General features: G+C 40.2%; 3 protein-coding genes across 5 annotated transcripts in view; all 3 read left to right on the top strand.

The window, feature by feature from the left end:
• The first annotated feature begins 310 nt into the window (after window positions 1-310).
• LOC133556488 (solute carrier family 2, facilitated glucose transporter member 11-like) lies at window positions 311-30,046 on the top strand. 3 transcript variants are annotated; one of them, XM_061906454.1, is made up of 13 exons: window positions 312-469; window positions 14,795-14,933; window positions 15,011-15,109; window positions 15,185-15,345; window positions 18,710-18,834; window positions 18,916-19,045; window positions 19,134-19,282; window positions 19,474-19,661; window positions 20,457-20,567; window positions 26,071-26,172; window positions 27,246-27,321; window positions 27,396-27,523; window positions 29,655-30,046. In XM_061906454.1, the coding sequence occupies exons 2-13, from the start codon at window positions 14,853-14,855 to the stop codon at window positions 29,847-29,849; spliced, it is 1,545 nt and encodes a 514-aa protein (XP_061762438.1). In that variant the 5' UTR covers window positions 312-469; window positions 14,795-14,852; the 3' UTR covers window positions 29,850-30,046. The 3 variants fall into 3 exon arrangements, with proteins under 3 accessions (XP_061762437.1, XP_061762438.1, XP_061762439.1); XM_061906453.1 differs by lacking the exon at window positions 14,795-14,933 and having other exon boundaries at window positions 311-469; XM_061906455.1 differs by lacking the exons at window positions 312-469; window positions 14,795-14,933 and adding an exon at window positions 8,150-8,307.
• Window positions 30,047-34,384: 4,338 nt separating this feature from the next.
• On the top strand, window positions 34,385-53,746 carry LOC133556486 (probable RNA-binding protein 19). The gene is made up of 24 exons (XM_061906451.1): window positions 34,385-34,530; window positions 34,597-34,779; window positions 36,070-36,183; window positions 36,263-36,304; window positions 38,303-38,519; window positions 41,305-41,552; window positions 41,641-41,700; window positions 41,780-41,858; window positions 41,936-42,007; window positions 42,094-42,300; window positions 42,372-42,502; window positions 46,207-46,331; window positions 46,413-46,509; window positions 46,619-46,729; window positions 49,371-49,571; window positions 49,654-49,723; window positions 49,794-49,942; window positions 50,028-50,088; window positions 50,507-50,586; window positions 50,683-50,738; window positions 50,814-50,930; window positions 51,010-51,115; window positions 53,077-53,197; window positions 53,294-53,746. The coding sequence occupies exons 1-24, from the start codon at window positions 34,495-34,497 to the stop codon at window positions 53,362-53,364; spliced, it is 2,754 nt and encodes a 917-aa protein (XP_061762435.1). The 5' UTR covers window positions 34,385-34,494; the 3' UTR covers window positions 53,365-53,746.
• A 1,863-nt stretch (window positions 53,747-55,609) lies between these two features.
• LOC133556487 (putative phospholipase B-like 2) overlaps window positions 55,610-60,948 on the top strand; it is an 8,359-nt gene continuing 3,020 nt past the window's right edge. Inside the window, exons 1-6 of the mRNA XM_061906452.1 lie at window positions 55,610-55,845; window positions 55,935-56,028; window positions 56,095-56,253; window positions 56,328-56,428; window positions 60,044-60,258; window positions 60,440-60,534. Coding sequence (XP_061762436.1) covers window positions 55,646-55,845; window positions 55,935-56,028; window positions 56,095-56,253; window positions 56,328-56,428; window positions 60,044-60,258; window positions 60,440-60,534 — 864 coding nt within the window. The 5' untranslated portion in view covers window positions 55,610-55,645. The remainder of the gene's footprint in view (window positions 55,846-55,934; window positions 56,029-56,094; window positions 56,254-56,327; window positions 56,429-60,043; window positions 60,259-60,439; window positions 60,535-60,948) is intronic.

The following is a 60,948-nucleotide window of genomic DNA, read 5'->3' as shown; positions in this document are numbered from 1 at the left end:
CCTAGGCTCCGAAAGAGACACGCGGTAGAAAATGGATGGATGGATGGATGACATTATGCAAAAGACTGATCAATGTATCCTTGCATAAAACAATAGATGCAGTTATAATTTTACGCATTTTATATTTTGCAGACAAAATGGTAAAAAGCCACACATAGTTGAAAAAACAGTACAACTGTGTAATTGTTTTCACTATATGGACCAGTAATCACAAGCCTTGGCCGCAAGAATGCAGTATGAAGGGTTACTGAATCCCCCAACCCCTAGACACCCGCCCACCCACACACACACACACACCACCACCGCTACACCCGAACCCCACTCATGGAGCACAGATCATATGCTGCACCTTGCAGCAACATTCCGCGAAACAAGTCCTTCACTTGTTTATCTAAGCTTGATTCTTGATTCTAGCAGCAGTTTTAGAATGGAGGCCAGTGAAGAACCACCCGTGCTACTACGTAAAGAGGTAGGCTTCTTATGTTTCTCCCATTTTAGTCATAGCATATAATATTTTCTCTTCACTAAATTAACTATGAGCAGTTACTAATGAACAGTTTTAGAAAGAAAAATGATGAGATGTTATTGCTTCTTATGATCAAACAACAAATACCAAAAGCTTTAACTTTCCACTGGTTAGGTCTGTGAGCAATGCATAAAGCGTGTTTGTCAGTGAACAAACTTTTATGCAATGTGCAGTAATCCCCTGTTATTGATTTGCACAGTAAGAGAACATCTACATGAGTGCATTGCAATAAATATTGGAAATTAACTCTAAGGTGTAGTCTTTACTATTTACTTTCAATGCTTACGAAAGTACAACTTGAGATGATGTTGTAACGAAAGAGTTAAGTTTTCTGCCATCAAGCCAGTTTTGCTTTCATTTGCAGAAGTGCTTTTAAGACCATGTAAGAGAAAACTAATATTTTGTTATTTAATGAAACTGCAGACTACACTGACAATCAGAGACAAAACATTTGAATGATCTTAGATCAGGTGTCACCAACCTTTTTGAAACCAAGAGCTACTTCTTGGGTACTGATTAATGCGAAGGGCTACCAGTTTGATACACACTTAAATAAATTGCCAGAAATAGCCAATTTGCTCAATTTACCTTTAATAAATAAATCTATATATATAAAAAAATGAGTATTTCTGTCTGTCATTCCGTCGTACATTTTTTTCCTTTTACGGAAGGTTTTTTTGTATAGAATAAATGATGAGAAAAACACTTAATTGAACGGTTTAAAAGAGGAGAATACACGAAAAAAAAATGAAAATTAAAATATCAAACATAGTTTATCTTCAATTTCGACTCTTTAAAATTCAAAATTCAACGGAAAAAAATGAAGAGAAAAACTAGCTAATTTTAATCTTTTTGAAAAAAATAAAAAAAGAATTTAAGGAACATCATTAGTAATTTTTCCTGATTAAGATTAATTTTAAAATTTTGATGACATGTTTTAAATAGATTAAAATCCACTTTGAAATAAGATTTAAATTTGATTCTACAGATTTTCTAGATTTGCCAGAAGAATTTTTTTGAATTTTAATCGTATTAAGTTTGAAGAAATATTTCACAAATATTCTTTGTTGAAAAAACAGAAGCTAAAATGAAGAACAAAATTAAAATGTATTTATTATTCTTTACAATAAAAAAAAAAAATATTTGAACATTGATTCAAATTGTCAGGAAAGAAGAGGAAGGAATTTAAAAGGTAAAAAGGTATATGTGTTTAAAAATCCTAAAATCATTTTTAAGGTTGTATTTTTTCTCTAAAATTGGCTTTCTGGAAGTTATAACAAGCAAAGTAAAAAAATAAATGAATTTATTCAAACAAGTGAAGACTAAGTCTTTAAAATATTTTTGTGGATTTTCAAATTCTATTTGAGTTTTGTCTCTCTTAGAATTAAAAATGTCGAGCAAAGCGACACCAGCTTGCTAGTAAATGATTAAGATTTAAAAAATAGAGGCAGCTCACTGGTAAGTGCTGCTATTTGAGCTATTTTTAGAACAGGCCAGCGGGCGACTCATCTGGTCCTTACGGGCTACCTGGTGCATTGGTGACCCCTGTCTTAGATCATAAACAAAAGAGGGTTTAGGGAGTCAGAACCTTTTCTCACGTAAGTTTTCTTCTTTTTTGTTGTCTGCACATTTCCAAGATGTTGAGGGCAAACCACATACTCTAAAATTTTAGTAAATCTGGTCCAATGTGATCTTTTGAAAAGGCATGCTCAAATCTCACATAACTTTATGGATTACACTCTGAGGGTGTCGGCTATCTGTTAAAAGTTGAACATTCCATGATGCTAGTTGACATCTAAGTTCCTTCCTAAATCATATCACTTTTTTTCTTGCACAGTGATTAGTTCCAGACTCAATCTTATGTTATCATAACACATTTATTAACGGTGTTGATAATAAAGCAACTTTTGTAGATACCTAACTATCATGCAAGTATATAAAAACGTCAACTCCTTTGTAATCTATATAATTTAATCCTTATAATAACACCATATAAACATAACATAATAAAAAGCTAACAAGAAGTGTTAGCAGATACATTTTTTACGTATAATCAAACTGATTACTGTACTGTACAGCAATGGTTCTCAAATTTTTGACTAAGTACCACCTCGGAAAACACTTGGCTCTCAACGTACCACTATAATTACAACATGAAATTCCGGAGCGTATTTTATTTAATTATTTTTGGCCGCTGTGACATTACACACAGTTTGAACAGTAACACTGTGTTTGAATATTTAATTAAGTGATTCTCTGTATTACCAATAAAAAGGTTTCTCGTGGTAAAAATACAAAAAGAAACATTTCAACTACAAAAATGTATATAGAAATAAATATGAAAACTACTAATAATAACTATGTACAATAACACAAATGATAATGGAACATTACTGTAATATTACTGCAACGCATGCTTAAACAAATGTCTTTTAACTGCCTTTTAAAAAATGTACTCAGAGTTATACAACAACTTTAAATAACAAGACATGGCTTTTGGAAATTGGGGACGACTACCCATTATTATTACTTCTTTGCTACTTCAGGTACCGACGCCACATGTTAATGTTCTAGTGGCCCGAGTACATGTGCCGCCGGAAGTCCAAGTACCACCTTGATCCAAGACATTTTCGGGGTTAGGGCTAACACAAGACTGTGAGGGTCCGCCCATGTTATGTCGAAAGCCATTTCGGCAATAGTATTATGACCTATGACTTTTAATTACATTGCTGCAAACATTCTAAAATTGCCTCTTAAATAATAGTGAATAAAATTACTTTAATAGAAGCGACACCAGACCACCATAGCGAACCACACAGTTAACCCCCACATAATCAATCACATTCCTATCCATCTAATGTCCCTTCCAAGGTTTCTCATTGTTCCAATTCGTTTGAGTTTTTTCTTGCCCTGATGTGGGATCGGAGCCGAGAATTTCATTGTGATTTGTACAGCTCTTTGAGGTATTTGTGACTAAGGCCTATATAAATAAACTTTGATCAATTGATTGGTTGATTGATTGATTGATAGACCCCTGTAACCCCCTCAGTGGCCTAGTGGTTAGAATGTCGGCCCTGATATCGGTAGGTTGGGAGTTCCAACCCCGGCCGAGTCATACCAAAGACTATAAAAAAATGGGACCCATTGCCTCCCTGCTTGGCACTCAGCATCAAGGGTTGGAATTGGGGGTTAAATCACCATAAATGATTCCCGGGCGCAAAACCACTGCTGCCCACTGCTCCCCTCACTTCTCAGGGGGTGATCAAGGGGATGGGTCAAATGCAGAGGACAAATTTCACCACACCTAGTATGTGTGTGACGATCATTGGTACTTTGACTTTAACATAAGCAATCTATTAATGCCTATAAAATAATAGTGAATATAATAGCTTCAACGAAAGGCTGTATCAGAATACAACAACAAATTAGAATGGGTTATTGTGGAGAGACGGGGCCGGCATTCCGACAGCGAGGCAGGGCACACCAGAGCCCGCTCCAAGATGGCGGCGAGGAGGCGTGGCCGGCGGGGCGCGCCGGGATCGACGCCATAAACAAGATCAGGTGTGTGGATCGCGCAGCTGGGCACGATCATCTAATCTACTCGCAAGCAGCACTTCATGCAACGAGGAAGAGAGCGAGAGGCAGACGCAAACGACGTGGACGGCTGAAAAGCTACACGGAGGAGCGAGCGGTGAGAGCGCGGACGGCTGAAAAGCAACCCGCAAAATACTTTTCTTATTTGGTGTTACGTCTGCGAGGGTGCATGGCTGCGATTGTCGTGTTCCTCAGCAACGCAGGAAGCAAGCAGGAGTAGCGTGGCGGTAAGATGAAGTTTATTTTATATATTTAAAGCAGAATCAAAAATACAAACTGAGGACGCTAACAAGTGTGGAGCTAAACAAAACCAAAATGTCACCAAGGGTGAAAAAACGAGAAATGCTAGTGTGTACTAACTTACTATAGCAAGGAGAAAAAAACAGGAGAACGTAACTGTTGCCTACAGCAAACATTGGCCCAGCAACTACTGCTGGGTGACAGGACAATATAAAGGGGAGTGAGTAACCTAAACACCTGGTGGGAACACTAATTGCTAAACTAAGACAGGTGAGGAAAATCAGTGTCCATGGAAACCAACAGAAAACAGGAAAAGAGGGTGCACCCAGGAAACACACTAAAACAGAAACATTACCAAACATAAATGATGCCATGACCCGGGTAAAGGAGCAGGTGGCTCGTCTGTCGGCGTGGGCGGAGCCAGAGGCGGAGCAGGCGGCTCGCCTGTCAGCGTGGGCGGAGCAGGTGGCTTGTCTGTCCGCGGGGGTGGAGCCAGAGGCGGAGCAGGCGGATCGTCTGCCGTTGTGGGCGGAGCCAGAGGCAAGGCAGGCGGCTCTTCTGCCGGCATAGGCAGGGCCAGAGCGGTAGGTGGGTGCATGACTGAACAGGACTGTTCCTCCCTCTCCAGCTCCTTCAGCACCCCATTGTACCACTCAGCGCTGTACTTTTCTGGAGGACTCTCTTTGCTTGGCAGTGCTTGAGCAGGAGATAGAGAGAATGACGTTTGCAGGCCCACCAGGGTTGATGGTGGCGCCAGAGCAGTAGGTAGCTGCAGGACTAGACGGGACTGTTACTCCCTTTCCAGCTCCTTCAGCACTCCCTGGTACCATTGGTCCATCCACTCTGCGCTGTACTTCTCTGGCCAGTCCAACTTGCTTTGCAGCACTGGAGCAGGAATTGGGGCCGAAACCGACAAGGCCCCCGCTGGAGGAGAGGCAGGCAGCAACCTCAGAGGAAGGAGGTCTGCTTGCCCCGCTGACATGCTACCAGCACTGTTCCCCCCCTTAGGAAGCAGATTCCAGATGCTACATGGAGCTGGTGCGGGGAGCACTTGTGCGAGTTTGGCGGGAGCACAGGGCAAGGGCGAGTGAGCTCTCGGAAGCCTGGGGCTGGCCTTGTGCGTGTGCGCCGCTCGCGCCCTTCTGGAAAATTACCTGCATGTGATGGGGAAGAGAAGCCGCACGGGAAGAGCCTGGTAGTCAACGTCAAGGGAAAAGCCTTGTTGTCCTTCTGCGCATGCTCATGCACTGTGCCGGGCGCTGCCAGAGCCTTCGCTTCCCAGGTGGTGTGACGTCACCGCGCGACAGGTACAAGTCTTGGCGGCACTTGACAAAATCCCAAGCATAGTATACAGTGGAAAGGTGAGCGTTGATTATACCAAGATTACGCTGACAGGTTGATGGAGATCCTGACTGTGTCGGGTGAAGAGAAGATGCCTGTGGGCAAAGTACTGAGGAGGACGTCCGGATGGCTTGCGAGTGGGGGAGGATGCGGCTTTTTGCGTCCGTCAACTTAGCCAGAAGTTGCCCCCATGCCACCATGGCGTTGGGAGGGAGATCTTCTTCTAACAGCTCCGCTTTGTCTTCGCACTCCCATGGCTGGGCGTCCGCTCTGAGCTCCAGGAGGATATCTTGCTTGTCCTTGTCGGATAGGAACACTTCATCTGGCTGGGTCAATATGTTACGTCTGCAAGGGCGCATGGCTGCGATCGTTGTGTTCCTCAGCAACGCAGGAAGCAAGCAGGAGTAGCATGGAGGTAAGATGAAGTTTCTTTTAATATATTTATAGCAGAATCCAAAATACAAACTGAGGACGCTAACAAGCGTGGAGATAAACAAAACCAAAATGTCCCCAATGGTGAAAAAGACGAGGAATGCTAGTGTGTGCAAACTTACTATAACAAGGAGAAAAAACAGGAGAACGTAAATGCTGCCTACAGCAAACATTGACCCAGCTACTGTACCTTAAACACGTCTCCAGCTTCTTAGTTGTCTTTTTGATCCTGATCTGTGTGTCTTTTTTTCCCTGCGTTAATTGTCGTGTCTTCCCTCACCCCGCAGTTCCTTGTGTACGTCCCCGAGTCACGCTGTGTGTCGTGTCCTCTTGGATTCCCGTTGTCTTCCTCCTGCTTCCTGGTTCTCGACTCCTTGCCCGCCCCCGGACAACGACGACTCGCTCCTGCCTCTCGACCAAGCTTTCGCCCTTGGACTTCCCTGCCTGCCTTTCCCTTGCCTGACAGCACCGCTCCTCTCAACACGCACCTCCAACACTTATGGTAAAACACCTTCCGTTAAATTCTACACATAGTCTTGCACCCATTTCCTTTTGGTTACATACACATCATATTTGACATACATATATATAAATTAATACAATATAATATAATATAAAATAATAATATGTAATATAATATTATACAATATATTATATAAAATATATAGATATATTATATATATATATATATATATATATATATATATATATATATATATATATATATATATATATATATATATATATATATATATATATATCGTACTTCCCTGAATTGAAGCAGGGCATATAGTATGCGCCAGCCTTGAATTACTGCCGGGTCAAACTTGCTTCGCAAAATAATTAGCGCATGCTTAGTATTACCGCCTGGTCAAACTCGTGACGTCATGTGTGACACTTCCCCTGTCATCATTTTCAAAATGGAGGAGGCTGATTTCAATACCGGTAATTTGAAATCGCATAAAGGGAAGATTAAGAGGTATTCAGTAGGATTTAAGGTCCAAGCTTACATCAAATTTTTACTGCATGCCTTTGGTAAGTGCCGGAGTGAATAGATGTTTTAAAATAATTAGCACATGCTTACTTTTACCGCATGCCTTTGGTAAGCGCAGGAGTGAGAAGAGGTTTTAAATTAATTAGCGCCCCGGCGGCAATTCAAGGACATACGGAATATATGTGTATATATAGATATATAGGATTAGATATCTCCTTGTTTAAATAAAGACGCCCCAGGCTATACGTTTTCCCAGTCTCTGTGCCGTCTCCTTCTCCCTGGAACCCTCACATTTGGAATATAAAGAAGTCTACACCTGCTCGTAAATGTCTGTGCTTGGTGGTCCTGGGAACCCGCACCACGGCATGAGACCGTCACATTTGGCGCCTAACCTGGCTGGACCACCGGAGGCGGGGGAGGACGATCCCCTGTGAGCTCTCGTAGGCGCACTGGCCGGCCGATAACAATGCCAACTCCTGCAGGTGCTGACGGACCATGTCGGACAACACCAGTTAAATAAAAAGAAGTTGAAGAAGTTCAAGAAAATGATACAGAAGAAGAAGTTGAAGAAGTTCAAGAAAAAGATACAAAATAAGAAAAAGATTAAAAAGAAGAAAAAGATACCGAAAAAAAAGATACGGAGGAAAAAGATATAGAAGAAAAAGATGACGAAGAAAAAGATAAAGACGAACAAAAGACAAATACGAAATGGAAGAAAAAGAAGGGGAAGTAAAAGAAGAACAAGGGAAAAATGAACAGAAAACCGGGGGCACAGATGGCCGTGACAGTCATTTCCCGCCCCTTAAAAAAAAGTAGGGAAGAGTACGCTCAGCCGGTCGGAGTCTCGGCTTGCGTCTGGCGATGGAGGACTTTGGAGAGGCGGGGCCGGCATTCCGACGGCGAGGCAGGGCACACCAGAGCCTGCTCCAGGATGGCGGTGAGGAGGCGTGGCCGGCGGGGCGCGCCGGGATCGACGCCATAAACAAGATCAGGTGTGTGGATCGCGCAGCTGGGCACGATCGTCTAATCTACTCGCAAGAGGTAAAAGGGAAGCAGCAGAGGACGACAGGGCAGAAGGACGAGAAAGACGAGAGACACAACAAGCAGCAGCGCACGCGATGAGGAAGAGAGCTAGAGCTAGAGCGAGAGGCAGACGCAAGCGACGTGGATGGCTAAAAAGGTACACGGAGGAGCGGACAGTGAGAGCGCGGACGGCTGAAAAACAACCCGCAAAAGCCTTTTCTTATTTGGAAAATAAAGAAGTCGACACCTGCTCGCAAATGTCTGTGCTTGGTGGTCCTGGGAACCCGCACGACGGCATGAGACCATCACAGTTAGCCTTTAAAATAACTTTCAGCAACCTATCTTTTGTTGTTAAGGATTTGTTCCTGTTGACAGGTAAGTCACCACGTGGTAACTTTTACCTCTGTGCAAAATGACTGCAGATGAGATAGGCTCCAGCCCCCTCGGCGACCCCGTAAGGGACAAGCGGCAGAAAATTATTTATATAGGCTAGTAAGGTAAAGTGTTGTACCTGACAAGTTTCGGCCACCTTGCTTCTGCAGCCTTCTAGCTGGGTCCAGCGACGCACCGTCTCACCCCGCTCGCACGTGTCAGCAAAGGCAGAAGCCGCGGCGAAACGCGTCCCCTAGCGACAGAGAAGCGCTAACTCCACTTTCACTTCCTCTGAGACAGAGCCAGTTTCAACCCGTCCAGGACTCTTCCCCCATGTCTGGTAATCCTTTTTTTTTTTGCCTCATTTCACTCCTCCGGATGGTCTTGTAGTCACGGGTACTGCACCCGTGACGTCAGCCCTCTGACGTCCCCAGAACAGAGTGGAGATGAATAATTTTTTTTAGAGCATGCACTCCCTCAGTCATCCACTGGGGACTTAAGTGAAGCTATTTAATTTTTAAAGGATATTTGTTTACAGTCTCAAAGTTGGTCTTATGATTTACAAAACCCGCCACCTGTGACTTTGGCCCCTCCCACCCAGTCTACCTCCTTCTGTTCCTCCCCCCACCCACCCCTAGGGGTAGTTTTAGACCGTGGAGAGCGCGTCTGGCATCCGCTTTTGGAAAGGGGGTCTAGTGCTGGTAGCTGTGCTACGGAGGTAGCACAGCAGCGCTCAGCCAAGCCTCTACCTCCACAGACCTCCTCCACCGGTCTTTTGTCCCGCCAGACCGCAACCTACTGTGCGTCATCCTACACCGGTATTCCGGCTAGTTAGACCACTACCACCTCCTAGGCCGCCTCCACCGGCACCACGGCTAGCTGTAGTTAGCCCAAGTCCTAGTCCAAGTTCTCGCCCAAGTCCTAACCCAAGTCCTAGCCCTAGCCATAGTCACAGTCGCAGTCATAGTCCTACTCCTAGCCATAGTCATAGTTCGAGTCCTGGTCCTTGTCCTAGTCTTAGTCTTAGTCATAGTCATAGTTCGAGTCCTTGTCCTAGCTTAGTCTTAGTCATAGTCTTAGCTTTAGTCCTAGTCCTAGTCACAGTCTGAGTCCTACACATAGTTTGATTCCAAGTCTTAGTCTGAGTCTGTGTCATAGTCCAGGTCTGGATCCCACTCCAGCACCGGACTCTGTGCTGGATCCCACTCCAGCACCGGACTCTGTGCTGGATCCCACTCCAGCACCTGACACTATGCTGGATCCCACTCCAGCACCGGACTCTGTGCTGGATCCCACTCCAGCACCGTACCCAGTGCTGGATTCCACTCCAGTACCTGTTCCTCGGCTGGCGTCAGCACTAGTGCCTGCACTGCGGCTGATACCAGTGCTTGCTCCTCGGCGGACACCTGTGCCTGCTACTCTGCTGACGCTCAAAGCTCCAGCACTGGCCTCGCCTGCTGTTTCAGCACCTGTCTCCATGGCGACGACAGCGCCACCTGCTTCGGCTGCAGCACCCGCACCCTCTTCGCCTGCTGCACTCGGCCCTGCTTTGGCTGCAGTACCCGCACCTTCCTCGTCTGCAGATTCCAAGCCCACCATGACGACGGCGCTGAAGCACCCACCTCCACATCGGCCACGGATGTGGCCTTGCCCAGGTTGTCCTCCTCGCCGGGCGCTTCTTCCTCCACATCGGCCACGGGTGTGGCCTCTACAAGGTCGCCCTCCTCGTTGGGCGCTTCCTCCTCCAAGTCGGCCACGGGTGTGGCCTCTACGAGGTCGCCCTCCAAGACTTTTACGGCAGCGGCGTTCCATCCGCTGCCGCCACCTGACTTGTCCTCGGTGGATTTCGGGACACGCGACCTGGCGACCCTCCACCGTGTCCTCCCTCCGCCCTCCCTTCATGTTTGGACTTTTTTATTATTTTCTAGCTCATATGCTAGTTCTGTTGGTTTTTGTTAGTGCCTTTTGTGCAAGTGCCTTTGTTTTTAGTTTGTTTTATAGTGTTAATAAATCATTATCCTTACCCTCACGTTGTGTTCCATCCTCCACTGCACCCACGAGAGAACAAACATCAACACGATGCCAGCAAAACGTCACTTTACGGCTGTAATTTCAGCCAAAGGTGCATCAAGAAAGTATCGAACAAAGGCTATGAAAATCAATCAATTTATTTATATAGCCCTAAATCACAAGTGTCTCGAAAGGGCTGCACAAGCCACGACATCCGTGGTACAGAGCCCACATAAGGGCAAGAAAAAACTATGTACATGTGCCTTTTTCTGCTTTTTATTCTTAAAAAAATTTGCTAAACTACAAAAAAAACATTTTCAGATTATCATAATGGGGTATTGTAGGTTCAACAAAAAATTATTTATTCCATTTTGGAACAAGGCTATAACATAGCAAAATGTGTAAAAATTGAGCGCTGTGAATACTTTCCAGACGCACTGTTCAAGCATGTACAGCACCGCCAAATATAGAAGTGTCTATGATAATACAATTTATTACTTTGAAGTTTTTAGCAACATATGGTCAAATATAAATATACTGTAGCTTTGAACGAGAGTTTTGGATGATTTTTTTTAAACAATTACTGTAATTTTTAAAAGATCTACGCTTTGTTTTTTAGAACTAAAATGTGAACTCTATGCTATTAATATATCTGATCATCTAAAGTGATATAATGAGTTTGAGTGGTGATGGCGAGGAGCAGTTTTGCGGCAGGGCTCCGCCCACCATGAATGAGTATGGATAAGTACGTATGTATATTTACATTTAATTAATGGATGGATGGTCAAAATCTCTAAGAGGAGTTTGTTGAATTACGACCCCTATTTTTAGCCTAAAACTGACTGACGGAAACCAAGATGGCCGACTACCTGTTTATTGTCAAATATGGCTTCTTGAAACTTGTATGTGTGTACTCTATCGATAGACGTCTCTATCGATTTTCATGATGTTATGTGAATCTGGTAACACGGGGTAGTTTTTCACATTTAGTCAAATTTAAAATTTTGTGCTTGGGCCCCCAAAACTGAAAAAACTGGTGAGTTTTCATGCATGTTAAGGGACTCATAAAGACCAAGTGGGAGGATAACAAAAATCCAATTTTTAAAGCTTTTTGCTGCTCGTACCCTAATCCGCAGCTTTGAAAGGGCCCTTGCCCCTACACCCCCACACCTCAAGAGTCACGCGAGACTGCAGGAACGCATTATGCATGCAGTCACGTCCATTCCCAATGCCCGACCCAGCATCAAAATTTCAGGAAGAACGGAGAATGTGTAAGTAAGTTATGACTGTTATCAATGTGTAGTCATGATTACACCCCAACATAAAAGCCTCAAGTCCGTTTGTAAGGAGATCTCATTTTTTAAAGCGCAGTAATGACAGTTTGATAGTAGATTGAGCAGTTTTCGCCTTTAGGCTCTGCCCATTATGAATGGGTTCGAATAGGTACTGACAGATCTAACAATTAAGATCAAGATTGGATTTTGTAGAGCAGTGTTATTAACATTTTGTGTATTGTGGCGAACATCCGGATCAAAATTTGGAGTCATGCCACGCCCACATCTTACGACGTAGGAAAAGTTCCTTAGCAATTATTTTATCGTCTACACGTCTAGTATCTGTCATTTTAACGGCAAGTCATTTCGTCAAAGTCCCTAGGACAGTGGTTTTTAACCTTGTTGGCGGTACAGAACCCCACCAGTTTCATATGCGCATTCATCGAACCCTTCTTTAGTGAAAAATAAAAAGTGTTTTTTTTTTTCAAATTCAAGACAAAGTTGTATGTTTTTCGTAAAACTTTAGTATGGGGAACATATTCTAAGTAACAAAGACTTAATTTAGAGTTATTTGGACACTAGGGGAACATATTCAAAGTGATAAAGACTTAATTTAGAGTTATTTGGTTAGGGTCAGGGTTAGAGGGTTAGGGTTATATATAATAAGGCCATGCCGAATAAGGCATTAATAAGGACTTAAAAATTACTAGTTAAGAGCCAATATGTTACTAATTTGCATGTTAATAAGCAACTAATTCAGTGGTTCTTAACCTTATTGGCGGTACCGAACCCCACCAGTTTCATATACGCATTCACCGAACCCTTCTTTAGTGAAAAATAAAAAGTTTTTTTATTTTCAAATTCAAGATAAAGTTGTATGTTTTTGGTAACACTTTAGTATGGGGAATATATTCTTAGTAACAAAGACTTAATTTAGAGTTATTTGGACACTAGGGGAACATTGTCTAAGTGATAAAGACTTAATTTAGAGCAGCGGTTCTTAACCTTGTTGGAGGTACTGAACCCCACCCGTTTCATATGCGCATTCCCCGAACCCTTCTTTAGTGAAAAATAAAATGTTGTTTTTTTTCAAATTCAATAAAAAGTCATATGTTTTTTTACTGGTGCACAAAATGAACCGTGCATGAACATCACCTTGTTTAAAAAACAAAACCAACAAATTACACACCTTATACACATTACTATGAATTGATTAAAATAACTTATTCGGGTGTTAGCATTTAGTGGTCAATTGTACGGAATATGTACTGTACTGTGCAAACTGTACTGTTTCATATAATGTGTTCTGTCCTTTGCAATCTGCTAGTAAAAGTTTCAATCAATCAATCAAAAAACCTGCAAATCAGATGGAAAATTAGAGGGAACGTTGTTTAGGTGTATCCATAATACGCTGACAGGGAGAAGTTTTTATTTACATGATAATTCAGATGTGTCTTTACTTCCGTGGCGGAGGCTCCGCCGAACCCCTGAGGCCGGCTCACCGAACCCCTAGGGTTCGATCGAACCCAGGTTAAGAACAGATGCCCTAGGAGGAGTTTTTTTAAAGTATGACCCCTGTTTTTGGCCTAAAAATGGCAGACGAAATCAAGATGGCCAAATTCCTGTTTGTTTTCATATATGGGTTTTTGAGATTTTTATGTGTCATGATCGATGTCTCCAGCAATTTTCGTGAAGATACGTGAATCTGATGGCAGGGGCAATTTTTTTTTAATTTTCAAGGGGTTACTAGAGAATCAATTTTGATGTGTCATCTTCGGTAACGACAAATCATCCAATTTTTCTTCTGACTAAATGTGCTTGCAAAAATTTGTGAGTTTTGTAAAAATTAAAGGCCTCAAAAATGTGATCGAAGTGGTTGAAAAATATTGTATGGGGCAATTACAACAGGGCCTATATAGCCATTGCTGCCGGGCCTAATTAAGATGAATTTTATAATCAATAATGTAAAAAGCACGCTACTTACAGTGTAAACACTTTGTAGGGCACAACAAAACACATTCAGCTTCACGGAAAAAGCTGCTTCCTAGTTAAACAACAAGATAGCCTGTACACTACTTTCATGTAATGTCCTGGAAGTGAAACTGCATTGCAAATGAGACTCAAACTTCATAAGAAAATTAGATATGATGATTGGTCAGCACAGGTAACGTAATTAGCTCAATTTTAAATGTTGCGTTAAAAAAAAATATCATCAAACAATTAACATTCATACAAAATACCAAAAAGTGGTACTGATGAGTTCCCAGGTACCGGGGAATGGATACCGGTATCAGTTCAAATGCGAACGGTACCCATTCCTACTCTTACTTGCACTTCACCTGCCGTCTCTGCATCCTGGGGTCCAGACAAACACCAGACCGTAACACATAATGAACACAGTACAAAACAGGCTGTCAGGAAAAAACTAATATTTGATTTCATTGGACAAATACTAGAATTTATAGGTAAAAAGCAGAGAAGGCTTTGCAGGCCCTGATAGCCTAACATTGTTTCAATTTATGTAAAAAAAAAAAAAAACACAACATTAAAGGGCTGGTCTTAGTAAGGAAATGTTAGTCATCCACACTAAAATGGGCTTTATTCACCGTAGTACTTTGTTAACATGATTAACTAAAAATTAAAGTCGCAATCTTTGTTTTTGACACATGAATCAAGGTAATGTATTCAATTCTTCATACGTCCTGCAGCTGTAACACAAATGCATAAAACGTACTGGCCTGCTTTAACACCAAAAATAAAATACATTTTTGTCACTATTGTTTAAGCTGTATAATTACATTTGAGAATGTTGTGAATTACTCCAGTTTGTCTTTTCTGGGAAAACTTCTTGCACCGCATCCACATTTTACGGCCCCATGTGTGAAATTGTTTCAAAGTGGAAATGTGTCGATTCTTCACAGGCCACGGTCCTATTGTTATGGCTGAAGAACAGTGTTTTGCTGCAGTATAAAACCGTTTTCTCATCAGATTTGGCTTTCTTTTCGAGAGCGTGCTTAAGAAGGACGCTCTGTGGGGAACAGACAAAATGCCGAAAGATAATAGGGACGATTATGAATATACGCCTTTGCTAATTAAACAGCCGGAAGAAACAAGACGGGCTATAAAGGTATGTTGTGTTAAGTTGTTTTGCAGTGGGGTGAAATTACATTTTGTCTTCTTTGTGCTTTCCTGTCTTTCCTGGAGTTTCCAAACAAATCCCTTCTTCTGGCAACCTTTGCTGCTTGTATAGGAGGAACCTTCCAGTATGGATATAACGTCTCCGTCATTAATGCACCCACCATGGTAATATTGCTCTATTTTTTGGGACATTTTCTCATTTCGATCAATGTGGTACATCTATATTTTCCATGTTTGTAGTATGTGCAAGATTTCATCAACCAAACCTGGACAGTGCGTTATCAGACCGGGATTGCAGAGGACGCTCTCACCTTATTGTGGTCCATCATTGTGTCAGTATTTACCCTTGGAGGACTAGTAGGCGTAACAGTTGGAGGAACATTGTCAATAAAGCTGGGGAGGTATGGATTTACATTTTTACAGTGAATTATGATCCAAGACAAGAACAATGTGAACAATCCGGCAGCTACTTTTTTATGCCGTATTTTGGTTACCTCATTTCATCAGAAATGTTTTTGCCCTTTCAGTAAATTCAGTTTTAGTTTTGCGTTTTTTCCAATAAGAGTCTTTTATTGGTACATTAAAAAATTTCAATGTTTATGATACACTTGCACTTATTATTTCACAATACCCCAAAGCCTGAAAGGACATATCAGTAGGCCTGCAGCTATCGATTTTGTCAATCGGATGAAACATACTTCATAGCTGCTAAGCTTGTTTTAGGGAAAAATGTTGAAATAAACATCCATTTTTCTGCATGCCAAGACCTTCATTCTTTTTTTCTAATAAGTGCAAATCATCATTATCGAAATTGCACTTTTAACATGTGCATTAAGGGAAAAAAATACATTTTAAAAATCTTCGTTGTTCACTGCCACACAGATCACAACACCCCCACAAAACCCGCTGTCATGTGCGGAAACTATGTTCATGCATTTTAATATTTCACGCATTCCCTGCACTCCATGCGGTACGAATTGTGTCAATATTAATTAGTTACACTCATTAAACAGTTAATCAATAATATAAATCAAAGCTTTCTTCTAGTCTAATTAATAGTAACCTAACAATTAGTAATTACTTGATTAATCGTTGCAGCCTCACATAAAAGTCCTTCATTTTTCAAAAGGCATTGTCAGGCTATCCCCTGACAGTTTGTCTATGTTTTATTTTTTCCCTCTGCATTTGTCTGTTTCCTCTGTGTTTAGTATCTCCTGTCTTTAGTTCCTGTCTAGTACTCTTATTTTGTCAGCTTCCTATCTTGTTTCCTGAGTTCTGTGTTCCCCCTCAGCAGCGGCTGATTGGCACCTGGCCACACCCATTACCAATCAGCCCGCTCCTATTTGTACCTGCTTTGTCTTATGTCAGTTGCTGGATCATTGTATTGTATTGTTGTTGCAACATGTCACTCTTGTCGTGCTACCTGTCGTGTCGTTTTGTTACAGCTACTACCTGTCGTGCTACATGTTGTCCTGGTCGTCGTAGCGGTAAGCTGTTTCTGTTAGCATTAGCTATTTCCAGTTTTTCTGTTTGTTGTCCACCAGTTTCCATGCTAAAGTTCCTTTTTGTTTTTCTAACTCCCAGTGCTAGCTCCCTTAGTTTGTTATTCCGCCCATGTGCATGCTTTTTGTTTGTTCTTGTTCTATCTATATTAAATCATGTCTTAATATCCAATGCCTGCCTCCATCTCTGCATTTTGGGGTTCGACAACAAATACCTCTGACAGGCGTGAAAAAGTTTTTTTCTTTCTTTTTTTGCTCAGATTTTTTAAAGAAATTTCAGCCCTAAACAAAAATACCAAACATGTAATTTTTATTTTTTTTATTGAACTAGTGCTGTCAAATGATTATTTAATTTTTATCACTTTTTTTAGTTGGATTAATCCTGATTAATCACAAGTTATTACTCGCTTGCATGGTTTAAATCAACTTTAAAAAGGCCCGGATGTGAGGACACAAGTACAATTCTATTGTCAGAATGTCATCCAGTGACATTTTAAATATGTTTTACACGTCATTCATTTGCTCAAAACTTGGTAACAGTTTAATATAAAGTATTATATAATATAAAGTCCCGTCCGTCTGGATGTATTTTTGAAGTGAAATTTGGAAGTCAGCACACCTGGTAACTATTCGCAACTAAGGTAAGGAGCATATCCTGTCAAAATAAACTTGCTTGATTAATCTGCGGTGATAAATGATTCATTCGATAATTTTTTGGTGATTAATCACATGAGTTAACGAGTTGTTTTTGGCAGCCCTGATTTTAACCCGTTAATGGCCTTTTCATCAAAAGATGCCACAATTGTCATTGGTATACATTTGCGTCATATTAGTTAATTTAGTCATTTTAGGGTGTGAAAAAAAAAGGAAGCTTGAAATGTATATATTTTTTCAGGACTAATGTCTAATAACAAATTTGAGGCAACAATTTTTTTTTTTAATACAAAATATTTTTAAGGACTTTTATGTCCTGTTTGGCTTTGGAATATAATGAAAATTGGGGGTTCCCATAACATCGATCGCAAGCTACCGGTCGACTGTGTCAGTCGATCGCCAGCCAGGCATTAAAAAGATATACACCTAAAAATTTGCGATCTTCACCAAGACGTCACTTTCGGCACAGATGACGCTGGTTGCTGTGAGCTCGTTAAGAATAAATGAGAAAGCGAGAAACACTTTTTATTTCAACAGACTCTCACGCCGTACTTGCTGTCAAAACTCTGAAGACCGACTGCACAGTTCCCGTCTTCACAATAAAAGCGCTGCTTCATCCTGCCTGCGCTAACAAAAGAAAAGTCTCAGAAAGCTGGGAGCACAAGCTAGCAAGATACAGTGTTTGCCGCCAATGTATTTATTTTAAAGTTTATAAAAATTAATATAGAAGCTGGACGAATAAGATGTCAAAAACCAACCACTTTTATATATAGGACTTTTTTTCTCTTCCATTTGAAAATGCGGACGTTATCAGCACTACTGTCTGATTCCAATCAATGGAAGTCAGCAGAATCAGGTAATACACCAACTTTTATTCTTGTCTTCATGAAAGAAAGGAATCTACATGTGTTAAACATGCTTGTATTATCAATAAACACCTTTAACTTGTTAACAAAAATAAATAAATGCATTAATATAAATTATATATATAAATGAGGTAGATTCCCTCGACTCGGTTAATTGATAGCGCGACTGCAGTAAAAGTGTGGCCACCCCTGTTCCAAGGGGTTCAGAGAAGACAGTCAGCCTCAGACAACCGCAAACTACACTTTTGTTCAATAGATAAACTGAGTTGAGAACTACAGTGGGGCAAAAAAGTATTTAGTCAGCCACCGATTGTGCAAGTTCTCCCACTTAAAATAATGACAGAGGTCTGTAATTTTCATCATAGGTACACTTCAACTGTAAGAGACAGAATGTGAAAAAAAAATCCAGGAATTCACATTGGAGGAATTTTAAATATTTTTTTTGTAAATTATGGCGGATAATAAGTATTGGGTCAACCATTCAAAGCTCTCACTGATGGAAGGAGGTTTTGGCTCAAAATCTCACGATACATGGCCCCATTCATTCTTTCCTTAACACGGATCAATCGTCCTGTCCCCTTAGCAGACAAACAGCCCCAAATCATGATGTTTGCACCCCCCTGCATCACAGTAGGTGTGGTGTTCTTGGGATGCAACTCAGTATTCTTCTTGTCATATAATGTCATGTCATATAAGGTATATAGTGTCATGTCATATAAGGTCATACGTCTATGTTGCTGCAGGAAAGGGACGTTGTTGACCAACAACATTCTGGCAATAACTGCTGCACTGATGATGGGTCTGAGCTATGGAACAGGATTGTTTGAACTCATCATCATCGGCCGTCTTCTCATTGGAGTAAATGCAGGTGACACAATGAAATATCCTCAGAATGTTCAACAAATATTTGCTTACCATATGTGACCATATGTTACTTACATATACATAGGCATTGGCCTCTGTGTTCAACCTTTGTACTTGACTGAAATCGCTCCAACTGCCATCCGTGGCCTCATGGGAATGGGGACCTCTGTTTTTCTCACTGGGGGGATTCTGACTGGACAAGTGATGGGGCTCAAGTAAACATATTTTATTGTTATGACTGGCGTAACATGTCAATATTTGGAAGTGTGTGTATAGTACTAGACGAGCTGTGTGGTTCAACAGAGAGCTGCTGGGTAAAAAAGAGTATTGGCCCATTCTGCTGTCCACCACGGGTATCCCAGCGATTATGCAGCTCCTGACCCTCCCCTGGTTCCCGGAGAGTCCTCGCTTTCTCCTCATTGACAGAGGAGATGATGAGGGATGCAAAAAAGGTAAAAGGACTGTCTGATTCTGTTCAGTGAACATGATTTTAGCAGAAATCGACATAGACAGAAACATATGCTTTCATCACCATAAGACCAAGCATGTGATCATACTTGGTTTTTCACAAAAAAAGGACCTCGTGCCTTTCCGGATATGTGAGGAGATGAGTCCACACATTGTTCTCTCTTCTCTCACGCAGCCGTAAAGCAACTCCACGGTGCTGTAAATTGTGAAAAAGAAATGGAGGACATTGAGAACGAGAGGAACAACCTGGTTGGATTCACGGCCAAAAAGCCGTGGGAATTGTTTGCGGACCGCGACATGCGCTGGCACCTTCTCACCATCATACTTCTCAATGCAGCTCAGCAGCTCAATGGAGTCAACGCCGTATGTGATGTACCGCCCCTTTTACAACACTGGATCTATTGTGGATTGCTCTAAAGCAGGGCTATTCAACTGGAATTTAGTTTTTAGACCTGGGAGACAAACATTTTTACAGCCCATTCCTCAAAAAAACTAGAGTGCTCCAGGAACTTGGACCACTGTAAACTCATTGGCAGACCTTGGTAGCAAACACAGAACACTGGGGTCCAAACTTGTATTTTACATAATTGAGGCATTCCTCAAGGCACCTCTCTAAGTACTCTCCTTTTTGGTAATTACAATGTGATTTTTGTAACTAAGGTGTTGATGTATCTTGTTTACTTCAGATGCAGTCAGCAGTTATTTGTTCAACGTCTTTAGTTATACTAGTGGTGTTCGTCAAGGTTCCATTTTAGCTCCTCTTTTTTTCACCATTTGGGCTATTCAACTGGTGGCCCACAAGTTTAGTTCAAAAAACTTGTAAGATACTCATATTTTTGCAGCCGATTCTTAAAAACACTTGAGTGCTGTCATAGAGATGATCTATGACTAGCCTTTTTAAAAGGGAATAAGCGGTAGAAAATGGATGGATGGATGGATCTCCTGTAACTCTGACAAGTAGACTAAAATCAAATGTCTACCATACGGGACGCTGTTTTTCAAAAATATACAAAAAAGGAAAGATCCTTTGCCTACTGGATAAATTGGCCCCCAAAACAATTTAGTTGAATACCCCTGCTATAAAAAGCCTCAATTTGGTTACTTTGTACATAAATGAACAATTAATTTTAAATCTATTCTCTTCTGCTTTTTCCGCAGATCTATTTTTATACAGAATATGTGTTCAGACAAGCAGGAATTCCGAGTGACAAAATATTGTATGCAACCATGGGCACTGGTGCCTGTGAATGCCTCACTGCTTTGACATGTGTGAGTATTTTACATTTCATTTGCTGCAAAGACTATTGGGCATTTGATGTTTTGTAGTGTAGTGGTGCAGAAAAGGGCTAAAGCAACAATAAGTAGTGCGTTTACCATAAAACATGAATAATTTTTGAAGGCACACTCGCTTGTTGTTATTGCCAGACCTCAGATTACTTTCGTTAGCGACCCTTTTTTATAAATCCAAGGCTGGCTTAATTGTATATTTTAGACACAACATATTAACTTAAAAGTATTTGAAACCATGACATTTGAACTCAATATACAGACAATAATGCAAATTGGAGTACAAAGTATAAAAAATAAGCTAACTATTCCTAAAAGCAAACTTCAGAACTACAATGTCAGTCTTTAATTCAGGGTTGCCCACACTTTTCACTTTACACTATTAAATTGGCCAAGTCAAGGGGATCTACCTCTTTAATACATTTATAATTTGTATTTATATATTTATGAAAGAGATGTTTTTGTTAACAGGTTAAAGGGGTTTAATGATACTACAAGCATGTTTAACAGATATAGATTCCTTTCTTTCATGAAGACAAGAATATAAGTTGGTGTATTACCTGATTCTGATGACTTGCATTGATTGGAATCAGACAGTAGATCTAATAACATCCTTTTTGTCCAATACCACATGAAAGTGGTTGGTTTTTGGCATCTTATTTGTCCAACTTCAATACTCCTTTTTATACACTTTACAAGAAATACATTGGCGGAAAACTCTGTAGCTTGCTAGTTCGTGCTCGCCAGCTTTCTGAGACTCTTATTTGGTTAGCGCAGGCAGGATGCAGCTGCGCTTTTATTGTGAAGACAAGAACTGTGCAGCCGGTCTTTAAAGGCCTACCGAAACCCACTACTACCCACCACGCAGTCTGATAGTTTATATATCAATGATGAAATATTAACATTGCAACACATGCCAATTGTTAAGATCCGCTGCTCGGATCTTACATTATTTGGTTTTGAGTCTTTTGTGTTTATCTTGTTGGTTCATGGACGCTTCCGATTCTTAGTTGGTGCACTTCCTTGTTTGTTTTTGTCACCATGGCAACTTGATTTGTCCACCTGCACTGGCCGTTTGACGCACACCTGTTTTTGATTATTGTTTCTGTATTTAAAGCTGCCTCCTCCCTTTGTTCTACCTTGGTTCGTCACTTGCTCTTTGCGAACACTCATGTTCGATGATCTGGTCCGTTTTTGGCTGCTAAGTTCCGTCTTAGCTTCTGGGCGCTCGACGCGTGCCTTTTTGGACTTTACCTCAGTGCTAGTGTTAGCCTAGCTCCCCGTGCATTGCACGCGTTTTCTTTTGTCTTTGCATCAGTGTTCTTTAATCATTTGTTATACATTAAATCAGCTCCTACCTGCTAACTTGCTTGTCTGGTTCCATGCATTTTGAGTTGACACCTCCGCGCATCTCAATGCGCTCCGAACGTGACACCAATACGGCCTTTTTAGTTTACTTAATTACAATTTTAAATTTCCCGGGAGTTTCGTCCTGGAAATGTCGTGTAATAATGACGTGTACGCAAGATGTCACGGGTTTTTAGGAAGTATGAGCGCTAAGCACACACACAGCTAAATGTTGTCTGCTTAAACGGCATAATTATACAGTTTTTTGGAGATCTGTGTTGCTAAATCTTTTGCAATTTGTTCAATTAATATTGGAGAAGTCACAGTAGAAAGATGGAGTTGGGAAGCTTTAGCCTTTAGCCACACAAACACACGGTGATTCCTTGTTTAAAATTCCTGGAGGTGAAACGTTATTATGGATCAGAGCGCGGTCAAGCGAGCATGAATCCAGACCAAATGTCAACCAGCAGGTTTCGGTGAGAAAATTGTGGTTAAAAAGTCACTTCTTACCGGAGAAAAGCTGAGCTTGTGACGTCCATAGCTGCCGTCGACTTCCATCAGACATTGGCCTCAAGACACCCGTGGACACACCCTTCCGACTATCAGGTACCATTTAACTCACTAAAACACTAGCAACACAATAAAAAGATAAGGGATTTCCCAGAATTATCCTAGTAAATGTGTCCAAAAACATCGGAATCCGTCCCAATAGCGTTTTTTTTTTCTAGTCTGTCACTATCAATATCCTCAAAGACGAATCTTTCATTCTCGCTCAAATTAATGGGGAAATTGTCGTTTTCTCGGTCCGAATAGCACTTCTTGTTGGAGGCTCCCATTATAAATAATGTGAATATGTGAGGAGCCCCCGCACTTGCGACGTCATCGTCTGCGACTTCAGGTAGAGGCAGGGCTTTTCTCTTAACACCGAGAGTTGCGAACTTTATCGTGGATGTTCTCTACTAAATCCTTTCAGCAAAAATATGGCAATATCACGAAATGATCAAATACGACACATAGAATGGACCTGCTATCCCCGTTTAAATAAGAAAATCTCATTTCAGTAGGCCTTTAAACTTTTGACGGCAGGTACGGCGCGAGAGTCTGTTGAAATAAAAAGTGTTTCTCGCCTTCCTGTCAGTCGTTTTTTCTTAACAATGATCTTGCAGCAGTCAGCGTCATCTCACAAGACCCTCGGGTGCCCCTAATGTCAATCAAGTGACGAGAGTGACGTCTCGGTGAAGATTGATGATTGCTAATTTTCAGGTCTATTTTTTTAATGCCTGGCTGGCGATCGACTGACATCCTCTGTAATCGACTGGTAGCGCGCGATCGAGGTAATGGGCAAACCTGGTCTTGACAAATAACACACTTATAATTGGTACTTAAGGAAGACCATGTAGCTGGTCACATTTCCTCTTACTTTCTGTAAGATTAAGTCAGAAATGTAGGACAGCATGGAAAATGTCAATGTCAATCACTGCATTAATGGCAGGGTGGTTCATATTCATTTTTACCGCAAACTCATACCCACTCGAATCCTGCTCTGCCAGATGAAACGGGGTTCAAAAACTGACGTAAATATCTTTAGAGGTGGGAATTTTTGGGCACCTCAAGATTCGATTCCAAATTTTAGGGTGACGGCTCGATTCAGAATCGATTTTCGATTCAACATGACTCCCGTAATATGTACAGTACAGGCCAAAAGTTTGGACACACCTCATTCAATGCGTTTTCTTTATTTTCATGACTATTCACATTGTAGATTGTCACTGAATGCATCAAAACGATGAATGAACACATGCAGAGTTATGTACTTCACAAAAAAAAGGTAAAAAAACTGAAAACATGTTTTATATTCTAGGCTCTTCAAAATAGCCACCCTTTGCTCTCTTTATTGATTGGCACGCTCTTGGCATTCTCTCGATTAGCTTCAAGAGTTACTCACCTAAAATGATTTTCACTTCACAGATGTCATAGTTTTGATGCCTTCAATGACAATCTACAAGGTAAATAGTCATGAAAATAAAGCAAAAGCATTGAAATGAGAAGGTGAGTCCAAAGTTTTGGCCTGTACTGTAAATTTGCTTGTACATAAATTATAGTAAAACCTTTTCAAAACAGGTTATACGTTACACGTTATACTCTGTGCTGCTGACTTATACGCACAGCGTTGGCTAAAAACATTTTTTTTTAAAACAGTTTTTTAAATTGCATTTACAAAAATCACAGAATGTTAATCAGTGTAATAAAGGAAAATATAGACCAACCAAAACTCCAACCCTTTCCCATCTTACTTACAGTCAGATAGAAATTTACCAGCAAATTGAGAAGAAATGTACTAAATAATACTATAAAAAAGGAAAACCCAAAATAAATGAAGGCAACAGTATAAATTATAATTAGTAATATCCACAGGAGTTGTTCAATGTTGTTTCATTCAAAAACTGACTCTCAAAAAACCCCAAAACATTTAAGTATTGAGAAAAAAAAAGGTTTTTGTAACACCCGTACTAGTGATCTTTATCAATTTATGTTTGAATGTTACATTTGTTACTGAATTACCCCCCCAAATAATATTCAGCATTTTTTTGCCACTATAAAAAATGGCAAACCAAAAATATATAAAGGCATCAGCATAAATTCCAATAATAATATCAATAACAGTTGTTCATTTTTTTTAATTCAAAATGGATTATCAAAAAAAAAATGTTTTTAAAAAAATTTTTTTAATTATTGATAAATCTAAAATCAGAATAAAAAAAAATTGTGATCTGGATGTACATCATTTTTTTGTAGCACCCGCACTAGTAATTTAGAAATGTATGTTTCACGGTGGAAGAGGGGTTAGTGTGTCTGCCTCGCAATACGAACGTCCTGAGTAGTTCTGAGTTCAATCCCGGGCTCGGGATCTTTCTGTGCGGAGTTCTTATGTCCTCCCCCATGACTGCGTGGCTTCCACCCACCTCAAAGACATGCACCTGGGGATAGGTTGATTGGCAACACTAAATGGGCCTTAGTGTGTGAATGTGAGTGTGAATGTTGTCTGTCTATCTGTATTGGCCCTGGGATGAGGTGGTGACTTGTCCAGGGTGTATCCCCGCCTTCCGCCCGATTGTAGCTAAGATAGGCACCAGCGCCCCCCGCGACACCAAAGGGAATAGGTGGTAGAATATGGATGGATGGATGTTTGAATTATGTCCCAAAAAATGTTGTTATTGATAAATATTTTTCCCACTAATTTGTTTTAGTACAAAAGATATGTCAAATTAAATTCAAGTTGGATCAAAGTGTAACAATCATTTCACATCACTACAAAAGTGTGCGAAAAATGTTTAATAGTTCATATACAATTCTGCTTATGGCCCTGTTGTAGAGTCATGATATTCTCATTAACTTTGGTCAAATTCCTAATTATGTTAGGCTCCAGGTCACCCGTGAGCCTTGTGAGGACAAGCAGTATTAAACAAATTGATTAATTTTTAACAGAGTTTTACTGTAAATGCCTTATCTTAACTGTAAAAAACATAAATACCTTGTGTCTGAAAGACATCAAAAATTATCAATAGGATGTGAAATAGCTGGGTTCTTATGCTCTTTGTAAGATCCATCCATCCATTTTCTACCGCTTATTCCCTTTTGGGGTCGCGGGGGGCGCTGGCGCCTATCTCAGCTACAATCGGGCGGAAGGCGTGGTACACCCTGGACAAATCGCCACCTCATCGCAGGGCCAACACAGATAGACAGACAACATTCACACTCACATTCACACACTAGGGCCAATTTAGTGTTGGCAATCAACCTATCCCCAGGTGCATGTCTTTGGAAGTGGGAGGAAGCCGGAGTACCCGGAGGGAACCCACGCATTCACGGGGAGAACATGCAAACTCCACACAGAAAGATCCCGACCCTGGATTTGAACCCAGGACTGCAGGAACTTCTTATTGTGAGGCAGACGCAGTAACCCCTCTTCCACCGTGAAGCCCTCTTTGAAAGATGTTTTCTGAAAATAAAGCACATTACTGCCGTGCAGTGTGATGGAACAAAATGGACACAAGTAGCGTGAAAGGTCAGCGCCAGATGGAGAGGAAGTGCTTTCATGCAATGTTTTCAGTCTTGTCATGTGCTGCATGTCTCGCAGGGTATGCTCATTGAGAGGCTGGGAAGGAAGGTGCTGATTATTGGGGGATACACGCTGATGAGTATCTGCTGCATTTTGTTCACTCTTACCATCACCTTAAAGGTATTGAAGCTCACACACAAACAGAATATACATCCATCCATCCATTTTCTACCGCTTATTCCCTTTTGGGGTCGCGGGGGGCGCTGGCGCCTATCTCAGCTACAATCAGTGGGGCAAAAAAGTATTTAATCAGCCACCGATTGTGCAAGTTCTCCAACTTAAAATGATGACAGAGGTTTGTAATTTTCATCATAGGTACACTTCAACTGTGAGAGACAGAATGTGGGAAAAAATCCAGGAATTCACATTGTAGGAATTTTAAAGAATTTATCTGTAAATTATGGTGGAAAATATGTATTTGGTCAACCATTCAAAGCTCTCACTGATGGAAGGAGGTTTTGGCTCAAAACCTCACAATACATGGCCCCATTCATTCTTTCCTCAACACGGATCAATCGTCCTGTCCCCTTAGCAGAAAAACAGCCCCAGAGCATGATGTTTCCACCCCCATACTTCACAGTAGGTTTGCAACTCCGTATTCTTCTTCCTCAAAACACGACGAGTTGAGTTTATACCAAAAAGTCATATTTTGGTTTTGTCTGACCACATGACATTCTCCCAATCCTCTGCTGTATCATCCATGTATCCATTTTGGTATAAACTCAACTTGTCGTGTTTGGAGGAAGAAGAATACGGAGTTGCATCCCAAGAACACCACATCTACTGTGAAGCATAGGGGTGGAAACATCATGCTTTGGGGCTGTTTTTCTGCTAAGGGGACAGGACGATTGATCCGTGTTAAGGAAAGAATGAATGGGGCCATGTATCGTGAGATTTTGAGCCAAAACCTCCTTCCATCAGTGAGAGCTTTGAATGGTTGACCAAATACTTATTTTCCACCATAATTTACAAATAAATTCTTTAAAATTCTTACAATGTGAATTCCTGGATTTTTTTTCACGTTCTGTCTCTCACAGTTGAAGTGTACCTATGATGAAAATTACAGACCTCTGTCATCATTTTAAGTGGGAGAACATGCACAATCGGTGGCTGACTAAATACTTTTTTGCCCCACTGTATGTACTTGTATATGTTGCATTAACCACATCTTTGTGTTTTTGCTTGATACTCAGGAAACCAGTTCCGTTTTTCCTTACCTGAGCATGGCATGTATTTTTGCCTTCATTCTGAGTTTTGGATTAGGACCTGGTAAACTTTTTTTTTTTTTTTTTTTTTTTTTTTCACTTCAAAAGCTCCATGTGACAGCTTTGTTCTCTTCCAAGGCGGTGTGACTAACATATTGACCGTGGAGCTGTTCACACAAAACTCACGGCCTGCAGCCTACATGATTGCAGGCTCCATAAACTGGATCAGCTTATTTTTTATTAGCATGATCTTCCCTTTTATTGTGGTGAGTACAATATAGGCAACACGATTTTGAAGAACCTCGTATGTCCAACTCTTATGAATAGAAACAATCTATAGTGTGAAGGCTGCAAAGTAACATAATATTCATCTCACACATTGTTTTATTCGCCAAAAATTGCCATTTCCAGGAATTCTACGACTCATATTGAGCTAGGGACACTAGAAGAATGTTGTACATGGTCTTAAAAAACACTTAAAGGGAAACATTATCACAATTTCAGAAGGGTTAAAACCAATAAAAATCAGTTTCCAGTGGCCTATTTTATTTTTCGAAGTTTTTTTCAAAATTTTACCCATCATGGAATATCCCGAAAAAAGGCTTTAACGTGCCTGATTTTCGCTATCTGTAAATCCACCGTCCATTTTCCTGTGACGTCACTGCATGACGCCAATACAAACAAACATGGCGGATAGAACAGAAAGATTTAGCGACATTAGCTCGGATTCAGACTCAGTGGCTTAAGCGATTCAACAGATTACGCATGTATTGAAACGGAAGGTTGGAGTGTGGAGGCAGATAGTGAAAACGAAATTGTAGAAGAAACTGAATCTATTGAGCAAATAGCTATTGAAGCTATTCGCTCAATAGCTATAGCTATTGAAGCTATTCGGCGATCGCATTCTAACCAACGATTGCATCTTTTGACCACTGGAGCAACTTAAATCTGTCGATTGGTAAGTGTTTGTTTGGCATTGAATGTGGGTGGAGGGAAAGGCTGAATGCAAATATATCTACAAATGTACATACAGCTAGCCTAAATAGCATGTTAGCATTGATTAGCTGGCAGTCATGCCGTGACCAAATATGTCTGATTAGCACATAAGTCAATAACATCAACAAAACTCACCTTTGTGATTTCGTTGACTTTATCGTTGGAAATGCATCTGCTTTGAGTGTCACAGGATATCCACACATCTCTGTGCCATCTGTCGTAACCTCGCTATCGTCGGTAAAATGTGCAGAACAAATGAGGGAGTTTCGCCTCTTTTGACACTGGTGCAACTTGAATCCGTCGATTGGTATGTGTTTGTTTGGCATTAAATGTGGGTGGAGGGAAAGCCTGGATGCAAATATAGCTACAAATGAGGCATAACGATGCAATATGTACATACAGCTAGCCTAAATAGCATGTTAGCATCGATTAGCATGGCACGTAAGTCAACTTGAATCCGTCCCTGATCGTGTTGTTACACCCTGCGACAACACACCAACGAGGCATGATGTCTCCAAGGTACGGAAAACAGTCGAAAAAACGGAAAATAACAGAGCAGATTTGACTTGCTGCGTGTAATGTGTTTGAGAAAATGGCGGATTGCTTTCCATTGTAACGTCATGGGTGAAACGTCATCGCTCCGACAGCGAACAATTGAGAGGCGTTTAAATCGCCAAATTCACCCTTTTAGAGTTCAGAAATCGGTTAAAAAAACATATGGTCTTTTTTTCTGCAACATTAAGGTATATATTGACGCTTACATAGGTCTGGTGATAATGTTCCCCTTTAAAAAGTACACAAAGTAGCACTTTAGCTAACAGCAGCATTTTATTGACTGAATAAGCAGTGAGAACTGGATGATTAATTAGCCCGCTCACAATGAATGTGCTGCCGGGCACAAAGTGGCTCCTCTGCAGGCACTCAATGGGTGGATGAAACTTTAGTACAAGACATGTTTTGTACAACAAAGCATATTTTTATTCGCCCTGCGGTGCCTAAAACGAAAAGGGGTTTGTAAATCGAATTTCCACTGAATACACCTTAGAGTCATATAGTGTTGTACTTGAAGTATGCTAACTGCTGGCATGCTAACATTAACATTAGCATTGCTAATGTTTCATGCTAGCTTTTGTAGCTCATTTTGCAGGTATACTGTACATCTATAGTCATATTTTTTTATTTGACTGAACTGGCTAGCGTGCTAACGTTTAGCATATACGTTCACATGCACATTCTATTGAAATTGCTCAAACAATACTTTTTGGAGTTATTTTTTTGTACAAAGAAGCTAACCACTGATGAAAGCACAACATAAAACCAACGCACAACATAAAACCAACATACAACAATTTGTGTCAGGGGGTATAAAAAAAAAAAGAGTGTTGTGTTTTGTTTCCACAGATCGGACTACAGCAGTACTGCTTCCTGGTGTTTATGGGAATATGCGCTACGGTGGCACTTTACATCTTCTTTTTTATCCCTGAGACTAAGAACAAAACCTTCCTGGAAATCCAGAATGAGTTTAAGTCCAGAAACAAAAAGAAGGGCAGCAGCACTGCTGCCTCTGGAATGACACTGTTGGCATCTTCAGAATAAAGCTTGTAGTTTTATTTCATTTTATTATTTTTGTTTTCCTTTTTATCTGCTTTGTTTGAATGCTGAAAGTTTTTGAATGTGTTTTTAGATAGCTCCACATTCATGCACTGTACGATGTGACATTTGAAGTTTTTGTCATTGTTGTAATCCTTTGACAATTTTACTGAATGGTCAATAAACTTTTCATGGTCAAAAAGTCTGTGAATTGTTGTAGGTACTAGTAGAGCCCTATTTTTGAGAGAAACAAAAACTAAAAAAAGGGTTATTTGAGGATTGAAATGAATTGGGGAGAAAGACTGCGCCAGAACCTGCAGAAAAGAGGAGAAAGAAAAGCAAAGTGTTCAAAAAGGAGAGAAAAAGAAAGTAATCCGCGAGTATTCGATTTTGCATCCTCTTCTACTGATTTTTTCCTCAAGATGCCTGAGGAAATGTTGAAAGAACATGAGTTAAACACAGGCTATGATGTCTATGGAAGAGCATGAAAGTCTGGAAATGGAGATTATTTTATATTTCTTATTTGCCTCACGTAATGTTAATCATATCATCCATCCATCCATCCATTTTCTACCCCTTGTCCCTCTCGGGGTGCATTGCGGTAATCATGGACCAGGGTGACAAAAACATGCAATTAAGTGATCAAAATACTCGTTTTATATGCCTTTGTCCAGGGCAGCACGGTGGTAGAGGGGTTAGTGCATCTGCTTCACAATACGAAGGTCCTGGGTTCGGTCCTGCGCTCGGGATCTTTCTGTGTGGAGTTTGCATGTTCTCCCCGTGACTGCGTGGGTTCCCTCCGGGTACTCCGGCTTCCTCCCACCTCCAAAGACATGCACCTGGGGATAGGTTGATTGGCAACACAAAATGGGCCCTAGTGTGTGAATGTTGTCTGTCTATCTGTGTTGGCCCTGCGATGAGTTGGCGACTTGTCCAGGGTGTAACCCGCCTACCGCCAAAATGCAGCTGAGAAAGGGTTCAGCACCCCTCGCGACCCCAAATGGGACAAGCGGTAGAAAATGGATGGATGCCTTTGTCGACATTGTGGTTTGGATGTTCAGTTTTCCTTTGTTGGTGCAGCAGACCTGCCTCTTGCTTTTTGTCTTCCTCATAGAGTTCCTGTGTTTCCCTGTAGGCAGAATTGTGAGATGTGCACGGCTGTGTCCAATATCACCAGCACTACTTAAGCAGCACCTTGTCAACTGGATGGCACTCGGCAATTCCACTCCTCGACTCTCCATGTCAGAAGACCCCTATGCTTCTTGGATTTTTGCTACTTACCTTTTTGGCTATTTCCGGTGCCATCCAGCTCGGTCTACTATGGTAGTTTGCACGTCTTGCAACTCCGACCCAAGTTTATGTATTTTTGTATAGCAGCTTTTGTTCTTTTTTCAAGGTGCTCATTTTGTGTTCTCTTTTTCGCACCGTCGCTTTTTGTTGTCGCCTATTTTGGATCATTGTTGTGAGTACTTTTTCGTTAAGTAAAGAACTGTTTTACTCATAATCCATCTGAATCCGTGGGTTCCTCTGTTCTGCATTTAATTGAACTGTGACAGCTCCAGTTCAGGGGGCGTTCCAAGAAAAGTTAGTTATCTACTGGCTACTCAAAAATAACTGATATTATGGGAAATGACAGCCAAATTAATTTACGGAGCAAAAAATATTTTTTTTAAATTACAACTTAAATGTTTCATTAATTTATTATAATTAGAAATAAATAGATACATGTGTTTTTTTGTGTCATTATTTTATTTCATGCCAAATTACATTCAAATCTGTAATCATTTAATTAATTATTAAATTAATGCATAATTTAATTGTTGATTTCATTCTTTCATGATTCAATGAATGAATTGATGACACGTTTACTTTTTAATTTTGTCTCATTTGACCATGCGTTTCCCACCTAGGCCTTCAGTGATGTCCGACTTCAATGATTACCCCTCAAAATACCATTATTTATGTCACCACATGACCATTGCTGGAGGAATACTATACAGAAGCACATTTACACACTACTGGGCATTGTACAAAATGGGTTATTTTCTGGCGCATTTAAAAATCGATAAACCCACTATAGCAATTAAAACATATCTAATGTGGTACCGTCAAAATTAAAATAGCAAAAAACACTTTAAGGGTGAAAAAAATAAAGAAATTAAATATCTGAACTCACATTTCATCGACAACTGAGTGAGCCTCCAGGGTTGGCCGAGATGGTCTCAAAAGATGTTTCTCTTTAAATATCCTCCATGAAAATGGCCTTGCAAATATGTGTTGACTTGTCTAATCATAAAGGATGCAGACGAGGCATTTTGGCTGAGTTCTTAAAGTTTACTCCATAATTCCTGAATTTTGATTAGATAAAAACTCTATAAACTAAAAAAAACTGCGCTGGAAGGAGCTTGATATGATATTTAGGGAAAGTAATTTAAAGTTACTTTTATCTTTAATTATGATCATGATTTCTGTTTATGTTAGGCCAGCAGAGAAGGCCTTGTTGGCCCTGACGGCACACCATGACCCATGTTATCTATCAATTTAGCCATCAAAGTCAGTGGGTGGATTCTAACATCTGATTGGTTAGGCGGCACTTCCACTTGCAATGAATGGACTATACTCATGGTCGCCCCGCCCACTGACAGTTTGACCAAATAAATTCATGAGGTGCCAACAAAGGCAAAATGGGACAAAGTTAAATAAAGTATTTCAAAAATTACTTTTGTCTCATTAATTAATTAAATCATTGAATAAATATTTAAATCATGAAGCTAGAAGACTCAATAATAAAATAAATCAGAAAATTATTAATTAAATCATGATTTAATTATTCAGTAATAAACTAAATGATAGAATAACTTAATTCCATTGTACATTAATTAAATTACAGTCAAAAAAAAGATCAATTACGTATTTGACAACACTAAATTGGCCCTAGTGTGTGAATGTGAGTGTGACTGTTGTCTGTCTATCTGTGTTGACCCTGCTATGAGGTGGTGACTTGTCCAGGGTGTACACCACCTTCCGCCCGAATGCAGCTGAGATAGGCTCCAGCGACCCCGAAAGGGACAAGCGGTAGAAAATAAATGGATGGATGGTATTTATTTCCAGTTACAATTAATAATGACTTTATCAAGTAATTATTTAAAGGTGTATTTATTTATACTAATTTTTTCCCATTTCGCCCGCCATAGTAGCACACATAATAAAATATCAATGACATAAGTATATGTAATAGAACAGTGGTTTTCAACCTTTTCTCAGTGATGTACCCCATGTGAACATTTTTTTAATTCAAGTTCCCCCTAATCAGGGCAAAGCATTTTTGGTTGAAAAAAAGATAAAAAGAAGTAATATACAGCACTATTTGATCAGTTTCTCATTTATTACATTGTATAACAGTGCAAAATATGGCTCATTTGTAGTGGTCTTTCTTGAACTATTTGGAAAAAAAGATATAAAAATAACTAAACACTTGTTGAAAAATTAACAAGTGATTCAATTCTAAATAAAGATTTCTACACATAGAAGAAATCATCAACTTAAAGTGCCCTCTTTGGGGATTGTAATATCAATCAATCAATCAATGTTTACTTACATAGCCCTAAATCACTAGTGTCTCAAAGGGCTGCACAAACCACTACGACATCCTCGGTAGGCCCACATAAGGGCAAGGAAAACTCACACCCAGTGGGACATCGGTGACAATAATGACCCAGTGGGACGTCGGTGACAATGATGACTATGAGAACCTTGGAGAGGAGGAAAGCAATGGATGTCGAGCGGGTCTAACATGATACTGTGAAAGTTCAATCTATAATGGATCCAACACAGTCGCGAGAGTCCAGTCCAAAGCGGATCCAACACAGCAGCGAGAGTCCCGTTCACAGCGGAGCCAGCAGGAAACCATCCCAAGCGGAGGCGGATCAGCAGCGCAGAGATGTCCCCAGCCGATACACAGGCAAGCAGTACATGGCCACCATCTGGATTCATGATTCATGAACTTAATTCTAAGCATTTATTCACAAAAAAATGAATCTTTAAAATCAATATTTATGGAACATGTCCACAAAAAAATCTAGCTGTCAACACTGAATATTGCATTGTTGCATTTCTTTTCACAGTCTATGAACTTACATTCATATTTTGTTGAAGTATTATTCAATAAATATATTTGTAAAGGATTTTAAAATTTTTGCAATTTGTAGAATATTTTTAAAAAATCTTAGGTACCCCTTGGCATACCTTCAAGTACCCCCAGGGGTACGCGTACCCCCATTTGAGAACCACTGTAGTAGAATATACACTATTGTTAATATGAGTATAAATATATGTATGTATTTTCTTTACATATATACAGTTAAAATATATAAATATATTTATAATATAAATTTATTGTTTATATAGGTTATGAATAGTAGTAATGTACAGTAGGTACTGTATATTGAGCGCATGTTACGTACTCCGATGCAGTAGATGGCAATATGCACCTTTCAAAGTAAGCTCTAAATGCAACGGGCCAGGAAACTAGAAGAAGAAAAGAAGCACGCCTCATTCAACATGGCGGCGTAGATGTCCAACACGCTTCTTTTGTTGACAAATATAAAAATTCCAAGTTTAGGCTTAGTTTAAGGTTTTGTAAACACAAACTATGTCGAGACTCATCGTTAAAAACCTCCCAAATGGGGTAAGTAACGTAACAGCTAAACACGATTATTCTAGCCGACTTGAACATGTGGTAACTTGTGCTCAGATGAAGGAGGAGAGGTTTCGAGGGATGTTCGCGGACTTTGGGACCTTAACAGACTGCACCCTCAAGTTCACCAAAAGTGGCAAGTTCCGCAAGTTTGGCTTTGTCGGCTTCAAAAGCGAGGAAGCTGCAAACAATGCATTGAAACATTTTAACAGGAGCTTCGTGGACACATCGCGAGTATCGGTAAGGTATCTTAAAGGCCTACTGAAATGAGATTTTCTTATTTAAACGGGGATAGCAGGTCCATTCTATGTGTCATACTTGATCATTTGGCGATATTGCCATATTTTTGCTGAAAGGATTTAGTAGAGAACATAGACGATAAAGTTCGCAACTTTTGGTCGCTATCAGAAAAGCCCTGCCTTTAATGGAAGTCGCAGACGATGACGTCACCCGTTGAGGGTTCCTCGCATCCTCACATTGTTTTCGATGGGAGCCTCCAACAAAAAGAGGTATTCGGGCCGAGAAAACGACAGATTCCCCATTAATTTGAGCGAAGATGAAAGATTTGTGTTTGAGGATATTGATAGCGACGGATTAGAAAAAAAGAAAAAAATCAAGTAAAAAAAAAACCGCGATCTCATTGGGACGGATTTTTGATTTTTTTAGACACATTTACTAGGATAAATCTGGGAAATCCCTTATCTTTCTATTGTGTTTCTAGTGTTTTAGTGAGTTAAATAGTACCAGATAGTCGGAAGGGTGTGTCCACGGGTGTCTTGAGGCCAGTGTCTGATGGAAGTCGACGGCACAAGCTCAGCTGATCTCCGGTAAGTGCCGACTTTTTACCACAATTTTCTCACCGAAAACTGCAGGTTGACATTTGGTCGGGATCCATGTTCGCTTGACCGCTCTGATCCATAGGAAAGCTTCACTTCCAGGAATTTTAAACAAGGAATCACCGTGTGTTTGTGTGGTTAAAGGCTAAAGCTTCCCAACCCCATCTTTCTACTTTGACTTCTCCACTATTAATTGAACAAATTGCAAAAGATTCAGCAACACAGATGTCCAAAATACTGTGTAATTATGCGGTTAAAGCAGACGACTTTTAGCTGTGTGTTGCGCAGCGCTAATATTTCCTAACTGTCTGTGGCGTCACGCGTGCATGTCATCATTCCACGACGTTTTCAACTAGAGACTCCCGGGAAATTTCAAATTGCAATTTAGTAAATTAAAAAGGCCGTATTGGCATGTGTTGCAATGTTAATCTGCGATGAGGTGGCGACTTGTCCAGGGTGTACCCCGCCTTCCGCCCGATTGTAGCTGAGATAGGCGCCAGCGCCCCCCGCGACCCCGAAAGGAAATAAGCGGTAGAAAATGGATGGGATGGATGCAATGTTAATATTTCATCATTGATATAAAAACTATCAGACTGCGTGGTCGGTAGTAGTGGGTTTCAGTAGGCCTTTAACTGTCAGCATTTCAAGGGCACTTGCAAGCTAAGTGACGTGTATCTCCTCTGCTTCTTTGCAGGTGGAGATGTGCAAGTCGTTTGGAGACCCCACTAAAGCAAAAGCTTGGAGCAAACACAGTCAGAGCTCAGCTCCAGACAAACCATCCAAACCAACTAAAACTGACAATGAAAAGGTGGAACATATTAATATTAACTTTTTTTAACAAGGATACCAGCCTCTTCATTGCTTTGCTTTTTATGTCACTGTTTTAGGTGAAGAAGGGTAAAAATGAAGCCATCAGTACACTGGAAAATGTGAGTAACATTCGTAACATTTTTTTAGAGAAACATTTGCTATGTTTAAATGCGCAAAATTTAGCCATCCATCCGCTTATCCGAGGTCGGGTCACGGGGGCAGCAGCCTAAGCAGGGAAGCCCAGACTTTCCTCTTCCCAGCCACTTCGTCCAGCTCTTCCCAGGGAATCCCGGGGTGTTCCCAGGCCAACCGGGAGACATAGTCTTCCCAACATGTCCTGGGTCTTCCCCGTGGCCTCCTACCGGTCGGACGTGCCCAAAACATCTCCCTAGGGAGGCGTTCGGGTGGCATCCTGACCAGATGCCCAGACCACCTCATCTGGCTCCTCTCGATAAATAAATAAATAAATAAATAATAAATGGGTTGTACTAGTTTAGCGCTTTTCTACCTTCAAGGTACTCAAAGCGCTTTGACACTACTTCCACATTTACCCATTCACACACACGTTCACACACTGATGGAGGGAGCTGCCATGCAAGGCGCTAACCAGCACCCATCAGGAGCAAGGGTGAAGTGTCTTGCTCAGGACACAACGGACTCCCTCGATGTGGAGGAGTAGTGGCTTTACTTTGAGCTCCTCCCGAATGGCAGAGCTTCTTACCCTACCTCTAAGGGAGAGGCCCGTGACCCGGCTGAGGAAATTAATTTCGGCCGTTTGTACCCGTGATTTTGTCCTTTTGGTTGTAACCATCCACAAAATGTATCCAATTGAATCTAAACCTTGGTTGACCGGAATTCCAAATCCACATTTTACATGGACACTTAATACATTGAACCGATCGTGTTGTGCATATTAGGGGTGTAAAGCAACTGTTTTTGACTGAATCTTGATTCTTATTTGTAACTATTCTTAATTGTTTCAAAAATTGTAGCCCATTGGGTTAGGTTTTTCCTTGCTCTGATGTAGGATCTGAGCCGAGGATGCCGTGGCTTGTGCTACCCTTTGAGAGACTTGTAATTTAGGGCTATATAAATAAACTTTGAAATAGATTGTATGTATTTTTGGGTAGCATTTTAAAGCCACTGTTAAAATGGTTAAACGAAAACAGTTTTACTTTATACACACACACATACATATATATTTATATTCATGTATGTTTCGGTAGCATTTTGTCAAACAAAACTAGTTTATAAAAATGTATCAGAGCTGGTGTTCTATTTTTTGGAGGAATGTAGGTAATCATAAATTTGTTATTAAAAATGTTATTTAAAAAAGTAATGATTTTGAATTGAGAATTGGTCTGAATCGATTCTATATCAAATCGTTATGCCTGAGAATCAAATCATGTGGGGGCCAACGATTCACAAGCCTAGGGCATGTACATGCGTTGAACCTTTTAAAAGGGAATTGCACTTTTTGGGGGAATTTTGCCTATCATTCACAATCCCTATGGAAGACAAGGACACACTTTTTTTTTTTAAATGTATTGTAAGACATTAAATACGGACAGCCAAAAAATATAACCTTCATTTTGACGTGTTTGAATGTTTTTGCATTTTTCTGACTGGGCATTTATTACGCTTATTTGTGTACATGTAAACATGTCTAGTAATGCACTTAATCCTGCATTACATTAGGTGTACTTGCACAATCTAAGTCAAATATGAATTCTGTATCAAATATACTACTGTCTACTTTGACTCTTCTGTTGATAAATTAGGTAACCATAATATTAAAGCAACTGTCAGTAAATTGCAATGTTTTTACCACTACCTACCACAACATTACATATTCTTAAATTAATAAGATGTCAAATGATTATTTTCCAAATCAGTTTAATCACATGATTGCTGTGGCATAATTTTGATTAATCAAATACAACTTTTATGTGTTTTAATGATATTTAATTTTGCATGAGCATGGAAGGAGGGCATGACACAAGATGGCATAACACACAAGGCTCTAGGCAGCAGACATAACATTCTCACAGTCCGTCACAATGTATGTCTACACTGTTGAAAATGAACGTGTTTTCAACCATTCTTTGGTGTGTCAGCTGGAAGAAGATGAGGGATTCAAGGAGTTTGTGTCAGTGCATCAGAATCGCAGCAAAGTCCCTACGTGGGCAAACGACACAGTGGAGAAGCAGCAGCCAGCCGACCCCTACAGTGGCAAGGCAAAGAGCAAGAAGAAGCCGGCAACAGATGATTACCTCAACTTTGACTCTGATGAGTCAGCAGATGAGAAGGAAGAGGAAAAGAGTGAAGATGAAGGTAAGAAGTTGTGGGGGCCAGATAGATAGATGATAAATATATCCTTTCTCATTAGTCGCTTTGAAGTCTGCTTGAACAAACTCTCACATCAATCTATTGCAGATATGTCAAGACTTTTTGACTCTGGGAGGCCACATTGGGCTAAAAAAATATTGGCGGGGCTATCTATCTGAATAAAGAATGTAAAGTATACAATATATGGAAATAATCAGATACATTTCCATCCATCTTATTCCACTTATCCGAGGTCGGGTCGCGGGGGCAGCAGCCTAAGCAGGGAAGCCCAGACTTCCCTCTCCCCAGCCACTTCGTCTAGCTCTTCCCGGGGGATCCCGAGGCGTTCCCAGGCCAGCCGGGAGACATAGTCTTCCCAACGTGTCCTGGGTCTTCCCCGTGGCCTCCACCCGGTTGGACGTGCCCTAAACACCTCTCTAGGGAAGCGTTCGGGTGGCATCCTGACCGGATTCCCAAGCCACCTCATCTGGCTCCTCTCGATGTGGAGGAGCAGCGGCTTTACTTTGAGCTCCTCTCGGATGGCAGAGCTTCTCACCCTATCTCTAAGGGAGAGCCCTGCCACCCGGCGGAGGAAAATCATTTCCGCCGCTAGTACCCGTGATCTTATCCTGAGCCAAAGCTCATGACTATAGGTGAGGATGGGAATGTAGATCGACCGGTAAATTGAGAGCTTTGCCAGATACATTTCAGTTTGCTAAATTATTTGTTTAATTAATTGAAGCAAGCTATTGTTAACTAAGTCTGACCAACCCATAACTTTTAACTGTTATTTACAACTCTCCCCGCCACATCAGATCGGGACGACACTACATATGAAGTATAAACAATAAACAGTGGTGGGCAGTTACAAGCTACATGTAGCTAAGCTATCGTAGTTTAACTACATTTTCTAGTAGCTTGGCAGTGGTTTAGCTACTTTTTAAACGAGTAGCTTTTCCTGTTACCTCCCTGCTTGGCACTCAGCATCAAGGGTTGGAATGGGGGGTTAAATCACCACAAATGATTCCCGGGCGCAGCCACTGCTCCCGTCACTTCCCAGGGGGTGATCAAGTGGATGGGTCAAATGCAGAGGACAAATTTCGCCACACCTAGTGTGTGTGTGACAATCATTGGCACTTTAACTTTAACTGTAGCTTAGCTATTTGTAGCTTACATTAAACCTACGAAGACAAAATGGACCGCAAATCGAGGCCAAAAAAATGACCTGGATCAATGAAAACATCTATGCATACAGAGAAACTCCATGATGATTTGTTGGTATTTGTGTGATGAGTCACCATTGGCTAAGGCTAAGGTGAAACATTACAGACTGGCCAATCAGAGGCAAGATGAGGCGGGTCAACAAAACTAGAATGCAAAATCATAACAGGCACGAATTCACCTCACATGACAATAAGGGAGTCAGAACAGAGAGACGCTCAAGCTATCTCCAAATTATTTTTTTTAAAAGGTCAGATGAAATCTTTTCCGCAGATTTGATTTTTCCTTTAGTGATGGAGAAGACGTGCTGGAAACCCATAATAATGCATGGCCCTAGCCATATTTAGACAAATGTATGCGTTTAGAGAAAACAATGCCCAATGTCCAAGTTTTACTGCACATAACCATTACCAACTGTTCTCAAACAACACACCGGTTATTGTTTTTTTTTGTTGAAGATAAAGATATATGCTGTTTTTTTACTGTAGGTAGACAGAAAATGAATAACATTATAGGGGTGGGCCAAAGAAAAGGCAAACTAAATACATACAGTAGGGTGTGGAGACCCCTAGAAGTAGTTGTGGGGTATCCCCAGCTAAATAGTTAATAATAATGGACCCTTATTGGGTCTATTTGGACACTCTCAGTTACATTAACATTGATATATACATGTGGGCCCATAGATATAAATGCCGTTAAATGTAGCTTTCATAGAGCAAACTACTTTTGCCGTGTTGTGGCGTTATTTCCTACAATTTTCCAAGGATAGCTTCCCCTGTAGCTAAGCTAGCTACAATCGAGAGTAACTTGTAGCTTAGCTTACTATATTTTCCTTGTAGCTTGCCCATTACTGATAATACATAATTGAATATTAAAATAGTACTGTCCAATTCCAAGCCTGTTTACTTTCAGGACACCTGCTTGACATTTTGCAATCAATCAGACATCAAACACAGCTAAAATGGGCGGAACATGCTCTGCCAACATGCATGCAAACACACACACACCCGTCCCTTTAGTTCCCCCACAAACGATTAGAAGTCACAAAATTCCTAAACTTTATTAACCATATTGCTACAATTATAACTATTTAAAAAGTCAAATTCACTTACAGTATATTAACATAGTCAAATGAACAGCTCAAACGTGGAGAGAAAAAAGCTGAAGTAAGGGGGACTAGGGAAGGGTCGTGAGTGTTCGTGTGTGCTCTTGGAAGAGGGGGTGCTGAACGACAGGTAGTGTCTATTCCTCCGCTGTGAAATAAGTCAGTTTTGGTATATTTTTCTAGAAAAATCGCTTCTCATCGCAAATAAAAACTTACTGTGGTACAGAGCTGGCTCCTTCAATCTATTCAATACGAGCAAGCACAAAATGGCTGCCAGCGGGACACAGAATGAATGAATGAAGTGTTCATACATAGACACATGGTATGTGGCACGCTCTAAAATTTCATAAACCAAAAAGATAGAAAATAGGGTTTGTAAGTTGAGGTACCACTGTATATTCAGAGCCACATATGAACAGAATGTGGTAATTTGGTTAAGTTGTCATGAGATGTCTTATTTTCCAGACACAACTAAAGAAGCTCTGAAGTCCAAGTTGTCAGATATGGATTATCTGCGCTCGAAGGTTGTACGAACTGAGGACGCAATGGATGAACATGAAGTCCAGAATAATGTGGAAGCGGTTGGTGATGAAGATCTTGGACCTACACAGCTTAACGACAGTGCCTATGAGAGCGGAGACAGAAAAAATCCCCTCAAAATGAAAACAGAGGACAAAAAGCAAGGCAAAACAAAGAAAAATGCAAAGCAAGAGGTGAATAGTTATGTAATTGCTTCATGTCAGTACAATACATTCTTTATTTTGTGGCGTAGACTTTAAGATCTCCTTGTTTTTGTTCCAGTTGGAGCCAATGACAGAGTTCACGGTGAAGCTGAGAGGAGTCCCGTTCACTGTTAAAGAGGTTATATGTTTTTCTGTGTTGAAATCAACTCTTTTTATGAGATTAATAACAGCATAATATATTGTGATGATGCAAACAGCGACAAATTAGAGAATTCATGACACCCCTCAAGCCTGCCGCCATCAGAATTGGAAGAAATGAAAGTGGCAACAGAACAGGTATAATACTGAAAGCATTTTTAAATATATAATTCTATACAATTGTTTGACAATGTGGCTCAATAACTGCGTTTCAGGCTATGTGTATGTGGATCTCAACTCCTCAGAAGAGATTGAGAAGGCTTTGAAAAAGAATAAAGACTACATTGGTCAGGGCTTTATGTGTCTAGCAACATCAAGATCCTTCATCGTTTCTTTGTCGTTATCATACGACCCTTCTGCTTGTCTTTATCAGGAGGGCGCTACATTGAGATGTTTCGGGTGAACGCATCCCCACAGAGCAGGGCTGACCAAACAGGCAAAACAATAGACAGAAAGTTCACCAGGAAGCTGAAGGAGAACGAGGAAGAGGAGGATGTTGCAGAGTCTGGCCGGCTCTTTGTCAGAAACCTTCCTTATACGTGCACTGAGGAAGAAATCAAAGATGTGTTTTCTAAATATGGTAAGTGAAGACAGTATCTGGTATAAAGGTAAGGCATGACTGTGATAAGAATTGTATTCCTGTTCCTGCAGGTCCTTTGTCTGAAGTGCTTGTCCCCTTTGATACTTTGACGAAGAAATCTAAAGGTTTTGCTTTTGTAACATACATGATTCCTGAGAATGCTGTCGCAGCTTTGGCTCAGCTGGATGGACACATATTTCAGGTACGATCTAATCAGACATGTAAACGAGGGATGTTCCGATAGGGGTTTTATGATACCGATCATCCATGTGTGAGATCGGCCAATACCTACACCAATATCGTACACATGTATTAATTATACATTTTTCAATTAAATTAAAATGGTGAGTGCTATTCACAGTTTCAACAATGTTTACACTTGTTACCTATTCTCTTTTATTTTAAGCAAATTGTTTAAGCAAGACAAAGTCAATAGTACACAATAACTAAAAAAACTAATACTCTTTTAAACCTTTTGGGTTTTTTTGCCCTCAATGTCCTCCTGAGTCCAGGGAATTATTCCCTGAGATTGTAACTTTAACAAAAACAACAAAATACTTATTTTCAGAAAAATAAATATTGACCGAATCACTCCAGTTTCGATCATAAACTGATACTCCCCTTGGTATCGACACCAATTTAGAGATCGATCCATGTCTAGTACTGGCTGCAACATTGCTGAAAAACCAACAGTTCCTGTTATCCACCCTTCTTTTTTCTACCGCTTATTCCTTTTGGTGTCGCGGGGGGCGCTGGTGCCTATCTCAGCTACAATCGGGCGGACGGCGGTGTACACCCTGGACAAGTCGCCACCTCATCGCAGGGACAACACAGATAGACTTACAACTTTCACACTCACATTCACACACTTGGGCCAATTTAGTGTTGCCAATCAACCTATCCCCAGGTGCATGTCTTTGGAGGTGGGAGGAAGCCGGATTACCCGGAGGGAAGCCACGCATTCACGGGGAGAACATGCAAACTCCACACAGAAAGATCCCGAGCCCGAGATTGAACCCAGGACTACTCAGGACCTTCGTATTGTGAGGCAGACACACTAACCCCTCTACCACCGTGAAGACCAAGTTGCTGTTATTTTATTCTCAATTTTTCGTCTGTCAAACTCATTTTAGCACAGGGGCCACATGGAAGAAAATCTATTTCCAAGTCGGCCAGACTAGTAAAATCATGATTATGATAACTTAATAATAATGACAACTTCAGAGTGTTTTCTTTGTTTTACTTTGGCCAAAATCATTATAAGCACATTCTGAAAATACACCTGGCAAAACATTTCAAATTAGTTAAAAATTCTGAGGGAAAAATGTGTGCTCTTTCAAAAACAAGATGAAGAACACAATTAACATGGACTTTGTCTTAGTGCATCTACAATGCCATTAAACTTTAGGTCAAAGCCTATCTTAGATTGAACAAAATCAATTTATCCATCCATTTTCTTGCGCTTATCTGAGGTCAGGTTGCAGGGGCAGCAATTTAAGCAGAGAAGCCCAGACTTCCCACTCCCCAGCCAGTTTGTCCAGCTCCTGAAAACCTGTCCAACTTACGGCCAGCGCTTCAGACCAAGCTCTGACACCAATCATACAGGAAGCGGACTGCCTCAATCAGACAGTCCAATATCACATATTTTTTAAGCTTTTCCCACAGGACTTCCCGAGGGACACTGTCGAATGCCTTCTCTAAGTCCACAAAGCACATGTAGAATGGTTGAGCAAACTCCCATGCACCCTCAAGGACCTTGCTGAGAGTATAGACTTGGTCCACAATTCTACGACCCGGACAAAAACCACACTGTTCCTCCTAAATACGAGGTTCGACTATCCGGCGTAGCCTCCTCTCCGGTACACCAAAATAGGTTACTAGTAAGGCTCAGGAGTGTGACCCTACGATAGTTGGAACACACCCTCCAGTTTCCCTTCTTAAAGAGAGGAACCACCACCCCAGTCTGCCAATCCAAACGTCCCGCCCCCGATGTCCACGCAATGTTGCAGACTAGTCTCGTCAACCAAGCCATCCCCACAGCATCCAGAGCCTAAAGGAACTCCGGGTGTATCTCATCCACCCCGCCTTGGCAACCTCAGCCCAGGCACTGCTTCCTCATAGGAAGACTTATAGGTGGGATTGAGGAGGTCTTCGAAGTATTCCTTCTACCGATCCACTATATGATGAATCTAGGTCACCAGCACACCATCCTCATTATACACTGTGTTGACAGTGCACTGCTTTCCCCTCTATAGGCGGCGAATGGTGGTCCAGAATCGCTTTGAAGCCGTCCAGAAGTCGTTTTCCATGGCTTCCCCGAACTCCTCCCATGCCCACGTTTTTTTTCTGTGACCGCCAAACCCGCACACCGGTCCATCGGCCCATCGGTACATGTTCACTGCCTCCGGAGTCCCATGAACCAAAAGGACCCGATAGGACTCTTTATTCAGCTTGACAGCATCCCTCATCGCTGGTGTCCCCCACAGGGTTCTGGAATTACCGCCACAACAGGCACTAACCACTTTGTAGCCAGAGCTCAGATCAGTCGCCTCGACATTAGAGGTATGGAACATGGTCCACTCAAACTCAATGTCCAGCGCCTCCCTTGTGACATGTTCAAGGTTTTTCCAGAGGTGGGAATTGAAACTCTCTCTGACAGGAGACTCTGCCAGACGTTTCCAGTAGCCCCTCACAATGCATTTGGCCCTGCCAGGTTTGTCCGGGATCCTGCACCACCATTGGAGCCAACTCACCACGATGTGGTGATTGTTTGAAAGCTCCACTCCTCTCCTCACCCGAGTGTCGAAAACATGAGACCCCAAATACGATGACACAACCACAAAGTTGACCATCGAACCGTGGCCTATGCCGTGGCCTATGGTGTCCTGGTGCCAAGGGCACTTATGGTTGAACATGGTGTTTGTTATGCACAATCTTTGACGAGCACAAAAGTCCAGCAACAAAACACCACTCTGGTTCAGATCCGGGCGGTGGTGCCCCCCAATCACGCCCTTACCAGGTTTCACTATTGTGAACATTAAAGTCACCCAGCAGAACAAGGGAATCACCTAAGTGAGCACTCTCTACTACTCCCTCGAGGGAATCCAAAAAGGGTGAGTACTCTAAGCTGTGTTTGGTGCATAAGCACAAATAACAGTCAGAACGCGTACTCCCACCCGGCAAAGGGAAGCTACCCTTTCGTCTACCGATATAAACGGCAATGTACAGGCTTTGAGCCGGGGGGGAAACAAGAATTTCCACCACAGTCCGGCCTGTCAGTGTGTGCAACGACAGAGTGCAGAGAGTCCAGCCCCTCTCGAGAGGATTGGTTCCAGAGCCCGAGGTCATCCGACTATATCTCGCTAGAACTTCTCTACCTTGCGCACAAATTCAGGCTCCTTTCCCCCCAGCAAGGTGACGTTCCACATCCCAAGGGCCCTGTCTTGGCTTCCGCGCAGCTCACATTGCACCCAACCTCTATGCCCCCTCCTATGAGTGGTGAGCCCATTGGAAGGGGGACCCACGTTGTCTCTTTGGGCTGTGCCCGGCCTCGTTTTTCCTTCTTCATAAAGATATTTAGGCTCCTTTTTCTCTGGTCGCTCACCGAGAACCTGTGTGTCTTGGGAGACCCTACCAGGGGGCATACAAGCCCCCATACAACATAGCTCCTAGGATCATTGGGACATTCAAACTCATCTACCAGGCTAAGGTGGCAGCTCAGAAAGGTGATTGAACAAAATAAATAAAAACCTTTCAAGGCATCAAAAGTCATCAATTGGCAAAGGCGATCACACACTTTTTCATGAAAATTGTCTGATACTGATCGGCGACCAATCGGCACATCCATAAATGTTGCAACTGCTTTTCACAAGAACGGGAAATTAACCAATGTGTTCTCTATTTTAGGGCAGGATGCTTCACTTGATCCCATCCACCTTGAAGAAAGAAAGTATTTCCGATTCAAAAGCTGATCCAGGTTCCTCGTCTTATAAACGTCAAAAGGATGCAAAAAACAAAGATTCAAGTTCTAGGTAAGCTCATCAGTGATGACACGTTTGCTATTTTTATTTTAGCTTATATTTAATTGAATAGAATTCCGTCTTTTGTTTTAGTTCACACAACTGGAACACACTCTTTGTGGGCACAAGTGCAGTGGCCGACGCCATTGCTGAAAAGTACAACACGACAAAAAGCCACGTCTTGGACCATGTAACTGTTGATTCTGTTTTTCCACAATTATCATTGCCGCATACTGGTCTTTCGCCTTTAAGGGCTTAACTTTTTTCATATTTGTCCCCTGTTGCTGCTGTCTCTGCAGGAGACAAAGGGAAGTGTTGCAGTGCGGATGGCTTTGGGAGAAACCCAGATTGTTCAAGAGACTCGACAATTCCTACTTGATAATAGTGTCAGCCTGGATTCCTTTAGTCAGGTAAATTTTGAACTGGGTTGTTGCTATAGAAACGATATAAGATATACATTTGGCTGACAATAGAGCTTTTAGTTATATCGTAAGGATGCATATCTATGACACATTCTACAAAACCCAAAACCAGTGTTTTTAGCACCTTTTGTTAATCGTAAATAAAAACAGAATACAATGGTTTGCAAATCCTTTTCAACCTATATTCAATTGAATACTGCATAAGACAAGATATTTAACGTTTGACAACACATTCTGCACGTGTTACAACAGCATGGCTCCGTAGTAAAAGAGTGAATTTCATGGCTGCAACACGTGCCAAAGTAGTTGGGAAAGGACATGTTCACCACTGTGTTACATCATCTTTTCTTTTAACAACACTCAAATGTTTGGGAACTGAGGAAACTAATGGTTGAAGCTTTGAAAGTGAAATTCTTTCCTATTCTTGTTTTATGTGGAGCTTCAGTTGTTCAACAACCCGGGGTCTCCGCTGTCGCATTTTACGCTTCATAATGCGCCACACATTTTCAATGGGTGACCGGTCTGGACTGTAGGCAGGCCAGGAAAGTACCCGCACTCTTTTTTTTACGAAGCCACGCTGTTGTAACACGTGTTGAATGTGGCTTGGCATTGTCTTGCTAAAATAAGCAGTGGCGTCCATGAAAAAGACGGTGCTTAGATGGCAGCATATATTGTTCCAAAACCTTTATGTACCTATGAGCATTAATGGTGCCTTCACAGATGTGTAAGTTACCCATGCCTTAGGCACTAATGCACCCCCATACATCCCAGATGCTGGCTTTTGAACTTTGCGTCGATAACAGTCTGGATGGTTCGCTTTCCCTTTGGTCCGGATGAAACAATGTCGAATATTTCCAAAAAACATTTTAAATGTGGACTCGTAGGACCACAGAACACTCTTCCATTTTGCATCGGTCCATTTTAGATGATCTCAGTTTCAGAGAAGCCGGCGGCGTTTCTGGATGTTGTTGATAAATGGCTTTCGCTTTGCATAGTAGAGCTTTAACTGGCACTTACAGATGTAGCAACAAACTGTATTTAGTGACAGTGGTTTTCTAAAGTGTTCCTGAGCCCATGTGGTGATATCCTTTAGAGATTGATGTCGGTTTTTGATACAGTGCCATCTGAGGGATCGAAGGTCAGGGTCATTCAATGTTGGTTTCCGGCCATTTTGCTTATGTGGAGTGTTTTTTTCCAGATTCTCTGAACTTTTTGATGATATAATGGACCGTAGATGTTGAAATGCCTACATTTCTTGCAATTGCACTTTGAGAAACGTTGTTCTTGAACTATTAGCTCATGCAGTTGTGGACAAAGTGGTGTACCTCGCCTCATCCTTTCTTGTGAAAGACTGAGCATTTTTTGGGAAGCTGTTTTTATACCCAATCATGGCACCCACCTGTTCCCAATTAGTCTGCACACATGTGGGATGTTCCAATTAAGTGTTTGATGAGCATTCCTCAACTTTATCAGTATTTATTGCCACCTTTCCCAACTTCTTTGTCACTGTTGCTGGCATCAAATTCTAAAGTTAATGATTATTTGCAAAAAAAAAATGTTTATCAGTTTGAACATCAAATATGTTGTCTTTGTAGCATATTCAACTTAATATGGGTTGAAAATTATTTGTAAATCATTGTATTCCGTTTATATTTACATCTAACACAAGTTCCCAACTCATATGGAAACAGGGTTTGTACGCCTTACGCAATGTAGCATTCTTGTTAGCGACTAATGTCCCTCTACAATGCAAAGCCACTTCTAAGTTAGCAATTCTTGCCTCCATGGTGGCAAATAAACTCCGTTCTTTACAGTTATCATTATCACTGGAGGACGAGGAATAGCTAAATATGCTAAATTACACAACGCTGGAAGAAATTCTGACTGCTAACCGCAAACTAGAGCTCTTCATTAAATACAAATGTGCGCAGATTAATACAAATATCGACAGGAACTATGCCCAGTATAGTATCAGTATGTGGTCAATACTACAGTGAGTAGTGGGGAAAAAATTGTCATAAAAAAATCTTTGGTCGGTTTTGTTATTGTTAACAAACTCAGGAATGAAATCCCTGGACATAAGGCCTTAAGAGCAAAAACTAAATAATTTAAATCAGAACCAATAGTAGAAAATCATTTAATTATTGATTGATACTCCTATGCTGCCTCCTGTATTTTTGTCTAATTATAATTGGGATCAAAAATGAAATCATTCAGTTATTTAAAATTGAAAATTTAAAGTATCAATAGTTGCATTTGTTTAGCCAATACTGCCCCTGTAACTACTATTGCATCGAGACCCAAATTCGGCCAAAACTTCAAGTATCCAAAAAACTGCTTGGTACACTGTAACAGAATTGTACATAGAAACATGTTACAACTGGAAATTATGTACTGTACGATGTTACTGCATATGTCAGCAGGCAAATTATGAGCCTTTTTAACGTTTTTTTAAAATAGTTATATTATCATTTATAAGCCAAATAATATATTGTGATATATACAATTATAGCAAGAACCTACAATATGTATGGCGATATAGTTTTAGGCCATATCGGCCACGCCTATTTTGTTAAATTGTAGTCACTTTGTCACCGTTGTTGTTTAACCGTGTTGTTCCGGTGTATAGGCAGCAGCAGTGAGGAACACAACTGTTATCTTGGTAAAGAACCTCCCAGCTGGAGTGACCGTGTCAGAGCTGGAGACGCTCTTCTCCAGTCATGGCTCTTTGGGACGAGTGCTGTTGCCGCCGTCTGGCCTTACAGCCATTGTTGAGTTCCTGGAGCCCACTGAGGCAAAGCGAGCCTTTACAAGACTAGCCTACAGCAAGGTGTGTGTTAGCCTCTCTGTATTTGTATACAGTATGTGTGTAACCTTTGAGGAAGTTTTAGAACATAATTGATCTGCTACAGTTCCATCATGTCCCGTTGTATTTGGAGTGGGCGCCTGTGGGTGTATTTGTTGCGGCCAAATCTGAATCAGGTAATCACACTCATACTTGTGTTGAGATATTTTAAATTAGCCAATAAATGAATGGATCCGTCTAACCAAGTGCCAGAAAAACGTGAGGGAGTGCAAGAAGGGGAGAAAGAACTGAAAGAAGATAAAGCAGAAACAGATGATGAGGAAGAAGATGTTCCAGGTTCAACGCTTTTCATCAAGAATCTTAATTTCAGCACCACAGAGGAAACTCTTAAAGAGGTGGGTCAAATGATGTGATTGTCATTCTAAATACAATGGACATAGTGGTTGGGATTTTTGAATAAAGACCTTTTTTTTGTTACAGACATTCTCCAAATGTGGCAAGATCAAGTCATGTACAATCGCCATGAAAAAAGATAAAACTGGTACTACCTTTGCTCTTGTCAATATTAGTGGTATTTGTGTTTAGTTCAATTAGTGTGTAATTAACCCTACCTTGTTACACCGCACTAAATGATATGTCAGGCATTCAGTATTTTGTTATGAAGACACAAGATTAACAACATATTGATTTGTGGAAGGTTCTGTTTTGAAGCAATTCTAGTTATGTGCAGTGGTGTGGCTCGGTTGGTAGCGCGGCCGTGCCAGTAACTTTAGGGTTCCAGGTTCAGTTCCAGCTTCCCCTATCCTAGTGACTGCTGCTGTCTCCTTGGGCAAGACACTTTATCCACCTTTCTCCCAATGCCACCAACACTAGTTTAAATGTGGATCATGGGTTTCACAATGTAAAGTGCTTTGATTCTCCTTGAAAAAGCACTATATAAATATATTTATGACTTGCAGGCAAGTTGCTGTCGATGGGCTATGGCTTTGTTGCCTATCAGAATGCAGTGGGGGCACAGAAAGCCTTGCGACAGCTACAGGTAAGGAACCCTATCTCCTCGCAATTACTTTTTAAAAACAAAACATAGCCCTCTTGGTGGGTCACATGACTTCTTTCTCTGTCACACTTCCACCAGCACTGCACTGTGGACAGTCACCAGTTGGAGCTGAAGATTTCAGAGAGAGCTATGAGGTAAAAAGTGCATCGCACACTCAAAATGAATTACATAGAGCACCCAGTTAGAGGCCTAAATCTGAATGTGTGCAGGACTGCGGAAGTTTCACTAAAGAAGAAGCAAGTTCAGAAGAACCAAACAGGATCAAAGATCCTTGTGCGAAATATCCCCTTCCAAGCTTCTGTCAGAGAAGTTCGGGAACTCTTTTGGTAGGAGCCTCATACACACACCGCATTAATAGTCTGTGAGGTGAGGTGAGCCACTAATGTTTGAATTCTTCTATCTCAGTACCTTTGGAGAGCTGAAGACAGTCCGCCTCCCGAAGAAAGCAGCCGGCTCAGGAAGTCATAGAGGTTTTGGCTTCATTGACTTCATCACCAAACAGGACGCCAAGGTTGGAACAAACGCACTCAATTGTTTGTACTAGGGATGTAAAAAATAACAACTTAACTCATGTGATTAATCACAAAAAAAATTGCATTAATCAAAATTATATGCAGATTAATCGCTCAGTTTATTTTGACCGTGTATGGTTAGTTACATTACCCATGGATGGTTACCTGAAAGGCGGTGCCGGTTGTAATACAGACGATCAGGTTAATTCATACTAAAAAATGATTGAAGAGACTTCGACCGGTGAGCTCGCTGGCAAATTGTACTCCAAAATAACCTTAAGTTAAATGTTTTGACCAAATAAATTATGTACATTCAAGTAAAAAAATTTGAAAAATGTACCTGGATGACAGTTAAATGTACATTTATTTCCAAATATTGGAGTGTTTTTTTATTTAATTTAAATTATACAAGCAAGTAAAAAGCTGTGATTAATCATGACTAATCTAAATTCAAAAGTGTGATTAATCTGATTAATAAAATCATTTGACGGCATTAAATTGTTTAAATCTATTTTCTAAAAGTAACTTATATTTACTGATGTGATACAATTAAGGGTATCAAAATATTGTGTTGTGATTAATAAATGAACTTCATTTTAGTGTTTTTTTTTAATGTCTTTAACTTTATTTTAATTCTGACGTTACTGTCTCTGTATGCCTGCGAGTTGCCGTGCTCTCTTTTTGTGCTTGATAATGCAACAACTGTATCGCCATGTAACACAAAGATAATATGTAGCCACAGCGAAAAAGAGGACTCACTCTGTCACAAGACTGGTGTTAGTGGCTTAAAATAGTGGGGTTAGGATGAATTATATCGAACAAATTGTGTAAAATATTCATAACAAACTTAGACATACAGTATCAAGTGTGTTTACTGTTTCTGTAAGTTTGAATGGTGTCTTGTTTTTAGCATGCTTTTTTTTCCTTTTTGTTTTTTGCATCTACTGTATCTATTCCACCAGCTATGGAGAAATGTCACGTCTGGGTGTTTTTAGAAGCCACTTTAAACTGACTTTAGACTATTATGACAGATCTGTACCTCACTATAGTAATATATCATATGTGCAATGATGTGTACATTATATTTACCATCACAGTACACTTGCATAGAGGAGAATGTTATTTTAATCACCCGTGTGTGTCAGAAACTGTCTCTTTGGACGAAATTAAACCAAAATTTGTTATTAAATAAGCTCTGTTCTGTCGTTAAAAAAAGGCCTAAAAGGTGAAAATGTTTTACACATGAATGTACATGTACAAGGCAACACTAAATGGGCCCTAGTGTGTGAATGTTGTCTGTCTATATGTGTTGGCCCTGCGATGAGGTGGCGACTTGTCCAGGGTGTACCCCGCCTTCCGCCCGATTGTAGCTGAGATAGGCGCCAGCAACCCCAAAAGGGAAGAAAATGGATGGATGTACATGTACAAGACCATCAGGAAAACCAATCAAAGCCAACATTTCCTCTGATCCGTTTAACAAAGTTGAACATGTATTTGTGACAAATGTAAACAAAATAAATAAATATGTTCTCTTAAACCACTGTTTGTAACATATTCTAGCACTATAGTTGATGTGTCTATTGTTTATTTTATATTATCTAAAACTGAAGGAAAGCCACAAGTTCAACATTCAATACTTACTGTGCAGAAATATGTTTTCACTGTTTTTTTATGTATTAATAACTTTAACACTAAATAGACCGGATGTTTTAGTTCAGGAAATAAAACAAACTCAACTTTTTCAAGTCTGTTAAAACAATAAAGGACTTTATAAAGCCACTTTTTATTAAATAACAATTCAAATTGAAATACCTCAAACTGAGGGCTTTCTCAGCATTTTTAGATATGCTTATATGATTTAAAAATAGATTACGCAATTACAGATCATAAGTAACTAGTTATTTTAATTGCTTGCCCGCAGTAGATACTATACTTAATGTCCTTGTTTTATCCCCTTCAGAAAGCATTTGCTGCGCTGTGCCACAGCACCCATCTCTTTGGGAGACGTCTTGTGCTGGAGTGGGCTGATGCTGAGGAAACGGTGGAAACACTCAGACGAAAAACGGCAGAACATTTTCATGGTAAACTTAATGTTAATGCCCTGCAGAGTTTTTCTCTTTTTGCAAACAAAGTACATCGTTTTTCTTATTTTCCTTGTAATTTTTCAAACATTTTAGTGGCCAGCAAAAAGCAGCGCAAGGCGGAGTTGCTGGAGAAAATGGAAACCGCAGTAGATGCGGCGGACTGAATGTGTGTATTGCCTGTAAATACAGTAGGTTTAGAAGTCTTTGAAGAGACTGGTTGATTCATTTTAGCCCTGTCATTGAGGCATTGAGCCAGAGTTACTTGGTTAAACATTATTTTCACTGCAAGATATGGTACCATCATGTGAACAATTAAATGAGGTGTATGCTTTGAGTACACCTTAAACAGTTTTCCTTATCTGTAAAATATGAATTTAGGTGACATGTTCAGGTCTACTTTGAGACACTAGTGATTTAGAGCTATATAAGTAAACATTGATTGATTGATTTACCTATTAGTCTTTTTTGTATTGAGGAAACACTTGTGCATAGAATTATTTAAAATGATCCGTTTTAAATAAACATATTTTCTTTATTTATAATGAGTGGTTATGTCCAAGTGCATTTTTTTTTTTCAGAACTTTATTTTTACAGTACAATACACATCTTAACATTTAAAACAAACACCATATTTCAGAACAGCAACAATATGAAGATAAAAACAAAATATTCAATAAAAATTTCTAAATATGTACATAAGAATATCTTCACCATAATATTCAAAGAATAATCAAGATATTAAAACTACAATAAGGAAAGGAAAGAGGAAACAAGTTGACACAAAAAAATTAATTACTTGGCTTGACTTGACTTTATTAATTCATGCTTGCAGTGGAGCTAAGGCCCCACTGAAAAAGCAGCTGAACTTTACAATAAATATCAAACAAACAACAATAAAAACATGAAAAGAACAAACAGTATTTTAAACATTTTGAACATCCTCAGGGCTGCAGCAGCATGGAAACTGTTTGCATTCTGGTATATGACTACTTTTTAAATGTTTCTTTTAGTAATCAATTTGAGTAACACTTCATATGTACACATTACACACTATTAAGCAAAAATAAAGCATTTGTAAATACTGAGTTCGTTTATGGATTACTAAGTTACATATATTATTTATAAAGCATATTACCAACATGAATACTCATTTTTGTGCAGTTTATGAAACAAATGTTTTACTCATTTAAAAGCTCATTGATAAATACTGAATTCATCATTCATATAGCATGTTTCCAACATGAATTCTCATTAGTAAACAGTTTATAATTGTTTTACTCAATTGGCTTAGATGGTTCCTTTGTTATATTTTATAAATAAATGAGTCAGCAAAAATGTAACCGCATTCTCCAAGTCTTAATTAAATTTAGACTGTACAAACAACCATTTTTTCCTTGAAATCTAAAAGTGTATTGAAAGTACTAAACAGTAAAACAGACTTCAGTCCGGGATAGTTAGAAGGTGGGACTTTGAGAGAAAAAAAAAAAAAAAAAATGGTTTAGCAATTTTTTTTTAAGATGACATAAAGAACAGTCTTAACTTTGTTTGGGATGGAAGATCTATTATCGGGATGGTGTGGCGCAGTGGGAGAGTTGCCGTGCGCAGCCCGAGGGTCCCTGGTTCAATCCCCATCTAGTACCAACCTCGTCACATCTGTTGTGTCCTGAGCAAGACACTTCACCCTTGCTCCTGATGGGTGCTGGTTAGCGCCTTGCATGGGAGCTCTCTCCATCAGTGTGAATGTATGGGTAAATGGGGAAGTAGTGTCGAAGCGCTTTGAGTACCTTGAAGGTAGAAAAGCGCTATACAAGTACAACCCATTTATTTATCATTTATTTGTGATTTAGGGCTATATAAATAAACATTGATTGATTGATTGATTATGCAGAGTCCATATTTTTCCTAAATTAACATAAGAATGAGTTTTGTCCAGAACGCAACTCTTAAAAACTGCATGTCAAAACACAGTTACACGGGTCTTTTATTTTGAAAATATTATTACCACTTTGACTATCAGTGAAGTGGTGACTCTGACTTGGAATCTACATAACACTCAGTTTGAACGTGAACGGGTGACTTTTTTTTTTTTTTTTGCTAATCTAAGTAAATAGGTGTGTATATGCACATTTTGGAGTTTATTGGTTCTGTCTATGTATTTATATGAATATGTATTAGAATTATATTGAATATATTACAATTACTAGGATTAAAGTATAGAAGATAATAGTGAGCCCATGCAACATAATAATAGTGAGCCCATGCAACATACTCCGGTACAGTAGGTGGCGGTATGGACTTTTCTAAATCACAATAGTGAGCCCATGCAACATACTCCGGTACAGTAGGTGGCGGTATGGACTTTTCTAAATCACAACAGTAATCCGACAGAAAACTGAAGAAGATCAGGTGACTGCTCCACCTATCATGTGACTAGTTTGTGCAATCATGGCAGATATTTATTTACTCCGGTATTTTACATTCTATTTAACAATTAACTGCGTTTTGTTCAGTCATTTTTCACTGGTTGGAGCCGAAATACGAACGGCGGTTCTTGATAAAAACACGGGGCAGCTTTCAGTCATCGTTGGGTATCGAGAAGATTTTGTGGCCTGGGCCAACTTCACCGACAACATTCAGACAACAGGGTACGTTTATAACATGGTTCACTTAGAGGGTGGCATACAATAAAAAGGCTACCAATATTTTTTGTTGACCTATTTTTTTATTACTTCAGCTGGTCTGCCTTGGACGTCACAACCAGCAATCAATACAATGATAGCATCCAAGCTTATGCTGCTGGAGCTGTGGAAGCTGCAGTCACATCTGAGGTCAGCCTAGACATACACTATTCAAGCTAAAATATGGCTTAAAGTTGACGATCTTTCTGTTTTTAGCTTATCTACAAGCACTGGATGAACACACTCATGGGTTACTGTGGGCCCTTCTCAAGAGATGCTGGCTACTGTGACCGCCTCAAGACTTTTATCACTATCAACCTTCAGTGGGTTCAGGAGCAAATTGAGCAACAGCCAAATTCACCCTATTGGTACCAGGTACTGAAAATATCTTTAAAAGGAATAAGGGGGTGTGAAATGACTGTGCATTTATTCTTTCATTGTCATGTTAGGTTCGCCTTGCTCTGCTACAGCTGAAAGGTCTGGAGGACAGTTACAATGACCAACTGTCATTTCCGTCTGGCCCGGTATCCATCAACCCCTTTGGTTTCCTGTAAGCAGATGAGCCCATTTTTGAAATCATAAAAATAAGTGCACATATGATATTAGGGGTGTCCCGATCCGATAATGATTTTGGATATTGGTCCGATACACAAAAAAACAAGTATCAATCAAATTGGTTTGTATCTTAACTTTACCATGCAAGCAGTCCTGCAGCGTGTTTACTTTTGCATGAATGGACAGCTAAGTATCCTATAAAAAGCCATCCAACCATCCATTTTCTACCGCTTGTCCAAATTTGGGCTTTTCTTGTATTTTAGGTAGTGGCGGGCCGTGCGTTTCCCACTTCGGACTTCAGTGATTTCCGACTTCAATGATTACCCCTCTAAACACCATCCTTTATGTCACCACATGACTGTTGCTAAAGAAAAACTATACAGAAACACATTTACACACGACTGGGCATTGTACAAAACGGGTTATTTTCTGGCACATTTAAAAATCAATGAATCCGCATCAGCAATTAAAACATATCTTATGTGGGACTGTCAAAATTAAAATTGATAAAAAACATTTTAAATGTGGAAAAAATAAACAAATAAAATATCTGAACTTGCATTTCATCGACAACTAAGCTAGCTTCTGGGGTTGGCTGAGATGGTCTCACAACATATAGTTTCTCTTTAAATATCCTTCTTGAAAATGGCCTTGCAAATATGTGTTGTCTTGTCTAATCATAAAAGATGCGGAAGAGGCGAGTTGGCTGAGTTCCTAAAGTTTATTCCACAAGTTGCTCATCAAAAATATCCCGCTGCCGGCTTGTCTACATTAAACAACGTAAACAGGGCTTCTGCACATACTCTTAACTGCTGTGGCATGCTGGGTAATGGAGTTCTCATGTACCCTGCCTCATAACGTCACTATATATCTGCCTTAGGCGAGCTAGAAGGCCTTACTGACAACAAGGCATGATCTGATTGGCTATTGCAACTGTCTTTCACTGTATGTGTCCGTTCATTTACAGCGCACTGATGCCAGCATTGCTGAATCTGAAGGCTTCTGGCAGATTTGGTACAGCATGGCAACATAAGCAAGCTGAATTCTGATTGGATAAAAACTCTATAAACTAAAAACTACAGCACTGGAAGGATCATAATATGACATTAAGGGAAAAGGAAATACTTTTAAATATTTAGGGAAAGTACATTCAAAAATTACTTTTATCTTTAATTATGATCATGATTTCTGGTTATGTTAGGCCTGCAGAGAAGGTCTTGCTGGCCCTGACAGCACATTACTGATTGTAGGCACATATAAAAGGCTATAGGTTGGGGCTAGGAATGCAACAAACGATTATTTTGTTAGTCAACGAGTCATCGACTTTCTCAACAATTAGTCAACTAATCGGATAATAAAGCGTACACATATCCAGTGGCTCTAATTCAACTTTTCAATTTATTTTGAGTTATTTTTAGGCATGTGTTTACAACAAAGATGACAATTTTAATCATACATTTTAATTCATACTTTAGCTATGCTGCTACAAAAATAAAAATAACTGTTAAACCTGTGTTAAATTAAAAACAAGGACAAGGAAAGTGCTAAAAAAAAAACCTTATCATTAATGCAACAAAACACCAGAAGTATCGAATGTACTCAAAAAGAAAAGAGCATTTTGTAATGGTATGTTTTAAAAGATGCACACTGGTATATTATTGATTATGGATTAAGTCCTGTCATGTTTTTGCAATATAATAGACTCAACATATTGAATTGAATCACTGATTGATTCTGAACATTTTAGCTGTCGATAATTGAGTGTATCTATCTATTTCCTACCGGTTGTCCCATTTGGGCTCGCGGGGGTGCTGCAGCCTATCTGAGCTACAATCGGGCGTAAGGCGGGGTACACCCTGGACAAGTGGCCACCTCATTGCAAGGACAACACAGATAGACGGACAACATTCATACTCACCTTCACATACAAGGGCAAATTTAGTGTTAATTGAGTGTATGTTTATTATTTAATGATAATGGTGCCAAATGTTTTGTGTGTGTGAGATTGACATTTGTTATTGTGTCTTTATTCATTGCACTGCAAATTGACACTGTTTACACCTGATGTTCCTGACAAAAAGTACTTCAATCGATTTAGACTAAAATGATAGCTTATTACCCTGTGTAGGAAAGTTTAACTAACTATCTTATCGAGTTGAGACTGCATCTTCCAGATGTCCGACAGTCCACTTCTTTAAATGCTCACATATCACAGATGTAGTGTCATAAAAGCAAGATCTGTTTGGAAAACCACAAGTGATCACGTGAAATTAATTATATTTATATATTAAATATATTTTTTCTCTAGTGACTTACAGTGTTCTACATAGTGAAACCCAATATCTAAGTTACATTTAAACCAGTGTGGGTGGCACTTGGAGCAGGTGGGGAAAGTGCCTTGCCCAAGGACACAACAGCAGTGACTGGAATGGCAGAAGCGGGGATCAAACTTGGAACTCTCAAGTTGCTAGCACGGCTGTTCTACTGACTGAGCCCAAACGTCACGTAACAACTATTGTCTATGAATGACAATTTTCGGCGACACAATTTATTTACTATTTGTCGGGGGGATACATGAAGCAAGCAGCTTCACAACAACTAAGCATGCAATGAATAGCACACAAACAAGACATACATAAGTGTATTTAATTAAACAACATCACAGATCAGAACAGCACCTTTGTCACTATAAACAAGTGTCATATAACTTATAGTTGCACACACATATTACAGTGTCTCCAAAGCAATAGCGTAATAGAAAGTATCCAGTAACAACTGTGTCCGCAATATTTCAATTCACTGCGTCGAGTTTTACTTCAAGGGGAACAGCACTTTTTATTTATTCATTTTTTGCCTATTTTTCACAATCATTATGAAAGACATGTCAACGGATGAATTTTTTAATGCATTGTAACTATTTTTAAACATAAATAACAGAGCTAAAGAAAGCTCCGCTATTCCACCCACAAAATGCTATAAAAAGCTATTCAAAATGTGCCGACAATAGTCCATTTACATTTTGTGACTTTAAAACTAACAATGTTTTAATGATATTGTTATTGTAAGCACTAATACAAACTCTAACGGCAACTTAATCACTTCTGTGTCTCCCTATGTTTACATCGAGTGGTCTTCTGTTTCCTTGCTTCCTTGCTCCCTGTAAGTTTATTGTAGATCACAAATCACGAATCTCTCCTCAACATGAGACGTCTGAGTAGGTAATCCGACAAGTTGGGACATTTTAACAGTCAATTTAGGACCTGGAACTGGCGAGAACAACACAAAAACAAACACCCCCCCCCCCCCCCCCCCACACACACACACACTTCATTTTAAAGACTTCATAGGTCCAATCCACAGGGTAATAATAAGTTTGTGTTTTTTATACCTAGCATTCTCTGGGTGACTAACTTCACTTGATCAAAGTTTTTTTTTTAACATTCCCTTCTACAATATAATACAAGTATGTATGATTCCTGCTGATACTGTATCGGCCTTAGAACTGTATCATCCAATACTCATGGCTCCAATATTGGTATTGTAGCGGAAGTGAACAAGTGTTATTGGGACACCCCTACTAATAACCATGTTGTTTGCTGTTACCAACCAGACTGTTCCAAATGGGTGGAGATATGGAGGACTTGGAATCTGCTTTAAACAAATCCAGCTTGACGCGACCACTAGGATCTGGCTCCTGCTCTGCTCTCATTAAGCTGTTGCCAAACAATAAGGATCTTTTGGTTTCACATGACACCTGGAACACCTACCAGTCCATGCTGCGCATCATAAAGAAATACAGCTTTGCCTTCAGTGTTTCGCCCTTAGGTACTAAATTGACACATTTTGCAACTGTCCAGGTGTTTTCATGTTTTGCTTCTACAATGTATTTACTAGACTTGTGTTTACAGGTAGGTAAATTATTATTAAGAAAGACAAGCATCACAATATGAGAGGCTATACTACTGTATGATGTGATCCTTCTAGTTAAATGCTGCCTTTTTTGCAGATAATCTTGTTCTTCCTGGAACGATACAGGCATTCTCATCCTACCCTGGATCAATTTTCTCTGGAGATGACTTTTACATCCTCAGCAGTGGCTTGGTGAGAGCTTCTCATGTTTCTCACAGCACCCAGTTTAATATTTAAATTAGGAGTGTCAAATTATCGTGTTAAATGCGATTAAATACAGTCATATTTAGTGCGTTATGTTTTCTAACCGTGTTAAGCTGAGAGCAACAACAGTTCAGCCGCGGCGAAAAAGAGGTTTCATTCGAGACTAATGTTAGTGACTTTAAGTAATGGGTATAAGATTATTTAAATCCCCAAAATTGGGTAAAATTTTTATATTAAACTTAAAAGAAGTATCAGAAGTACATATACAAAGTACCGGTACATATAAATTTCATTATGTTTAAATAAACCAACGGAGAAAAAGATGAAGGGTTGTGTATCGAATTCTGTACTTTTTTAGCTTTAAATCAAACGGGTCATTTTGCGTTACCATTGTTGCACGTG

This window comes from Nerophis ophidion, linkage group LG07 (genome assembly GCF_033978795.1).
Source record: "Nerophis ophidion isolate RoL-2023_Sa linkage group LG07, RoL_Noph_v1.0, whole genome shotgun sequence".
Classification (NCBI taxonomy): domain Eukaryota; kingdom Metazoa; phylum Chordata; class Actinopteri; order Syngnathiformes; family Syngnathidae; genus Nerophis; species Nerophis ophidion.
This window is presented reverse-complemented; position numbering and strand designations above follow the sequence as displayed.

What these genes read in the sequence shown, in the direction of transcription:
- LOC133556486 (XM_061906451.1), top strand. Translation starts at nt 34,495, where the DNA reads ATGTCGAGACTCATCGTTAAAAACCTCCCAAATGGG. An exon ending in CCATCAGTACACTGGAAAAT is followed by an intron (nt 36,305 to 38,302) that starts GTGAGTAACATT and finishes TTGGTGTGTCAG; the next exon opens with CTGGAAGAAGATGAGGGATT. An exon ending in TGAAAGTGGCAACAGAACAG is followed by an intron (nt 41,859 to 41,935) that starts GTATAATACTGA and finishes ACTGCGTTTCAG; the next exon opens with GCTATGTGTATGTGGATCTC.
- LOC133556488 (XM_061906453.1), top strand. Translation starts at nt 341, where the DNA reads ATGCTGCACCTTGCAGCAACATTCCGCGAAACAAGTCCTTCACTTGTT. An exon ending in TCATTAATGCACCCACCATG is followed by an intron (nt 15,110 to 15,184) that starts GTAATATTGCTC and finishes CCATGTTTGTAG; the next exon opens with TATGTGCAAGATTTCATCAA. An exon ending in GGACAAGTGATGGGGCTCAA is followed by an intron (nt 19,046 to 19,133) that starts GTAAACATATTT and finishes GTGGTTCAACAG; the next exon opens with AGAGCTGCTGGGTAAAAAAG.